At 35.1% G+C, this 52,644-nt stretch overlaps 7 protein-coding genes across 10 annotated transcripts; 3 read left to right on the plus strand and 4 right to left on the minus strand.

Annotated features, from left to right (window-relative positions):
- The first annotated feature begins 3,698 nt into the window (after positions 1 to 3,698).
- LOC106443977 (phosphatidylinositol 4-phosphate 5-kinase 6-like) lies at positions 3,699 to 7,248 on the plus strand. 2 transcript variants are annotated; one of them, XM_013885520.3, is made up of 8 exons: positions 3,699 to 4,959; positions 5,036 to 5,203; positions 5,362 to 5,527; positions 5,594 to 5,710; positions 5,805 to 5,998; positions 6,078 to 6,208; positions 6,603 to 6,672; positions 6,772 to 7,248. In XM_013885520.3, the coding sequence occupies exons 1-8, from the start codon at positions 3,932 to 3,934 to the stop codon at positions 7,058 to 7,060; spliced, it is 2,163 nt and encodes a 720-aa protein (XP_013740974.2). In that variant the 5' UTR covers positions 3,699 to 3,931; the 3' UTR covers positions 7,061 to 7,248. The 2 variants fall into 2 exon arrangements, with proteins under 2 accessions (XP_013740974.2, XP_048606120.1); XM_048750163.1 differs by having other exon boundaries at positions 5,362 to 5,710.
- A 2,905-nt stretch (positions 7,249 to 10,153) lies between these two features.
- Positions 10,154 to 13,123, plus strand: LOC111204514 (polygalacturonase QRT2). The gene is made up of 9 exons (XM_022699460.2): positions 10,154 to 10,742; positions 10,836 to 10,970; positions 11,054 to 11,218; positions 11,316 to 11,336; positions 11,423 to 11,630; positions 11,910 to 11,991; positions 12,356 to 12,464; positions 12,558 to 12,674; positions 12,751 to 13,123. The coding sequence occupies exons 1-9, from the start codon at positions 10,488 to 10,490 to the stop codon at positions 12,973 to 12,975; spliced, it is 1,317 nt and encodes a 438-aa protein (XP_022555181.1). The 5' UTR covers positions 10,154 to 10,487; the 3' UTR covers positions 12,976 to 13,123.
- Positions 13,086 to 20,798, minus strand: LOC111204513 (MAP3K epsilon protein kinase 1-like). The gene is made up of 23 exons (XM_022699459.2): positions 20,502 to 20,798; positions 20,268 to 20,402; positions 20,120 to 20,140; positions 19,852 to 19,925; positions 19,682 to 19,772; positions 19,539 to 19,622; positions 19,338 to 19,439; positions 19,110 to 19,241; positions 18,926 to 18,997; positions 18,733 to 18,836; positions 18,511 to 18,610; positions 18,058 to 18,426; positions 17,213 to 17,545; positions 17,082 to 17,126; positions 16,624 to 16,803; positions 16,442 to 16,525; positions 16,173 to 16,270; positions 15,996 to 16,079; positions 14,953 to 15,859; positions 14,752 to 14,886; positions 13,784 to 14,190; positions 13,583 to 13,697; positions 13,086 to 13,506 (listed from the first exon to the last, which is right to left on the minus strand). Exons 1-23 carry the CDS (start codon positions 20,559 to 20,561, stop codon positions 13,330 to 13,332), a joined length of 3,909 nt encoding a protein of 1,302 aa, XP_022555180.1. The 5' UTR covers positions 20,562 to 20,798; the 3' UTR covers positions 13,086 to 13,329.
- Positions 20,799 to 20,976: 178 nt separating this feature from the next.
- Positions 20,977 to 34,140, plus strand: LOC106439166 (protein TAB2 homolog, chloroplastic). Of its 2 annotated transcripts, none has more exons than XM_013880552.3 (4): positions 20,977 to 21,536; positions 21,618 to 21,687; positions 22,288 to 22,603; positions 22,679 to 23,039. In XM_013880552.3, exons 1-4 carry the CDS (start codon positions 21,070 to 21,072, stop codon positions 22,936 to 22,938), a joined length of 1,113 nt encoding a protein of 370 aa, XP_013736006.2. In that variant the 5' UTR covers positions 20,977 to 21,069; the 3' UTR covers positions 22,939 to 23,039. The 2 variants fall into 2 exon arrangements, with proteins under 2 accessions (XP_013736006.2, XP_048606123.1); XM_048750166.1 differs by lacking the exon at positions 22,679 to 23,039 and adding an exon at positions 33,822 to 34,140 and having other exon boundaries at positions 20,982 to 21,536.
- Positions 23,136 to 26,645, minus strand: LOC106439164 (protein DETOXIFICATION 43-like). The gene is made up of 12 exons (XM_048750167.1): positions 26,548 to 26,645; positions 26,059 to 26,438; positions 25,360 to 25,526; positions 25,138 to 25,273; positions 24,958 to 25,054; positions 24,733 to 24,833; positions 24,380 to 24,543; positions 24,196 to 24,267; positions 23,858 to 23,974; positions 23,678 to 23,773; positions 23,459 to 23,580; positions 23,136 to 23,373 (listed from the first exon to the last, which is right to left on the minus strand). The coding sequence occupies exons 1-12, from the start codon at positions 26,628 to 26,630 to the stop codon at positions 23,313 to 23,315; spliced, it is 1,596 nt and encodes a 531-aa protein (XP_048606124.1). The 5' UTR covers positions 26,631 to 26,645; the 3' UTR covers positions 23,136 to 23,312.
- A 288-nt stretch (positions 34,141 to 34,428) lies between the features above and the next one.
- On the minus strand, positions 34,429 to 39,319 carry LOC106388986 (protein DETOXIFICATION 43-like). Of its 2 annotated transcripts, XM_048750165.1 has the most exons (13): positions 39,194 to 39,319; positions 37,587 to 37,719; positions 37,125 to 37,498; positions 36,721 to 36,887; positions 36,497 to 36,632; positions 36,315 to 36,411; positions 36,081 to 36,181; positions 35,711 to 35,874; positions 35,536 to 35,607; positions 35,240 to 35,356; positions 35,060 to 35,155; positions 34,841 to 34,962; positions 34,429 to 34,755 (listed from the first exon to the last, which is right to left on the minus strand). In XM_048750165.1, exons 2-13 carry the CDS (start codon positions 37,667 to 37,669, stop codon positions 34,695 to 34,697), a joined length of 1,590 nt encoding a protein of 529 aa, XP_048606122.1. In that variant the 5' UTR covers positions 37,670 to 37,719; positions 39,194 to 39,319; the 3' UTR covers positions 34,429 to 34,694. The 2 variants fall into 2 exon arrangements, with proteins under 2 accessions (XP_048606122.1, XP_048606121.1); XM_048750164.1 differs by lacking the exon at positions 39,194 to 39,319 and having other exon boundaries at positions 37,587 to 37,778.
- Positions 39,320 to 44,249: 4,930 nt separating this feature from the next.
- Positions 44,250 to 46,282, minus strand: LOC106388984 (transcription factor MYB83-like). The gene is made up of 2 exons (XM_013829166.3): positions 45,543 to 46,282; positions 44,250 to 45,317 (listed from the first exon to the last, which is right to left on the minus strand). Exons 1-2 carry the CDS (start codon positions 45,857 to 45,859, stop codon positions 44,612 to 44,614), a joined length of 1,023 nt encoding a protein of 340 aa, XP_013684620.1. The 5' UTR covers positions 45,860 to 46,282; the 3' UTR covers positions 44,250 to 44,611.
- Between the last annotated feature and the right edge of the window lie 6,362 nt (positions 46,283 to 52,644).

The following is a 52,644-nucleotide window of genomic DNA, read 5'->3' on the forward strand; positions in this document are numbered from 1 at the left end:
TAACAGTGTAGATCCCATCATCTGTGTAATGCCAACCTAGTAAGTCAATTTCAGCTTTAGAACTTATCTTGAGCGCAAGTATTTTGTCCACATCTTCTTCTATCACTTTGTTTCGAAGCTTTTCAACATTCCATCCTTGACCATCTTCTCGTATGTAGTCGCTCACAATTTCCCCAATGATTTCTTGTTCTCTTGCTCTCGGTGGTCTTGGTGTATGATCTGACAACCATGGATCGTTCCACATGCCAACAGTTGTTCCATTACCAATAACATATTTCATCCCTTGTCGCAATAAATCTCTACCATGTAATAAGGATTTCCATGCATAAGAAGCCTTTTTCTTCAAAGTCGCCGTGAGAATGCTTTCATCTGGGAAGTAGTGTGACTTCAATATATGTGCCATAAGGCTGTTAGGCTGTTGTAGAATGCGCCAAACTTGTTTTCCAAGCAAGGCTTGATTGAAACCTTCAAGGTCCCGAAATCCCAATCCTCCTTCTTTCTTAGGAACACTTACTCTCTTCCAACTATACCAATGCATCCCTTTCTTATCTCCTGATCCCCACCAGAAGTTTGCAAAGATAGCATTTATCTCAATACAAATCTCTTTCGGTAATCTAAAGATATTCATCGTGAATATTGGCATAGCCAAAGCCACTGCTTTCAATAGAATCTCTTTACCTCCATGTGAAAGAAAATTCTTCTTCCATCCTTGTGTAGCAGCTTTCACCTTTTCTATTATATATTTAAACATTTCTCCTTTCTTCTTATTAAACTGTTCTGGTAAGTCTAAGTATTTCTCATTGCCTCCTTCATTATGTATTCTAAGGAGATTCCGCATTCTTGTCTTAACACTTGCTGCAACTTTACTTCCAAATGTTATAGATGACTTCCTCAAGTTCACTGCTTGACCCGATACTTGCTCATAAAGATTCAGGATTTGTCTCAGCCGCCGTCCAGCTTTTAGATTTGCCAATGAGAAGAATAGAGAATCGTCAGCAAAAAGCAAATGGTTAACTGCTGGAGATTGTAGAGCTACTTTCACCCCAGTTAAAGACCGATCGCTCATTGCTTGATGCATTAGGTGAGATAATACTTCCGCACATAGAATAAAGAGGTATGGTGAAAGAGGATCACCCTGTCGGATCCCTCTCTTAGGAATTATATGACCTTCTGGAACTCCATTTATCAATACTGAGAACCGGGCCGATGATACGTATAACATTATCCATCTGATCCATTTACTGTCAAAACCCATTCTTCTCATCGTTTCTTCTAAAAATCTCCACTCCAAACGATCATAAGCCTTTGTGATGTCTGTTTTAACAGCCATATAAGAAGAAGCTTGGCGAGTTCTTACTTTCAGGCTATGGAACACTTCATGAGCTACAACAATGTTATCTGTGATCATCCTTCCAGGAATGAAAGCTGCTTGATTTTCTGAGATGATACCACTCAGGTGTTTCTTCAGTCGGTTGATCAGAATCTTTGACACTATTTTATAAGTGACATTGCACAGAGCTATTGGTCTAAACTCAGACATACTAGTTGGAGGGTAGATTTTGGGAATGAGACAAATATTGGTGTGGTTTAGCTGCTCATCAAACTCCTCTGCAGTGAAGAACATTTTTTATCTCTTTCATAATATCTGGTTTTATCTCCTCCCAGTGCTGGTGATAGAAAATTGCTGGAAAACCATCTGGACCAGGAGCTCTGTGTGGTCCAATGTCGAAAACAGCCTGTTGGACTTCATCTTCAGTGATATCGCGAGTAAGATCTTCACTCACAGAGGCACTAACAGTCTCTTGAAACCCGTGAAAAACTTGATCAAAATAGATGCTTATATCACCTTGTGAGGAAAATAAGGAGTTGAAGTAATTCTCTGCAACTTTGGCTATATTTTTATGTCCTCTGTGTACCACTCCCGTCTCATCTTGAATGGATGTAATAGTATTTTTAATCCGTCTTGTTCGAGAGATCGCATGAAAGTATTTTGTGTTTCTGTCTCCTGCTCGTAGCCACATGACTCGCCTTTTCTGTTTCCAAAATATTTCTTCCTCAATATAATCTTTATCCAACTCTTCTTTAAGCATATTAGTTTCCGTCTGAGAGGATGTTGCTGAACAAAGTGCTTTATCTAATCTTCCCCTTAGCCCTTTGATTTGTTCTTCTGCATTATTTCTGTTGCTCCGCTTCCATACCGCAATCTGTTGGCGACATAGACTGATCCTATTAGTCAACGGTATCTGTAAAAGGCTTGTTTGTCCTGTCCCTCTCCACCCACGTATGACTGATTCTTTGAATCCATCTTTATCCATCATTCTGCTATCATAACAAAAAATTCTTCTTGGCTGATCTCTGTCTGCTGAGATATATGTGATTAAAGGTCGATGATCTAACTCCCCAAGCTCTAGAAACACAGTCTCAGATGCCGGATATTCTGAAAACCATTTAGTATTAGACATGACTCTGTCTAAACAGCATTGTACTAGATCATTTCCTCTTTTTCCTGCCCATGAGAATCTATTTCCAACTGTAGGAAGATCTGTAAAGTCACAGTGTCTCATCATGGTTTTGAAGTTGCTAAAGGAAGCCTCAGATCGTACTCTGCCTCCATCCTTTTTATAATTCCCCAATATTTCATTGAAATCTCCTAGAACCATCCATGCTTCATTCCTTCTATTGATGGCTAACCAATCTAGTTTTTCCCAAGTGTGATGGCGCATAGACGGATTTGGATGACCATACACAAAGGAATAATAAAACCAGCTTCCATTACAATGAACTTTACAATCGATCAAATTAGCTGACTGAAACAGAATTTGCAATTGTACATGAGCTTTCCAATAAAGAACTAAACCACCACTTAGACCTATTGGAGGAACTGAAACATAATTAAGACAATCTAACTGAGCACCCACATCCCTAATAACATCATCTTGCTGCTTAGTTTCGGATAGGCATATTATGTCCAGGAGATACTTCCGATTGATCTCCTTTAGGCGTCGAACCGTCGAGTCATTGCCTAGACCTCGACAATTCCAGCAGGCTGTCCTCATGGTGGAAGAGGTGGTTCAGGGCCCACCGCGCCTCCCAATCCAGAAGAGTTCTCTGACTCTGATTCTTCTTCATTCTCACTCTGAGTGTCGCGAATCGGACAGAACAACTTCGAGCATTTGGTGTTGCTTGTGCTGCTAGTCTCTCCACGTTCTACATTAGTGAGTTTGGCTGTGTTCCCATTAGCCTCTGACATCCACGCCTTCCTCTTCATCCCAACTTCTCGGTCAGCTTTGACTCCAAAAGGATCAATTGGATTGTGCATCTCCTCAGTGATGACATCATCTGTAAACATCGTACGCATGCCTAAGCCATTCCATAGCTCATCCTCTTTCTCTTCTTCCTCCATATCTTCTTGTCCTGTCTCCTCGTCTGCTTCTTGCTCATTGCCTCCATCTTCAGCATCATCTTGATGTTCTTCCTCATCGTTAACAAAAAAGGTTCTATATTTGAAAAGAGAGAAAGGATTCATGAGGTCAAACCTCTTTAAAAAAACTTATAACCGTTATCTCTCTTTTTTAAAAAAGATAAAAGAAAAAAAAAAGAATATGAAATGACGTCAGCATTGACAAGGTAAGCACGTCGAGTCCCTCCAGATGTCTGGTTCGGTAATAGCTTCAGGAATGAAAAGCGGACCTCCAATAAACAAACAATGGCCATTACCAAACTCTTCATTTTCTCACACCAATCAAAACATCTCATTTCTCCTCTCTCTCTCTATCTTCTTAGCTTTTTACTACCTTCTTTTTTCCCTACCAAGATCCTCCCATGGAGGAACGAATGAGAACAACATTGATTCCAAGACGAAGACATATCTGAAAAAGTAAACACGCAAAACCAAAACAAAACAAAACAAACAAAAGGAGTTAACCAAAAAATGTCGGTAGCACACGCAGATGACGCCGACGATTACAGCCGACCAACGGGAGAAACCTACCACGCGGAGAAAGCGTTACCGAGCGGAGACTTCTACACAGGCCAATGGAGAGACAGCCTCCCTCACGGACACGGCAAATACCTCTGGACCGACGGTTGTATGTACGTCGGAGAATGGCACCGCGGCAAAACCATGGGGAAAGGCCGTTTCAGCTGGCCTAGCGGCGCGACCTACGAGGGCGATTTCAAGAACGGCTACATGGACGGCAAAGGCACTTACATCGACTCGTCCGGAGATTTGTACAGAGGATCGTGGGTGATGAACCTACGACACGGCCAAGGCGCGAAAAGCTATGTCAACGGAGACTGCTACGACGGAGAGTGGAGGAGAGGCTTGCAAGACGGGCACGGGAGGTACCAGTGGAAGAACGAGAATCATTATATCGGCCAGTGGAAGAACGGGACGATGAACGGTAACGGGACGATGATATGGAGCAACGGGAACCGTTACGACGGGTCTTGGGAAGACTCTGCTCCGAAAGGAAACGGCACTTTCCGTTGGTCGGACGGGAGTTTCTACGTCGGAGTTTGGAGTAAAGATCCTGAAGAACAGAACGGGACTTATTACCCGACCACGTCTACAGGGAACTTCGAGTGGCAACCGCAGCAAGTGTTCTGCGTTGATTTGAGCGAGTGCGTGGTTTGTACTTGTCAGAGAATCCCGGTTTTGCCGTCTCAGAAGATGCCGGTTTGGTACGGTTCGTCCGAGCAGAGTAGTAGTGGGAACAGGACAAAGAGTAGTGGAAGCAGCGAGAGGCCGAGGAGGAGATCCGTTGACGGGAGGGTTAGTAATGGTGAGATGGAGTTGAGGAACAATGGTTCTGGTTATCTTCAGGTTGATGATACGGAGAGTAATAGATCATCACCGTTAAGGCCTTTGAGAATACAGCCTGCTAAGAAACAAGGACAAACTATCTCTAAAGGACATAAGAACTATGACCTCATGCTTAACTTGCAGCTTGGGATTAGGTAAGGGGCTTGTGATTGAAACTGCTTGTGTGTGTTTTCTTTGATGTCTGATTCATTGTTGTGTTTTTTTTGTAAGACATTCTGTTGGAAGACCAGCTCCGGCTACTTCTCTTGATTTGAAGGCTTCGGCGTTTGATCCAAAGGAAAAACTTTGGACTAAGTTTCCATCTGAGGGATCTAAGTACACTCCTCCACACCAGTCTGTTGAGTTCAAATGGAAGGACTATTGTCCTGTGGTTTTCAGGTTAGAATATGCTCTGTTTTTTTCCGTCAACTACCCATTTAACTAGACCAAGTTTTGGTCAGACGAGCCGATTCTCCGAAGAGCACCTCTGTCTGTCTTCTTTTGATTTTCTTTCTCTTGTGTTGGTACTTCAGAAAACTTATGAAAATTGTGTATAGGACTCTGCGCAAACTGTTCAATGTGGATGCGGCAGATTATATGTTATCGATATGCGGCAATGATGCTCTTAGGGAGCTATCATCTCCAGGGAAAAGTGGAAGTTTTTTCTACTTGACTAACGATGACGGCTACATGATCAAGACAATGAAGAAGGCAGAAACAAAGGTAAGTGTCAGAGTAAAGTTAAAACCGGTTTATCAAGAAACATTCATTTGTGTTTACTTAAAACAGGTTCTTATAAGGATGCTTCCAGCTTACTACAATCATGTAAGGGCATGTGAAAACACTCTAGTTACCAAGTTCTTTGGTCTTCACTGCGTGAAATTGACTGGCACTGCACAGAAGAAGGTCAACTACAGTTTTTGTAATTCATCTATATGTGTTCTTGTTATTAGCATTTTCAACTTTGGATGTAGTGATGGAAGAATACTTGCGCATGCAGGTTAGGTTTGTGATAATGGGGAATCTGTTCTGTACTGGTCACTCCATACATAGGCGGTTCGACCTCAAAGGATCATCTCATGGCCGTCTTACCACTAAACCAGAGTCTGAAATAGATCCAAACACAACGCTTAAAGATCTTGATCTAAATTTCATATTCCGTTTGCAGAAGAACTGGTTTCAAGAATTCTGCAGGTGATTGATTCATTACATGTAATAACACTCTTGCTTCTTCTTTCATTAGTCACCTAATTTCTAGCATTTTTGTTGATAGGCAAGTGGACAAAGACTGTGAGTTCCTTGAACAAGAGAGGATCATGGACTATAGTCTCTTGGTTGGTCTTCACTTTCGGGAAGCATCCAAGGACTCTGCCACTCCTACTTCCGGTGCTAGAACCCCTACCGGTAAAATTCTATCTCAACTTTCAAAATTTTCGACCATCTCTAATCCATCTCTATATTTTTCTTATAATAGATAAACTGTTTTTGAGGTTGGTTTTGCTCAAATCAATATCTCTATAGAGAATATGTTATTTTTGAAGGGTAAAAATAACAAAAATATAATAAATATTAATTTATCTCTATATTTAGAGGAATAAATAACATTCATTTGTTGATAAAAAAAAATAATAACATTCTTTTATAGTTTCTCTGAATAGTATAGTAACTCTGTTATACAACATACATTAGAGCAAAACCAAATTCTATAATAAAATTTTATTTTAGAGAAAGAATATAAAAGTGGATAAAAATGCCCTAAAGCTTATTTGTTTAAGGCAATTTTCTCTTGTTTGAGCAGGAAACCCTGATAGTGGAAACCCTCGTCTCTCCCGAGCAGACATGGACCGATTTCTTCTTGATGCCAGCAAGTAAAAACCACAAATTTAATGGTTATACCCACAGTTTAAGTGAAATTGCAAATGGTGTTTTATAACACAAGTGTGGTTTCTTGGATGATTCTTTTTCAGGTTAGCATCAATAAAACTGGGTATAAACATGCCTGCAAGAGTTGAAAGGACAATGAGAAGAAGTGACTGTGAGAATCAGCTTGTTGGGGAACCAACTGGCGAATTTTACGATGTGATTCTCTACTTTGGTGTTATAGACATTCTACAAGACTATGATATAAGCAAGAAACTTGAACATGCATACAAATCAATGCAGTATGACCCAACTTCGATCTCAGCTGTTGATCCAAAGCAATATTCTCGACGTTTCAAGGATTTCATCTTCAAGATCTTCGCAGAGGACACTTGAGACCAAGCCATCTAATTAACTTGCGCATGCCCAACGCCCAACAAAGTTGAGGTTTTTCTTTTTGTTAGAAATTCTTGTTTATTTTTCTTTATAGAAATATCTGTAAATCTTATTATTTAACCAAAATCCATTGTAATAGGGGAAAATGATTATTTTTGTAACTAAATTAAGTTCAATACTCTGCCTTTTTTTTCTTTTTGATACTCTTTGTATTGTGTTTCTTTATACGTGAAAGAAAGGATGTGTACAGATGTTGACTAGTATTGTGTTTCTTTATACGTGAAAAAATGGTCAGCGGAAATAGTTTCAATCTTTCAAGTGTAGATAGATAGATGTATGTGTGTTTGTGTATACTGGCACCAATTTAGTGTCATTGTTTCTGGAATAGAGTGAAAAATAATGACGCACGCAAAATCCCATTTCCAATGCAAAAGTCAAACATTCTCTTACTTAACCTTTTGACATAATTTACCAATTATCTATCTTCTCTCTTTTCTGTTAACTCTGCCTACTTTCTTTTCAGCTTTCACCGTATCTTGATTCATACTACGTACCAAACACAACATGTTTCAAGCTAGCTCTAGGACCGTACTTCTCCACCCAGACAACACCAGAAAAATACGAGAATTTGGTTTCTTACCGAAACAGACAAGTACTTTGACCACAGCACTGCAAGGCTGAAGAGATAAATATTGGAGATAACTTAGGAATCAATTGTACTTTGCGGACCAATTACTATGGAAAAATGTTTGATATAACATAACTTAGGAATCAATTGTACTTTGCGGACCAATTACTATGGAAAAATGTTTGATATAACATAACTTGGATAACAATTTTTAATATTATCTTCAAGTAAAAATATCATAACATTTGGATTTACGGTTTACTGGTTATTGTTTAAATTTTAGTATTTAGGAGTGCGGTTGAATTTATGAATTTCTATAAATATTCTATAAATAATTTTTAAATATGATAAATGATTTAGAAAAATTAATTTTGTATTTTTCATCCCAAACTTAAGATATTTTTAGTTATTTTAAAGGTAAAATTAAAAAGTAATATAAAATTTTAGGTAAAACTAAATTTCTTATATACATGGATCATTAAAATTTAGGGACCCTAAAACTTAATCATGAAAAATTTAAGTTTTGTGTATATATACAAAATCATGTAATTCACTAAAACACAATACAATAATATATAAATCAACATTATTTAATTACAAAATGTTAGTGTTTGGTTTATCATGAACTTGTAACTTATAACTAATTGATGATAAGTTGTTTGGTCGTAATCTTTTATATGTTAGTTAATTATCTTTTTGACTATCGACGTGGAACTTCGTTCATTAACAAAAAAAAAAATTAATTTAGTGTCTACATGAGTTGAGTTGTTTTCCCTCAACCCAATTTTCAATATAAAAATGAGAAAGAGATGAATAAATAAGAACCATTTTTTTTTGATGATCAATAAATAAGAACCATTTTTCGGTAAAGAAACTAATAAGTTATCTTTTGGCAAGATTATACCCACACATGTCCAAACTCTATAAGTTTGAACATATTCAAAATATTAAATTAATTGTTATCATAAAATTAGAGTAAATTATTAATATAAAATTGGGAAGAAAATCTTACACAATTCACAATGGTTTCACGATTAAACACTCTACTTTTCATCTTTCAACTCTCTACGTCATCTTTTCTTTCTTCTACCTCAACATTCAACACATATTCAACTTTTATACATTATAATAGTTTTGTTTAATAAAAATCAATATCATATTTTACTGATTAATAAATATTTTTTCTATTTTTAAATTAAATAAAACTAATCTCTATTTATAAAGAATCTATAATAATAAATTTATGTATAAGAAATGAAAATAAACTATTTAATTTATAATAAAATTATTGATTTTAAATAATTAGAAGATATGGAAATATCAAAATATATAAAATGACATGTCTCCACTTTTTGTTATTCAACATGTTAAATTTTTTCGACACCAAATAATTTACATCATCGAATTTTATTTTCCAACAAACTCATAGTTATTAATATTTTATTCAGCATCCTTATTGTAGATAGTTTTTTGAATAGCATCTTATCCAATTTTGATTCAACATCCCCATTGATTAGCATCTAATCAACTGTTGAAACTTTGAGAGAAGCCAAAGTCAATAGTCTTTCTTTTTCTTTTCTTTTGGATCAAACCAAAGACTACCATTGATTTGTGTCTTTAGTCTTACTTTCTTTGTTTAGAGCAGCTCCCTTATGTGGCATGAGAACAGAGTTCTCAAAAGTGATTAGATGCTAATTTAATGTTTAAATAATAAATGGAGTTTTTAAAAATTAGATATTCATTCAATAGTTTTTTTATTTGAGAATTTATTGGATATGCACAGTACAAAATCTAAAAATTAATAATGCTGAGATTTTAAAAATTTATTAATTTATAGAGTTATTAATTTATAATCAGTTTCCTTTTTCAGATTTCTATATCTTAAGTAAAAAATATTTGGTTTCATTGTTTATATATTCATTAAATTTGAAAAAATTTAACTTTCATATTTCTTTAGTATATTATTTTATGTATATGAGATTTGTATCATATAATTTGAATGTGTTTTAGATATAATTTTATTAGAACAATCAAAGTGTTATGAAATCTCAAGAAAAAATAGTAATGAAATATATTGTGAATATAAAAAGTGTATTAGTTTTACTTATATAAATTGTATATATATAAATTATTAATTTATATTTTTAGTGGAACTATATATTTGCATGAGGTTTTCTGAATTATTAGTATCTTATTATCTTATAGATTTGTGTCATATTTTGAACCGGTCTAAATTGAGATAACCAAAGTTTATTAATTTATGGTGTTTATTAATTTATGATATATTAATTTATAGAGTATTAATTTATAGAGTTTTTATTGTATCTAGAATTTTGAGAACCTCATCCTTCACTTTAACATTAATTAGTATCTAATCACCTTTTGAAAACTTCGTACCATAGATTATGATGCTCTTAGACCGAGATTAACTCTTCCATTCTCAGATTTTTTTTTATTTACTCATATAAAACCTTTAAATTATTTTCTTTGCGTTACTTTTATGAAAGTTTTTATGTTAATATTAAATAAACGCCATCGTACAAATTGTTTTTTTTTCATCGTACAAATTGTTTGGAAACGATTTGAGTAATAAACGTGTGGAATTATAACGAATATTTGTTGACAAAAAAGGAATTATAACGAATATTTTCTTCTAAATCTCTTTCAGTCAGTACCTCTCCATCTCTATAAATATATGCATTTTTGCATTCTCTATGACAGCTCACTCATTTCATTCCTCATCATTCTCTCTACGTCAAACCCAATCTTAATCTAACTCTGAGAGATAATCTACCAAAAATGTATCAAAAGACCATAATCTTCTTAACAATACTCTTAACGTCTCTTCGTTCTTGTTCTAGCAGCTACCCGTTTGATCCTAGATATGATCATTCCATTTCTCCCAATGCTTATTACGAAACCAGTCACTTACATGGTCACATTACACACAACAGGCACATGAAAGATCGCCATGCACATGCTCCTAGATCTTCTGATCGAGCTTTTAACGTTAACTCTTTCGGTGCTAAAGCCAATGGAAACGACGATTCTCAGGTATGAGGTATCCCTATTAATTATTTCTGTAGCAATATATAATCAAAATCTTGTACACTCAATGTAAATGGAATATTATGTTTTGAGTCGTAGGCATTCATGAAAGCTTGGGAAGCAGCTTGTTCGTCAGAGGGAACAGTTTACATCGTTGTTCCGGAAAATAGAGCTTACACTCTTAAATCGGTTAAATTCTCCGGTCCATGTAAATCATCCTTGATTGTTTTTAAGGTATGATATAAACCAATGCACGTAGGCTCAGTTTATTATTGTATAATGTTTTGATCATCTTATTCATAACATTTTTGACTTAGATTTACGGTAAGATTGAGGCATGGAAAAACCCATCAGACTACAGGGAACGTAGGTTCTGGATTGTTTTCCAAACGGTTGATAACCTTCGTGTTGAAGGCGGTGGACGCATCGATGGTAATGGAAAAATTTGGTGGCCAAAATCTTGCAAGATCAACCCTGAACTTGTAAGCTCTTCTTAGTTTGGTTCAATGTCTTAAAAGACATAAGTTACATAGAAACTGACTAATGAAATATTAATTACCATTTATTTTTGTTAAACAGCCATGCCAGGAAGCTCCCACGGTGAGAACCTCAAATGCATTACCTTTGTTTTCAGTATTCATTTCAGTTTCGATTAATGGTTGATGTAAATGGAATAAATGGGGCAGGCGGTAACGTTTGTGGAATGCAACAACTTGATGGTAAGAAACATTAGGTTGGAAAACGCACAGCAAATGCATATGAGGGTTCAAAATTGCGAAAACGTGAAGGCTTTGAATCTTATGGTCACGTCTCCGGGTCATAGTCCTAACACCGATGGCATTCACGTTACCGGAACTCGCAATATCCTCATTCAGGACTCTATCATCCGTACCGGTAATTAACAATCCTTTTTAGACATTATACTAAGCAAATAAATAAATAATATTCCACAAAATAGGAGTAAGCTAGAAATTTTCATATCAAACTTTTTTTTTTTGTAAATAAATTTCATATCAAACTTTACATTCAACTTTCTCTTTTTGAATATTTATTTTTGAAAGGAATTTTATTTTTATAAATTCAGATAGTAAAGGGGAAACAATGAGCTATATTATTTGTTTATTTCTTGTGGATATTAAATAGTAATGTGTTGGTTTGTTTTTGGTGATGAAGGTGATGACTGTATATCGATAGTGAGTGGGTCGGAGAATGTGAGAGCGACGGGCATTACATGCGGGCCGGGTCATGGAATCAGGTCAAACCATCTCTCTCTCTGTTTTCACCTAATGTTTTTGTTTTAATCTTATTTTAAGCAAATATACTATGAGCAACATTCTATTTGTCAACTAACTGTTTTTCTTTGTTGGAAAAAGATCAACTAAATTTTATCAACTTGAAATCAATTTGTATATAAAAAAGAGATGCTGCAAGTTATTAAAATATACGAGTAAACTTAGATGCAATGTTTAAAAATGGTCTTAGCCATTCTAAAACCATCTCCATTTGTCAGATTCTTAAACAAAAATCTAAACAATATAGTATACTATAATTTAAATTTCATTCTCGCTTTTACTTTGTTAACTACATAATATCTCAATATTACTATTTATTTCTTTTAGCATTGGGAGTTTGGGAGCTCATAACTCAGAAGCATATGTTTCTAATGTGGTAGTCAGCAAAGCAACTCTCATAGGAACCACTAATGGTGTGAGAATTAAGACTTGGCAGGTAAATCTCCAACACTATTAATTTATCAATATTTTCTATTAGTCAAATTTAATTTGATGATCCAAAAACAATATAACTAATATTCATGAACAGGGAGGACATGGAATGGCAAAGAACATAATATTCCAAGACATCTTAATGAAAAACGTTACAAACCCAATAATCATCAACCAGGACTATTGTGATCAAACTAAAGCATGTCCCGAACAGGTTTGCACCGAATAACCAAATATTTTCACCATAGTTTGAGTACTAATAAGAAAAGCTGATATGGGATATGTTGCAGAAATCTGCGGTACAAGTGAGCAATGTATTGTACAAAAACATACATGGGACGAGTTCAAGACCCGAAGCTATAAAATTTGAGTGCAGCAAGAGCATTCCATGTCAAGGCATTTCAATGCAAAACGTTAAGTTGGTCGATGATATTACCAAACAAGATGTCTCTAAAGCTTCTTGCTCCAATGTGAAGTTGAAGACTAGCGGACATCATTTCTCCCTTTGCACTTGATCACTTTTGATCTCCGTGAACTACACATTTCAAACTTTTCTATATTTACTTTATTTGGTAGTGAGTTGTGTATATATAGACAATGTTTGAAGTATCAGCTAGTAAGATCATAATGCTAAAAAATTCAAGTATGAATAAAGAATTTATGTATCAGTACATCAGCAAAATTAAACAATCAAGTATTGGCATCCCTTGGGGAACTAAAAAACTCAAGAGAGCCACACAACTCAACAATTAGAAAACATTTGTAAATGGAAAAGAAGAAAAATGTATACACTTTTGAGTATAATCTTCCTGCAAAAAATTGGAATGATTGTACAGTTAGTTCCAAGGCATAAGGTTGGTTTTGGACTCTCACAAGACGGTGTTGATGTGAAGTGCTTTAAGGAGAGATGTAGCCATTTGCTTCACCAGAACTTGTCCTCCTAAATGTTGCCCTTCACGTCTCTCTTCTATCAGATTCTGCAGTCTCTGAGGGAGATCATTCTCTACGATCAGCTGTTTTGGCCTTGGATGGTGTTCATAAACAGCCTGTTTCAATGATACACCAAAATCAAACACTCAGAACAGGACAAGCAAGAACTTGGATGGTCTAATGATCCATTACCTTTATGAGTTTCAGTAGGTTAAGTCTAGCAATAGCATCTTGGTGATCTAGCCTTGCAATAAGCAACGGAGTCAATCCATTTACAGCTAATGTTGTATTGATCCGAGATGATTTCCTGAAATCAACAAGAAGAGGATTAAGTATCATAGGACTACACTCATAGTTAGATAATTTGTTAAGTGAGAGGAGAGAGAGATATACGTGATTATCTTCAAGAATGGTTCCAATATGTGCACAAAATGTCTCTCCGGACAGCTTTGGAAGAAGTTAACCAATGTATATATTGCATCATCTTTCAGCAAAGCCTGCTCCACCTTGCGGTTGTCATTGTCTTGCGCCAAGCAAACAGCAATGGAATCTAAGGCAATCACTGACCAATACTCATCGTCTAGCAAACTCAAGTAAACATCCAGACCACCGTGAGCCCTTAACTGCTCTCTTGAGTTCCGAGATGCATGAGCCATGTCACATAGTAGTGGCAAAGCATATTGTTTCAGAGGAGAATCCGACATGACGAAAAGCATCAGGTGAGGTATGATTCCATTCTCAGCCGCTTGTTCCTGTCTCCTCTTGTTTATCTTGCACAGGTTGAATAGTGCACTAAGTACCTACACAAAATTTCAATTTAAAAAACGTCAGTTTAGGTTTAAACTAGCTAAAAACAGCAACAGATGATATAAAGTACGCCTGCGTATTTGAACCGAAATTTTTGGTTTTTGGTTCAGTTCCGGTTTTGAGTTCGATTTAGTTCGGAAAGCTTTTGAAAATATTTCGGTTTTCGGTTTTCGGTTTATAAAGAAAAAAATGACATTATCCAAATCAACCGGAATTACCGAACCAAATTAACCGAACTAACCAAAAATAACCAAACTAACCGTCCGAGATTTTTTAGAAAATTATACTGAAATCTAACTGAAACCCAAAATTCGGTTATTTTCGGAAATAAATTTGGAAACTAAAATTAACCCAAAATCGAACCGATTTTGTTTTCCGTTAACTTCGGTAGGATTGCGGCCGAACCGAACTATCCGAAACCGAAAATACCCGATCCGAATGAACCGAATCCACATGACTAATAATAAAGACTGGAACAAGAATCTAAACTTCAATCTTTCAACAACTTGTAACCAATAGATGAAAACTATCTCTATTCAAGTCAAGAAGGTAACCTCATGATGGATCTGGTCAACAAGATTCCCCTCCTTAACCTCTAGGTTAGGAATCAAATGCTTAATTGCATCTGCACGCTGAAGACTCTCCAAGCAATTTGGATCAGTGGATAAATGATTGGTGCACTTCAGTATCTGCACAAACAAAAAGGCATTATAAGCATGCGACCTGAAGAAACATTCATAATATTTTTGAAGTACCTTTAGCAGAATAGGAGGCTCTACACGGTTGAACATCTGGAAGAGACGACTCAGTAAGCTTTGGCTGCACATGTATGACTTTACCGTCGTATCAGCACGAGCAAATTCAAGAAGTAGATCAGCCACTTTCTCCAAGTATTGGCTTGCAACCTCTGCACTCAGCGTAGTGACCATATGTGAAAGTAAACCAGATGATGTGTCACTTCCAAGTCTAGCGTTGAGAACATCAGAACCAGACAGTACACCAGATGCAGAAGCGGCTCCTTCAATAGCCATAGCCTTCTTCGACATCGTTTTACTGAAATATCTAGGCATAGTATCAATGGATGCACGCAAAAGAGGAAGTATACTTTCATGTTTCTCTAAGCCAGCGATGTGCTTGACGTAGTCTAGCTGACCAGAGACATGTCTTGAAGGGGGTTCTTTCTCCAACAAGCTAAGCAAAGGTCGGACTTGTTCTGGCTGAGTAACAGGAAACCCATTGGAGACACTCTCAGCAAGCTTCTGAAGCTTGTCTGTTGATGTTCTGTTGGAAGAGATAGAGATCCTATGATGTTGTTTAACATCTTCTGTTGCATCTAGTGCAGCACCGCTTAGTCTAGGCCTATCACCATCTGGTTGATAGACATCTGATCTTTGAGAATTTGAAGGCTCTTCACCACCTACATGCCTAGTTTTCGAGACGTCAGGATTATCAATCACACTGAGTAAAGTCTCATGCTGATCAAGCTGACCAGAGCGTCCTTCAGAAGCTAGTAGAGTTGCCTCGTTTAAGCTATAGAGAGTGTTGATCAGCCTAAGAAGAATGCCATTCTTTGCAGCTATACGGCAGAAGTCGTTTCTTGGAGTGGATCTTTTGAGTTTAAAGACCTGCCACATGCCGTCAATAGCTAAGTGAACCATCTCCCTGGACAGAGAAAAAAAACTCAAAACCATTAGAAACTAGTAGGCACGATGACAGATGCTGCCTCACATTAACTTCTGCACTAAATATATTGAAAGTGGTCTAGACACTGTAAGAAGCCAGTTAACTGCACACACACCTGTATTTGGCATAGTCCGCTTCAAGGAATCCCACCAAAACTGGTATTCCACGGCAAGCTATGAACATTTGCAATGTCAAGGAGCTGTAAAGAAGCTAACAGATCAACTCTATGACTTGCAAGAAATAAAAACAAATATAGATGCAAAAGTAATATATATTTTGATGGACTTGTAACCTTGACTGACAAAGCTGCTGTAAGAAGTAGGCTGCTTCCTTACGTATTTCTCTAGACCGATCCCTCTCAGGACCAGCAAAACTCATTACCAGAGGTATCTGCCAAAGAAAACAAAGTTAACTATTTAAGATTGTCATGAAAGTTCAAAAGTGATAGTGTTAGCTGTTGATATGTTTGACATTTAAGACACAAGCCTTTATAGGAACAAACTTGTCACATTCACCACAGTATACCAAACTACGGATAATGATTAACCAAGTAAGACTTACGAGACCAACAAGACAAGCATTCTCCTGGAAGTCAATGTTGTCTTTTATAATTTCGTTTATGAGTTGCAGCACGGCACATGTTACCTGAGAACACCATAAAATTATTCACAAAGCATAAGCTAGACCGTAGCATTCACATCGAACTGATAACTACTGATGATGAAGGAGACAAACAAACATACACGGGATTTAGGACTATCGAGAAGATCCATTACAGGAAGGAAACCATGCTGTGTCACAAACACTACTTTCTGCTCAGGTCTGTGACGGAACATGGCAACTAGTTTCTGACAAGAAGTTACTATTGCATCTTCTGTTTCACTTGGCCGTAAGGAGCTCACCAATCTGCTAAACTCAACTGCCTATAATAACTTAAGAAAATTAATACTAAGTTGAGAGTCACTCAAGTAGCATCAGCATAATATCTGGAATTTTTAACAAAATTTTAACAAAATCAAACCAAAATCTAACAGAAATCAAAAACTTCGGTAGGATTTTCAAAAACCAAACTAACCGAATACTGAACTGAACTTTATTTCGGGTTAATTCGGTAAGATTTATATCGAACCGAACTAGCTGAAAATCGAACTACCCGAACCTGCAGACCTAAGCATCAGCATGATATAAAGTTGAAGAATACCTGTAGAGGAAGCAGATTATCAGGAGAGGCTTTTTCATCAAATACCTAAAAAACAGGATATGAAAACATGTTTAAAACAATAAACTACTTGAGATATCAAAACCTGCATACTTGAGAGACAGAGAGCATACCAAGCCATCAATGTCAATAACATCATCTTTCAAAACACCAATCATTAACCGGAAAAGATCACCACCATCATTTGAGTGCCCAGTTTCACCTTCCATTTGCTTCTGAGCAATTCTAGCCCTCAGCTTTGTTGCCAGATCATTTTTCCCACCATCTGCAACAGGAGAGTCACCCTGGTTGGCGTTTGAGGCAGGCGTTGATGCTGAGGCCTCATTTAGTTTTCCCTCAGGAACTTTATTCAGTGGATGGAATAAATCATGCAAACAAGCGTCCCCTGGAGGATCACTGAATCTAGTCAATTCATTCCCACCATAACTAGATGGAGTCTTCACAGCCTTTAAGATAGTTATAACAAACATAACAGATGTAATCAGTGTGCAAGTCTTCTACTCGGTATAAAGCAGCAATCAACAACATAACTAACTAAGAAGGGAAGGTATTGAGATAAGATCTTGTAAAGAACAAGACCAAGGCCCAACAACAGATATATCTCACAGTTGAAGCATCTAAGCATGGAAGAGTGGAACATGCCAACGTTCAAAAAAATCGCTAGAGTGACCACCACAGTATCCAATGTTCAAGCAACTTATCAACACACAATCAAATCATACTCTAGAGTGGCCATAGTATCCAACGTTCAAGAAACGCTAGACGTTTTTTATAGAGAATTATTGATTAGGCGGCACCTAGACCATTTTTTTTTTAAAGCTTACACCAATTTTAAAAAAAAAAAAGACTTGCAAGAAAAATCGATTCTAGGCCCAATTTTCCGCCTAGAACGATTTTTAGAACACTGATAGTATCTAACAAAGTGCTAAGACAAGAATGATGCAACAACACAACTAACCTTTCGAAGCCCACGATCTTCACCTTTTGGGCCAAAACTATGTGATTTCTGCTGCACCGGGATGGAACATTCTTTTCCAACTTGCTTTGTTGCTGAAGCATTTCTTCTACCTTCAGAAGCTTCCGTTTCAAGATTTCCATCATGTTCAGATTTTCCATCTTGAGATGTCCCCTTTGCATCTGAAGAAACACTGCAAGTACTGGACTGAAGAGAAGACTTATTATCATGAATAGACAACGTAGGAACTTGATCTGACATGATATCATCTTCTGAATCTGCTCTTTCTTCACCAATATCACTGGCTGAAGACTGATCTTTCTCAGACCTAAAACTCGCCACGCCTACCGCAGGTAGTTTGCTTCTCGAGTTCTGGACAAACAAAAGGTCCTGGATAAGTAGCTATAATGCTATATTGCTCATATTTGATGGTACAATAGAGCTTAGGAATCTTACAGTTTTCGACATCCCCACTTGTTCTGCTGAAATGCTCTCAGCTACATCTTGACTACCTTCACCATCCTTCTCTGAACTTGAATCGGCTCCCTTCATATATCTGCAGAGAATGAAGTACACAAGGACATCATTACAAACACCATGTGCAAAGCCCTGTGATGGATAATAGATTTTGAAATATTTTTGCAAAAGTTAAAGTAAAAAACACACAGGTTTTCTCACCTGATGGTTCCACTATGACGAAGTGATGACTGCAATGCTCGTCTAGAGTTCCGTATCCAAGGGTGAGAGAGCAGTGTCTTCGCATCAGGCCTCTGCCTAGAATCCTGTAATATGCAATACACAAATCAGATGTGACACTGAAAGGTGTACAGTGGTAAGTAGAATGATCAAACAATATTGCATCAAATTTTACCTTCTTGAAGCATTGTCCTAGGAAGTCTGTAATATCTGGAGAGAGACTATCAGGAATAGGAGGGCTATCATCCTAAAACCAAAACCAGAAAAGTGTCAATAGTTTGAAATCAAAGGCTAACAGCAATTACCATTTTCTTCACCATTAACGAGATAAAACAAACTTGTAAGATGTTGGAAAAAACCTGAACAATACGGAAGAGAGCAGGCATGGGTTGCAGATCATAGTAAGGAGGTACACATGTCAAAAGTTCAATAACAGTGCATCCAACACTCCATATGTCTGAAGCAGCACAAACCCCTGACATTTCAATAACCTTCAACCAAAATTTGGGTCTCCATCAGTACACAAATAATCAGTTACAATTATATATAACTTTATGCAAGATAGATGTGTATTATCAAAGGTATACCTCAGGCGCCATCCAGTAAGGAGTTCCAACCACTGAATGAGTGTTAACATCAGCCTCGTTTAGTTTAGTAGCAACTCCAAAGTCAGCAAGCTTGACAAGTCCCTGAAGTATGAGATTTTTCAAGTGTCAAAGAAAGAACAGCCTAGAAGAATCTTGTGCATCCCATAATACAATCCACAAGGGTAGAGAAAAAAAAAACACCTCTTTTGTTGTCAAAATATTTGCACCCTTGATATCACGGTGTATGACACCTTGCTCATGCAGATATACTAAACCTTCCAAGACCTGTAATTCACTAGTTAGTACACAAACTTAACTAGAGAAAAACATATATAGGTACGGACCTGGGCAATGTAAACAGTGACCAAAGATTCTGGGAAAGGTCCAAATTTATTTGGTTTGATAATGTTTGCAAGAGAGCCATTCTCTACATACCTGCAAACACATATTTGATTGGACTTGAACTTTGCGTGGAAAACAAAAAAATAAACACAAAATTAGTAGTAGTACTTACTCAAGGATAATGTGAAGGTGTGTCTTTGTCTTCAAGGAGCCAAGATACTTGACAATGTTTTTATGGTTTAGGTTCTGCATTAAAAAACCTTATGTTAGAAGGACATAGAGAGACACTACAGAGCAGTAACCATTAATGAGAAGATGCCAAAGCAGCTGAGAAGGTGATAAATTATCTCAAATTTGTATGACAATTATGTCTACAATAATGGGTCAAGCTCTACATGCATTGCATTTCCATAGGATAAAGAGTATGTAATGGAAACTACCTTTAACAAATCGATTTCTTGCTGGAGAACACAATCATCCCAACAGCCAAGAACCATCAAAATGTAAAAAAAAAAAAAAAACAGGAAAGGAGATGAGAGACCGAACACATTAGTCCACAAAGGACAGAACTAAATAAAGAAACCAAACCATGATGGTGTTGAGATCCTCTTGAACAATATTCTCCAAGGAGACTTGTTTAATGGCCACAAAGTCACCATTCTCCAGGTCTAATCCTATGTAAACTCGACCATAAGCTCCTTTACCAATCTCATCCCCAAGCATCTGCCAATCAAAAATGTCAAAAAAAAAAAAAAAAAACAAACAAACAAAAGTTTCCTCCTTTGCCTCAGAATCAGAAGAAGAAAAGAAGGAAGCGTTTACATATTTGTTGTCGAGAGTCTTTGATTTGTGGAACTGAGATGACGTCATTTGTCGCGCCATCTCTTCTTCTCCTTCCTTCCTCCTTCGTCAAAACGAACAATTGCTAACGAATCCGATCCATTTTACGAGGGAAACAAATCACAACAAGAACAATTACAATTAGCCAATTAGGGTTTTAATTACAGAAATTCGAGAGATTGATTATAGGATTCTTGAAGTTTAATTATTAAAATTGTTTTACCAAATTTAAAACAAAAATTAAAATCATAAATTAAAGAAAAGACAACTAAGATTTTTGGTTCGGACATTGTGACCGAACTGGATTAACAGAGAGACAGTTACTTTCTTCGTTTGTTATTAGGCCCCTAATCTTTTTATCTCGTTACGATTTCACCCCTTTATTTCCAAAACTATCGATTTAACCATTTTTCTTTAAAAATGTGCCACAAACTTTTTTTAATTTAAATATCCTAACAAAAAATGTGGCTGAGGAAGGACCAACCGAAAAGGATAAATCTTCTTCAACATTCATCTTCTTCTCTGTTTTCCTCAAAGCTCCCTCCTTTCAATGGCGACTCTAAGCTTCAACACCACTCGTATGCGAACACCTTCGCTTCCAAGACTCCCTAGATCCTCTTCTTTCACAAAACCCATCAAAACCCATCTCTCCTCCCAAACCTTATCCAAACGCCGCCGTTTCGTCTCTCGTTCCTTACCCGAGAGCTCACTGTCCATTGCAAAGGAAGAAACTGAAGTGGTGGAAGACGATGATCCAACCTCTGAGCTGAGTTATCTCGATCCGGAAACCGACGCAGAGAGCATAAAAGAGTGGGAGCTGGACTTCTGCTCGAGGCCGATTCTGGATTCCAGGGGGAAGAAGATATGGGAGCTTGTGGTCTGCGATGCTTCGCTCTCGCTTCAAGTCACAAAGTACTTCCCCAACAACGTCATCAACAGTATTACACTCAAAGACGCTATTGTTTCCATTACGCAAGACTTGGGTGTTCCTCTTCCTGAAAAGATTCGCTTCTTCAGGTAGTAAACAAAGACAAAACTCATAAAGGAGATCTTTTTCAATGATCTTATTGTTGAAGTTTGTGTTTTTTTTTATGGCAGGTCACAGATGCAAACCATTATCACAAAAGCTTGCAAAGAGCTTGCTATAAAGGAAGTGCCTAGTAAACGGGTATGAGCACTCTTTCTTGTGTTTACCTGCTGGCTGGTCATGAGCATAGGCTAGTGCATCAATAGTCTTAGGCCTGAGGGTTCGGGTAGTTCAGCTAGTTAGGTTCGGGTAGTTTGGAATTCGAGTAGTTTGGTTCGGCCAAAATCTGCTGAATTGAATCGAAAAAAGTTTGGTTTGTATTCCAGTAATTCGGCTTTTTCAAAATTGTGGTTAAATCGGGTAATTTTGGTTAGTTCGGTTCAAAATTTTAGTTAATTTGGTTAGTTCGATTAGAAATTTGGTTAACCTATTTTTTGGAAAAAACCGAACTAACCGATTACCGAACCAAACCAAAAACTGAAGTTTTTTTATAAACCTGTCGAATTGAACCAAATTCGTAACCGAACTAACCAAAATTTTTGGTTTGGTTCGGTTCATAACCGCATGCCTAATTAGTCTATATCCCCCAAAGTTTTAGAAAAAAAATTACACATAAATAGGTCCATAAATTTCTTTTAAAAATTATATAAACTATTACTAAATTGTTTATATCTCCTAAAATCTCAGGACCGCCCATGTTTTCTTGTTTATTATATAACAAAAGTGAACTCTGTTCTGCAGTGTCTGTCTCTGTTTCTATGGTTGCAAGAACGTTATGACACTGTGTACACGCGTCACCCCGGTTTCCAGAAGGGATCTTTGCCTCTGCTATCTCTAGACAATCCCTTTCCAATGAATCTTCCTGAGAATTTGTTTGGGGAGAAATGGGCGTTTGTTCAGTTACCTTACTCAGCCGTTAGAGAAGAGATCTCAGACTTTGATGAGAAGTTTGTGTTTGGTGCAACCTTAGACTTGGATCTGCTCGGCATTGACGTTGATGAGAACACACTGATCCCTGGTCTCTCCGTTGCTTCTTCACGTGCAAAACCTCTAGCAGGTTAGTGTCTGTACTCTGTAGTTTCTTGACAAGTCAGTTATGTGGTTTCTGATCATTATGCATTGTTATTATCAGCTTGGATGAATGGTCTTGAGGTATGTTCGATCGAAGCAGACAGTTCTAAAGGATGTTTGATTCTGGCCGTTGGGATCTCGACAAGATATGTGTACGCAACCTACAAGAAAACACCTGTTACTACTGATGAAGCTGAAGCTTGGGAATCTGCAAAGAAAGCAAGTGGAGGTTTGCATTTTCTTGCGATTCAAGATGACTTGGATTCTGATGATTGTGTTGGGTTTTGGCTTCTTATTGATTTGCCACCACCTCCTGTTTAATTTCACTTTGATAAAAATTGGTAATAACCATGTTTTGCTATTTAGTAACAAATTAGAACTGTGGATTTGTCTCACAATATTAAAAGAAATCTGTTACATGAGTTTGCAAAAAGTAGTATTATTATGGACATAGCGCATAGATGTGAGTTACAGAATTCTTTGAAGCACCTCGCCTGACCAGATGTTTCCACAAAGAAAATGTCTAGCCATCCAGGGCTCCATATAATCATCGCCTGATCAAATTATTTATCTGGAACTACTGTTTAAGCTAGACAAGATAGAGAGCTCTTTCGTGCAAAATGTGAAAAGAACACAAGAAATATACAACAAAACGAAGAAAGACGAGAAAGATGCATCTCATTATAAACTAAGCCCTAGTAAGATGAAGGGGATCGTCCACGCAAATATCTCCACGGTCCAGTTCCTGTTGCTATCCTGCATAATCTCAAACGAGTCAAAGACTGCATCGTCTACTATAATGGGGAATGTATACAACTTACTAAAGGCCCAATTAATTTACCTGGCAATTCCAGTAATAGCTCGGAGGCCCATATAGATGGTAAGAGCTATCCATATTCCTAGAAAACCATTGAACTTTGCCATGTATATTATTGCTGCAATGCTTATGGCTGCAACTCCTACCTGATTTATGATAACAAAAGAGAGGCACATTTTACGAAAAACATGCAAAAAAGTAGTCATTCTGAAACCATACACAGTTAATGAAAATAGTGTGTACCATGGAGTATGCAGTGTAAGCAAAATCAGATGCTCCAAAATTGACTCCGTCCAACACAAAAGCTAGTGAGTTTATTGGCTGTGTTGCTGCTACAAACTGATGTCTCCCACACAAGTATATGTAATCTCTTATTAGTCACTATTACTACTTATTAGTATTGCTTAATTGTATTATTATTACCGGTATTCCAATTGCTATGAGGTGAATAACGGCAGGGTCCTTGGTGAATATTCCCGCACCAAAGTATAGTCCTAGTCCAACAAAAACGGACAGTCCAAGTCCTAGCACAAACCCCATCTGCATATCAAATTCATTTGTTTTACACTTTTTTTTATATAATTGTGTGTCTAGACCGAATCCCATTCTTTTTCCTGGTTGTTATCAATGAGTAGCTCAACCCCCATATTTTTAAAATGAAGCAAAAGGCATGGTCCCATGTTGCTAGTTACCAAAAAAATGGGAAAAAGTAATTATCCTTAGGGACTGGTATCGTTTCATGAAGATGATCGAGACATAACCTGTAGAACACGGGATGCACACGAAGACACTTTGTTGTCGTCCTTCTCGGCAAAAGAACAAGCCAGAATCGCCTGAAAAATATTTAAAATGAATGATGATTTACATATACAACGTGATCAAACAATATTATATATATACACAAATGGGAACATGATAAATTAAATAATAGTATAGTGATTATACTTGACCGGCAACAGCAAGACCATCAGCGAGGAGAGAAGTAGTTAACCAGACTTGTAAACATATCTGAAAAGCAGCCATTGGTGTTGCTCCGAGCCGAGCCGCCATTGCTGCTGCTAGTGTCTGACAAAACGTCACAGCTATGGTCCTCGCCAGCAATAGCCCCCCTTTCATTTTCAAAATTGTTAGACATCCCACATTTCTACATATTTTATAAAAATATATTTCGTCACTAATCCAATAAATATACTTGAAATTTTTGAAAAAGGCGATGTTTTCACAATTTGTTTTACTTGTAATAAACTTTACTTTGAACATTGCAAGAATGAATAACTTTAATGGATATGCATCCCTACCATTTTTAAGGAACTTTCCGAACTGTAAAGCTGCGAAGTTTGGTGGCATCAAGTTAACTTTACTCGCCAGGCGGGTGAATAGTATTAGAGTCATGAAGTACCTTCACACAAGTGAAACCATTAGTTATACCTTTCTTGTTTGTTTTGATTCAAGCAACTCTTGGATTTACAAGTTTTAGTTTCATATTTGCATGTGTGAAAACATTTTGAGAGCTGTGCACTTACTGAGAAATGACATGGGCAATGGCTGCACCGCTGATGCCAAGGTGAAGGACAAAGATGAAAATTGGGTCGAGAATGATATTGATAACATCTGCTACAACTGTTTCATGCATCAAGATGATACATGTTAGACTCTCATGATATGTAATATGTTTGCCTAAAGATGGTAAAAATGTAACTTACTAGTAGCATAGAGAGGAGTTTTGGTGTCCTTGAAGCCACGAAATATGCCTTGCATTGAAAGGGATAATAGCAATGCAGGAGCACCTAATGATCGTATGGTCAAGTACTTGTGTGCTGGTGATAACACTGCCGAATTCTGATAATCGAAAGTCAACTCAAAATAGTCAAGCATTTTGTCATATCCACTATTATGTGCATGGCTATCTGTATATATAACCTTACCGGTTTCACTCCCATGACACCTAGGAGCACTTTCGAGCTGAAAATCAAGAATATAGCTTGCACAAGGCCCAGGATTAACCCTATGATCATGGCCGTTGATGCCGATTTGATATTCTTCTTTCCTTTCTTATTTGCTTTGTTTCCGCTGCTTGATTTTGTATCCGAAGCTAGTACACACAGCAACAACAAAAAACAAGAAAGTACAGTTCATCAAAATTTACAAACAACATTGTTTTTTTTTTTTCAAAAACTAGTTTAGAAAAGTGTAAACTTAAATTACAAAAGGCGTAAACATCAAAGTCAAGCACAAACCGAAAGATAACCCGTTTGTATTTATCGTTAACAGATTTTGTTTCCACGAAATTGTTTTCACATAAAATACATGCACAAAACACAAAGCCATAAAAACGGACTGCCAAAGGGAGTGGCCACGCCTTACGCAAAAAAGAAGAGACTCATACCTTCGCCCTCGGAAATATGAATTAGTTAAGTAATAATAGCAAGTCCAAACCATTAGGACCCCTCAAAGGTTCTAACCAGCAAATGTTTATCAGAAAATGAAAGAAAACGTAATCAAACTTTAATCAAAAAGTGAAAAAGAACTAAAGCAAAACCAAAAGAAAATTAATGCTAACACACTATGTAAACCCTTGTTATGTTAGAAACGTTATAATTTCATTAGGCCATGACAGTATTTACCTGGCGTTTGCTGCGGCTGGTTCATGTTGTTACTTGTGGGCGACGCAATGCCTTTTTCTAATGAATCTTGAACAGCTAAAGTATTTGCATGAACAAGATTGTTTTTCTTTGCTTCTTTTTCCTCTTCTTTTAACTTCTCCATCGTGTCTTCCTCAGCGACAAAGGAAGTTGTGACGCTCACAATTGGGAATATCGTGATTCTAGAAGCTTGATTGAATATAGCAATGGATACTCCAACCGCTGCTAGCTCGACCGCTCCTAAACGTCCGATATAAGCGGTGTCAATCAGAGAGGCTATTGGATCAGCAGCTAAAGCCAAAGCCGCAGGAAACGCTATGCCTAGTATCTCTCGCCCAATTGCATCCTTACTGAATACACGTCTGCAGATTTATATACAACTAAACGTTATGCATTACTCCTTGTTTTGGTCAAATGCATTACTCCTTTTTAATATTATTAATATCTGCCATTTCATATAAACACACTTACGTTAATTCTTTGAAGATAACAAGAAATGGGATCTGCGTGACCACGCTGGCCGGAACTGAAGTAAGATCACCAGTTTCCGTCATCAATGAAGCTTCTCTCTATGTGTTTGTTTTGTTGTGTCTGAAAATATTATCTTAACTGTTTTCAAGAATCAAATGTAAAGGGAAGGTTTAAATAAGCGAAATGTCTACGTAATGAGCATGCATATCTTTAGTATTTAATTTGAAAAAAGTGTGAGGATTTCTTTCTTTGTTTCTTTGAAAAGTACGAGTTAAAATAAATAAATGTACTTCGTTAGCCAACAAAATTAAAATAAAGGTACTTCTAGGGATGTTAAAATAGATAAACCTTCCTCACTTAAATCCATTTCATATAGAACCCACCCCAATTAAGTCCTGAACCTGTTTAGATCCATATAGTTCTAAGATGTATTATATTAGGGTTACACATTTAAACTCGGAAATATTAAATTGTCCCATTTAAATTCGTTTAGACCCATTTAAACTCGTTTAGATCCATTTAAAGTGATATATGATTTTTATATTTTAAATATTTATTTTTAACGTAAGTTTATTTGGAATAAAATTTTACTTTTAAGAAAATATAAAAATATTTAAAGATTGATTATGGAAAAGGAGATTTAAGTTTTTTTAAACCACAAAGTATAATTACCCTGTCAAAACCGTAAAATTAATTCCTGCCAAAACCATAAAATAAGAATTTCACCCTAAAACAGTAAAATCGCAAATCCAATTTTTCTGCCAAAACCGTAAATTGAGTTTTTCAGCCAAAATCGCAAATCAATTTTTAGCCAAACTTACAAATCGAGTTTTTCCGCTATAACCGTAAAATCACGTTTCCCACAAAATTGCAAAATTGAGTTTTTCTACCAAAATCATAAATCGCGCTTTCCGCCGAAACCGCAAAAATTAGATTTTTCCCCAAAACTAGAAAATCATGTTTTCCTGACAAACCGAAAAGTTACAAAATCGAGTTTTCCCACCAAAACAGCAAATAAATTTTTTCCGTCAAAACCGTAAAATTGAAGATTCCCACCAAAAACATATAATTGAGTTTTCCCGCCAAACCGTAATTTCTGCTAAAACCGCAAAATCAAGTTTTTATGCAAACGCAAAATTGCGTTTCCCGCCAAAACCGCAAAGTCGTGTTTTCTCTCCAAAACTGCAATGTTGTGTTTTCTCCGCTAAAACCCTATTTGTTTTAACCGCCAAAACCGCAGAATCGTGTTTCCCCGACAAAATTATAAAATTGTATTTTGCGCAAACCCGTAAAATTACATGAAATTTCATTTTTCACCAAACTGGAAATCATGTTTTCCCGCTGAACCCACAAAATCGTGATTTATTCCAAAGCTGCAAATTGTGTTTAAAAAAAACAAAAATAGTTGATTAACTTTGTTAAGTTAAATGGATTAACAACAGTGTTTTGAACCAGGACCCGCAGTCGAACCAGTAAATATGGTGACCCTGAATGTAATTCTGGTTGGATTTTAGAAAAAAAAACTATTATTAAAAAACCTGATAAAATCCGAAAAAACTGTTATACTTCGGAATCTGCGTACCGAATGAACCACTAGTTGAACCAGTATGTAACTTCTACTTATCTGTTTCGTAGATTATTTCAGTTGCATTATTAGGATATGTTTCATATTCTAATTAAAAAGTTAATTTTTCAGTTTTACAAAAATAAAAAGAGTATATAATCATGTGGATTACGAATCAATTAACAAAACTAGTTGATGTAATTTGATATTAGTTTTTTTTGTTATCGATAACCTATTATAATTTTATGTTTTACTTTTTGCTTATTTTAGATTTAAAGTTTAATTTATTATTATTCTTAAGAATTTTAAGTTTTGATATATGTTTATTATATGTTATAACTCTTAACTTGTTACAAAAATTGTTAATAGTCTAAATTATTTTTTGAAATTTTGTATGTGAAATGAAAGTTAAATAAAGAAAATAAAGTTATATATTTTTCTAAATATTTTTTAAAACATAAAATATCTCTTTTAACTTTCAATAGCTAGTATATTATTATTTAACAAAACTAATTAATTTATTAACTCACGATTCATCCACGGTCGATCCAATAACCCAACCCCGTGATCCAGAGTTATACGGTTCAGCATTTGGATCGGGTTTAAAAACATTGGGATTGGGGAGTACAGTTTATGCTGGTGTGAGTGATTTCGAGAGACTGAGACGTTAATTAAGTTTTAAAAAGCCTGGTGATCTTAATTTGCCAACATTCATTGTATTCTTTTATGTTTATTCAGCGTACCGTTTAAATTTGAAAAGTAATGTCGGCTAATGTATATTATTAAGAATGGGTGGGTTTGCGAGTATGTCGTAATTGTTGGATTTCATGAGGTGAGTAGTCGTATTCGTTTAAGTTATTACAGTATTTATATTTGCAAATGACGCGGGCAGTAGTTGTGGGCTAATATTTTTTGCCTAATTTTGTTATTATTTATCTCTTCATGAGGTCAGTAGTTTAGGGCAAATATTTTTTCCCTAATTTTGTTTAACTGGATTTGTGAAACATTGATGAGCCTTTTGCGGTGGAAATTTGGACGATATTTAGTGATCCATTTGTGGGTTAATAATTACTTGTACATCAAGCCATCTTAGGTTTGTTATCTTAATTTGTTGCAGAGATGTGTTTTCGTATGTTATATGCGTAAAACTACTTTTGTTAGCATATAACATATACATTTGTCAAAGATAGAAGTTTAAATAATTTAGCATATTTAACTTCTCATATCTGATGAGGTTGTATACCTAAAATTTTAATAGGTAAACAGGTAACTTGTGGTGTTCAAAAAAAAAAAAAAAACAGGTAACTTGTGTAGAAGGAGATTTATTATTGTAACGTAAAACCTGAATCAAGCTAAGCAAACGAAAGGCAATGTGAGGTGAGAAACTTGAGTGTCATAACGGTCGAGATATTTACAGGTGCTGTTTTATGTGCTTAAATGAAGTGGAGGAATTTTCCATTTGTTTGTAGTAAAAACAGTTGGGATAAGGTCATTCACACGGCAGGTCCTTTGTCGCATGATGAGAATCATATATATTGGTCTCGTAGAATCTCTCCGAGCAGTATAGACTTCACGTAAAGACCGTTTTACTTTGTCTGATTTTTTCTGTCCATTTGTTAGTTACCGCGATCCATGAACTTCTTCCCTTCTTTAAATCCACCACTGCAAAGCAAAAGTATAGCGTAAAGATAATTATATTTCCACAATTGTTGGTGGCCGATAGAATGATGTAGATTTTTTTCTAGGGGTTAGGCAGCGCTTGGCAATGAATTTTATCTTTATAAAATATTTCTGACTAGGCCTGAGCGTTTTTAACTCAACCCGAAAATACCGACCTTAACCCGAACCGAAAAAACCGAAACCGAATCCGAACTGTTTTACAAAAATATCCGAATGGGACTTATGAGCTTACTACTTTGAACTTTGGTTATAACCCGAACCGAACCGAAATCCGAATTAGGATCTGAAGATATCCGAAATTAGTTAAATATGTTAATGTTTTTATATATATTAAGGTGATTTAGATATTTTACAGTATTCAAAAAAATTTTGTAGTTTATTTTATTTGTTATTCTTAATACTTTTTAGTTAATTTAGATAGTTTAACTAATTTTTAATTAGATTTGTAACTAATTTATATATTTTGAAATTTTTTGGTCAATTTTCGAAGTTTTTAAAAATATATTTTTGTACGATTTTAAACATTGGTTAAATCCGATCCGAACCGAACCCGGAAGGAACCGAACCGAACCCGATCCGATAGTTAGTAAAAACCGAATGGTACTTATAAGCATAACACCGAAAATCCGAAAATCTGAATCACCCGGACCGAAACCGAACGGACCACCGAACGCCTAGGCCTATTTCTAACACTTATTTTTATTATGAAAATTTGATTATGTATTATGTGTGAATCATTATTTATGTAGTTTATATTATTTATTTTAACTATCTCTTTTTATTGAAGTTGTTATGTTTGATGTTATAATATTCAGTTCGAGTAACTAATTTTTAATACGTTTGTTGAGATGATTTTAGTAGAGCTATGTACTATTTTATTTTAGCCGTATAGATCTTTTTATTTTTTAGATCATCCAGTTCTTTTATGGTAATATCGGAAATGGATTCTCCTATGGTTTTTATATATTTTAAAAATTATATATTTTGTTATTATCAATGCTATATTATGTTTTCCACTAATATTTATTTTTAATTTTCCTAACTACATTTTTTAAATCTTTATTAATTAGTTTTAGGTTGTAATTTCAATTAATTTTTAACAGTTCAAAGTTTGAGTTTAGTGACAAAAAGAATAATTTCTTAAGATTCATTTTTTTCTTTGGCATAAGTTTGTAAAATCTGAAACAACAATGTTGTAAATATATTTTTTTTCTTTCTCTGTGATTTTTTTATTTTAAAATTTGTATATTATTAAATTAAATTATATATTTTCATTAAATTATTATTGATTGATTTAATTTTTAACAGACACAAAATTATATTTTGTGTGTTTACATTAAATTTAACTATTAAAAATTAATTATCTTTATACTTTGTTCTGAAAACTGAGTTTTTTTAATCAATCATCTATACTTTTTTTGGGTTTTACCTGTATTTGTCTTTTTTTATTTTTTCTAAACTTTCATGACCAGAAAAATGAAAATAAAAATTTCGTGAAATTCACATTTATTTTATTTTATTATGTATGTTTGATGAAACGTGAAAACAAAATTATAAATATAGCTTTTCTTTCGTTTATTTTTTAAATAATTTTTTTTTATTTAAGAAATTTATGTTATTTTAAACTATACTTGCTCTGCTCGATAAAAATGCGTGTTTTCGAAGAAGAAAATTATTTAAAAAACATTTTTTGTATTCTTAATGCATGTTCCCCTACCAAGCATGTCATTGAGTTTCTTTTTGGGGTCAAATCATTGAGAACAACTTCATCATTTGGTATGAGCTTGGGTTATCAAAAAATGATTAGTTGCTAATTAAAACAAAAGTGATTAATAAGGTTATAATACCCATCTAATAAATTTTCAAAAAAAAAAGAACTTTTAAGATTTATTGGGTAGGTATCAAAACTCCATCAATCACTTTTGCTTTAATTAACAACTAATCACCTTCTGAGAACTTCAAGTTCGTACCATTGATAAGTGTGCTTTCAGCTTATTAAACCGGTTATTAAAATCATTAATCTTATCCAAACATGATAACCTCTCTCAAACAGAACTTCAGTAATAGATTTCTAGTTGCTCTTTTTATGTAAAGCCACTACCACCATCCATACTCGAATCATCACCTATATAAGATTCGTTGTGACCATCACCAACTTCCTCGTTGAAACTTGGTTCGTGATCATCACTCACTGAGTTCTTATCTCTTTCTCCTTTTATGTTGTGATTACAGGTTTGAGCTGTAACCATGATCATCATCACTTAAGTGATTGTACAAAATTATCAGTAGTGCATCTTGTTTTTTTTTTTTATAGTGCATCTTGTTGGGCATTAAAGATCTAAATTTAGTACGAATCAAGCAGAGAGCGTAATGAGGTTGGCGTCGTCTTCCCACAGAGAATGATTTTCATATCCGGTGGGTTGAATAGCGATCAACAAAACACGACGTCGCCGTTTACCAGAGCAACAGCAGCAGAGACAGAGTCGTGGTTGAAGAAAACAATCTTGGGCTTAGATTTCTTTTTGGTTATGGGCCAACCTTAAATTTTTAGGTTACGGGCCAAACGCAGCTTTTGCGGTTGATAGCATTGTTGGCGTTTTGCAACAATCACTCAAACCGCTCTAAATCGCTTCAAATCGTTCTAAAGCTCATAAATCCAAAAGATGGTTCTAGTTAACGTTTGCGGTTGCGGGCGGTCGCGGGAGAATACATTTTTTTCTTTAGAAAAAAACAATAAAAATACAAAAATAAAAATATTCAATAAAAAATTTAAATTGAAATTACAAAATACTAAGGAGGGCCTATTGGAAATAGATTTTGTGTGGAGTTTGAAAATTCTAAGAGTTAATAGAGTTTTAAAAGTTAAGTAGATTTGATGAATTTTTACCCAAAGTATTGTATAAATTGTCATTGATTATTATAGATTTTCATATATAATTTTCTTTCCAAACTTATCTTTCTATTATTTTTTTTTTTAAAAAAAATCTTTCATAAAATATAACTATTTGAAAATTAAATAATAATTTTGGTTTTTTAATATTTTGACATTTTGATTTGTATTGTTTGAGTTTTGTTTTAAAGTTTTTAAGATCAACCTATGAATTTTCTCAGGATTTTATTTTAATATCAAATAGTTATATTTCATGAAAGATTGTTTTTTTAAAATTGTTATTTTTAATAATTTCTTTTATCTTTAGTTTTCTTTTTACAATTATCTTTGACTTGACAATAAAAATGTAAAAAAATCTTGTTGTGTTTGTGTATTTGTGTTTTTGTTACATAGATTTTGAGAATCCTATAACTATACGGGATATTTGTAAAGTTGAGTGTTATGAGTAAAACTAGAGAGAATTTATGTCTCAATAACAAAAGAGTTTAATAGAATTACAAAGTCAATAAAAACTAAACTTTTTTAATAACATAGGATTTCCATAGAATTTAAAAGTCCACAAACCAATAACAAATGATTCTAATAAGATTTTAAGAATTCATAAACCAATAACAATAAAATCTCTAAATTTTAAAATTCCTTCAAAATTTAACTCCTAATAACCCCCACCCCCTAAAATATATCTATTATATTTTAATTAATATTATAAAATTAAAAATAAAAATATTTTCTATAAATTTTAAGAATTTAAAACTATAACTTTCTAAATATAATTTTTATATTTATTATAATATTATGATTTTAATTTTTTATAATTATATAAAATGTAAATATTGTTAATTTATTTTTTAACCGTTGATGCATTTGATAGTTAACCAGTCATAAGTATTCCACAAACACATCAATTTCTAACCGCATAACCAGTTGTACAAAATCTCTTAAAACCACTATAAACCGCAACCACCCGCATCCGCAAACTCCCGCAACCGCAACCGATGCATTTGAACCAGTCAGGCCCTAATTCGACTACTAACTCTTGAAAATCTGATTTAAGGAGATCCACGTGTCATGTTTTAAGAATCCTAATTAGTCATCTTGACAAGTCAATTGTTGTTGTTATGTGGTTTCTGATCATTATAGCTTGGATGAATGGTCTTGAGGTTTGTTCTATTCGATTGAAGCAGACAGTTCTAAAGGATGCTTGATTCTGGCCGTTGGGATCTCGACGAGATATGTCTATGCAACCTACAAGAAAACACCAGTTGGCGGTTACTACTGATGAAGCTGAAGCTTGGGAATCTGCAAAGAAAGCAAGTGGAGGTTTGCATTTTCTTGCGATTCAAGATGACTTGGATTCTGATGATTGTGTTGGGTTTTGGCTTCTTATTAATTTGCCACCACCTCCTGTTTAATTTCACTTTGATAAAAATTGGTAATAACCATGTTTTGCTATTTAGTACTCCCTCTGTTTTCTTTTATATGTCGTTATAGAAACTTTCACACAGATTAATGCACTAAGTACACTTGCTTTCTTATCTTTCATTAATTGATTATTTTGTATACTAAAGCACGTGAAATAGGATAAATATAGGGTAACCATAGTCTTTTGTCACTATCATTTGCATTGTTTTCTGAAATACGACAAGTATATTGAAACATTTTTTTCTCTCCAAAATGTCTTTTAAAACAGAACGGAGGGAGTAACAAATTAGAACTGTGGATTTGTCTCACATTATTAAAAGAAATCTGTTGCATGAGTTTGCAAAAAGTAGTATTATTATGGACATTGCGCATATATGTGAGTTACAGACTTCTTTGACCAGACGTTTCCACAAAGAAAATGTATAGCCATCCAGGGCTCCACATAATCGCCTGATCAAATTATTTATCTGGAACTACTGTTTAAGCTAGACAAGATAGAGAGCTCTTTCGTGCAAAATGTGAAAAGAACACAAGAAATATACAACAAAACGAAGAAAGACGAGAAAGATGCATCTCATTATAAACTAAGTCCTAGTAAGATGAAGGGGATCGTCCACGCAAATATCTCCACGGTCCAGTTCCTGTTGCTATCCTGCATAATCTCAAACGAGTCAAAGACTGCATCGTCTACTATAATGGGGAATGTATACAACTTACTAAAGGCCCAATTAATTTACCTGGCAATTCCAGTAATAGCTCGGAGGCCCATATAGATGGTAAGAGCTATCCATATTCCTAGAAAACCATTGAACTTTGCCATGTATATTATTGCTGCAATGCTTATGGCTGCAACTCCTACCTGATTTATGATAACAAAAGAGAGACACATTTTATGAAAAACATGCAAAAAAGTAGTCATTCTGAAACCATACACAGTTAATGAAAATAGTGTGTACCATGGAGTATGCAGTGTAAGCAAAATCAGATGCTCCAAAATTGACTCCGTCCAACACAAAAGCTAGTGAGTTTATTGGCTGTGTTGCTGCTACAAACTGATGTCTCCCACACAAGTATATGTAATCTCTTATTAGTCACTATTACTACTTATTAGTATTGCTTAATTGTATTATTATTACCGGTATTCCAATTGCTATGAGGTGAATAACGGCAGGGTCCTTGGTGAATATTCCAGCACCAAAGTATAGTCCTAGTCCAACAAAAACGGACAGTCCAAGTCCTAGCACAAAACCCATCTGCACATCAAATTCACTTGGTTCAGATTTTTCCTTATAATTGTGGGTGTCTGGGCCTAAACCCAAATAATTCTCCATTGGAATCGACAAGTACTCGTCCAATCCCAAATTTTAAAATAAAGCATAAGACATGGGACTAAGGATTGGTATCGTTTCAGGAAAGATGATCAAGACATAACCTGTAGAACACGGGATGCAGCAGAAGATACTTTATTGTAATCCTTCTCGGCAAAAGAACAAGCAAGAATCGCCTACAAAATATTTAAAATGAATGATGATTTACATATACAACTTGATCAAACCATATTATATACACAATGCAATGGAAAATTAAATAAAATAGATTATATATACCTGACCGGCTACAGCAAGACCATCGGCCAGGAGGGACGTAGTTAACCAGACTTGTAAACAGATTTGAAATGCAGCCATTGGTATTGTTCCTAGCCGAGCAGCCATTGCTGCTGCTAGTGTCTGACAAAACGTCACAGCTATGGTCCTTGCCAGCAATAGTCCCCCTTTCATTTTTGTGTGCACAATATTACAACTTGTTAGACATCTCATGTTTATGTATACTGTTATAAATATTTTTTTGTCACTAAACTAATAAATATACTTGAAATTTTTGTAAAGAAAAGTGATGTTTACACAATTTTGTTTACTTGTAATAAAATTTACTTTAATAATAGCAAGAAACACAACGTTAATGAATATGCGTCCCTACCATTTTTAAGGAACTTGCCGAACTGCAAAGCTCCAAAGTTTGGTGGCATCAAATTAACTTTACTCGCGAGGCGGATGAATAGTATTAGAGTCATGAAGTACCTTCACACAAGTGAAACCATTAGTTTTACATTTCTTGTTTTTTTTTATTAAAGCAACGTAACTCTTGGGGTTTACAAGTTTTAGTTTCATATTTGCATGTGTGGAAAAAAATAATTGAGAGCTATTGTCTTACTGAGAAATGACATGGGCAATGGCTGCACCGCTGACGCCAAGGTGAAGCACAAAGATGAAAATTGGGTCGAGAATGATATTGATAACATCTGCTACGACTGTTTCATTCATCAAGATGATACATGTTGGACTCTCATGATATGGTAATATGTTTGCCTAAAGATGATAAATAAATTAACTTACTAGTAGCATAGAGAGGAGTTTTGGTGTCCTTGAAGCCTCGAAAGATGCCTTGCATTGAAAGCGACAGAAGCAATGCAGGAGCACCTAGTGATCGTATGGTCAAGTATTTGTGCGCTGGTGATAACACTGCTGAATTCTGATCATCGAAAGTCAACTCAAAATAGTCAAACATTTTGTCATGTCCACTATTATGTGCATGAGTATCTATTTATATAACCTTATACCGGTTTCACTCCCATGACACCTAGAAGCACTTTCGAGCTGAAAATCAAGACTATAGCTTGCACAAGGCCTAGGATTAACCCTATGATCATGGCCGTTGATGCCGATTTAATATTCTTTTTTTCTTTCTTATTTGCTTTGTTTCCGCAGCTTGGCTTTGCATCTAAAGCTAGACGCAAAAAAAAAACAAGGATAATTAATTATTTAAAACATCCTTTAGTTTTTCAAAAGTATTCTAGAAAAGCTAAAATTAAATTACAAAAAGCAAAAAAAAAAAAAAAGCAAAAGATTACAGAAATTGAAAAAAGCGATCAAATTTTTATTTAGAATGCAAATTAACGCTATAACACACAAACTAAATCCTTACAATTTTATAATGTAATAATTTGGTTATGACGTTATTTACCTGGCGTTTGCTGCGGCTGGTTAATGTTGTTACTTGTGGGTGACGCAATGCCTTTCTCCAAAGAATCTTGAACAGCTAAAGTATTTGCATGAACAAGTTTGTTTTTCTTTGCTTCGTCTTCTTTCATCTTTTCCATCGTGTCTTCTTGAGCGACAAAGGAAGTTGTAACACTCACAATTGGGAATATCGTGATTCTAGAAGCTTGGTTAAATATCGCAATGGATACTCCAACCGCTGCTAGCTCAACCGCTCCTAAACGTCCGATATAAGCGGTGTCAATCAGAGAGGCTATTGGATCAGCAGCTAAAGCCAAAGCCGCAGGAAACGCTATGCCTAGTATCTCTCGCCCAATTGCATCCTTACTGAATACATGTCTGCAATTATATATATACAAATAAACGTTATGCATCACGTCATTTCATATAAACACACATTTTTGGTATGAGATATAAACACACTTACGTTAAATCTTTGAAGATAACAAGAAATGGGATCTGTGTGACCACGCTGGCCGGAACTGAAGTATGATCACTAGTTTCCGTCATCAATGGAGCTTCTCCGCAGAAACTCTGTCTATGTGTTTGGTTTGTCGTGTCTGAAAATATCTTAAATGTTTTAAAGAATCGGATGTAAAGGAAAGGTTTATATAATTAAGCCATATATATGTACAAATGAAATTATGTGTATTTATAGACACGTAATGAGCATGCATATCTTTAGGATTTAATTTGAAAAAAGTGTGTTATTTCTTTCTTTTTTTGAAAAAAGTGTGAGTTCCTTACGGAGACGGACCTAAAGCATGAGGAGGTATGGCATGTGCCACACTCTAATTTTTTTTTTCATTAATGACTAATGCTAAGTTTAATCAACTACATCTATAATAAGCTTTGAATTATCAGAAAATAGCTTTGTGCAATTGTGCCCTATACTAAAACTCATCTTGGATCCGCCCCTGGTTCCTTAACTTTTCATGCTTTTTATTTCCAACTATTGACACTAATAATATAGATTTTTTTTATAAACCAATAATATGGATTTTTTGTTTATTGAGGAAAATTGGTACAACCGCAAATAATCAAACATTGTATTAAATAAATAAATAGGAAACATGGTCCTCATAAACTATAACAAAACATGGTGCTGAAGCTGACTGTGAAAGGGTGTATATTTTTTTCATTGAAACTTTTCTCAATTGTATTCATGATAGTGGAGAAAGAGTTTTAATTTATCCTTAGATCCTCATTAATTTTTTGATATCTTCCACTAAAAAGTGAATCATTTTGCATTACTGAAATTCACTAGCTTCAAAATCAATTACTTTATCATTAAAAATCAATTAATAATTTGAAACCTTCTCTTTTCGACAGTTAGAAAACCTTCGAAGTGTTTTTGTGTTTGTTAAATACAAAATAACATAAAGATGGTAACACAGACCAACATAGGTGGTTTGTATATAGTGCGTGTCGTGTATGTAGTTGTTCCGTGAGATAAGGCCATCTTTCCCAAAGCATCCACGTCTATTTCACTACCAACATTACCACTTCCCGTTCATTTTTTAAAGAAAATTGTGATTATATTATCATTTTTAAAAAATACATGAAGTAGTATAATAATGTCATTAGATACAAGTGTCAATAATAAACGACAGATCATTCATGTCCATTTAAACAATTCGTAAATAAATCAATAATATGTGTTAATTAATACAATTATAAGTTTATACATTAGTTGTTTTGCACCATGAACTAACAACAATAACAACAAAAATAAGAAGATGTTAACGTCTAACATTCTGCATCGTGGTCATATGATTTACCGAATGTAGTGAATATGTCAAACTAAATTATATTTTAAAATCTTAAATAGAAAACGAAAGAAGTAGATACTAGATATTAACAACCAACCAATTTCTAACACGTTATAGTCTTTCTCTCAATCATAAACATACTATATGAATATGAATATATATAGCCTTTTTATTTGGGATAGAGAACATGTATGCTAATACGTACTACGAAGCAATCAAATAACTTAATTATGAGATATATTGAGAAAAAAAATCTTTTTACCTGTATTGGGCAACGCTATGTAAGTTATCACGTGAACTTGAGATGAGTAGTGATACAAGTGAGTGTTGGGAGAGTTTAAAGGGGATTATTAATAGGCGTGTGCCAGGAGTGGGACTTGGCTCTAATATAATAAGTATGTGCCAATACTTGGCTCCAATTTATACAGAAATTCCTTTCATATTTCTCTTTTCTCATTTTTGTCCATACGTTCTCTAAACTTTGCTTTATGTATAAAGTAATGCACATCCTACTTTATTTACTTTTATGCATACTTATTTTTGTCACAAGTTGAAACTATGGGACTTGTAAATATATCCTAATTGTTATTGTATATAAATACTCACAATTTCCTATAAGATATACAGTACGTTTTGTAAATATAAACATGCACATTTTAGGAATTGCATATATTTACAACGTAGTTACACTGTTCTGGTTAATGATCAATTCTAAACACAGTCGAATGATGAAACATTTACTTTGACCTCCAATTTTTTTAAAAAATATTATATATAAATAGTATTATCTCTAAATATAAAAAAACTATTAAAATTAACTTGGACATGTTCATAGTCTCATAAATCTCAGTTTCACCTCATAAATTCCAGTTAAGAAAATTAGAATATGAATAAAAATAAAAGTATTCGATTTGCGTATGAAACCAAAACCATTTAGTGAACAGAAAACGTCTAAGAGACGTGACGTAGCCGCTGAAGTCACAATCAACGTAGCAGTCACAGCTCACAATCAACGAAACAGTTTTATACAACGAAAGTGGGCTACGTAGGATTCCCAATTACGATGCAACATTTAATCACTTAACATTCATTTGTCTCTTCTTTCGCATTTGTTAATACTTGCAGTGTTTTTATAAGTATATATATATACTCCATATATTGCGTGTTATCCTTCACCTTACCTAATATTTTGTGTTTTCATCACGATACCCATTGAACTACATTTGATACCTCACGTTTCTTATCATCTACTTTTGTAAGCTATCCTATGCTTAAATTATTATTTTTACTATCCAATGTGCGTTGATAATATGATTCATATCTCTAACTATTGGCAGATGAAATGCAAAATGATTGGTGGATGAGATTGTTAGATTTTTTTTCTTGATTAACTTCTTTATAAAAATTTGATATGGGCATTCGTGCGCACTCTAAATTCAAAAGATAGAATTATTAAACAACACAAGTACTTTCTATAAAGAGTACATGAATAAGTACAAATGTACCATGGCTTGAATATTCCATAGAAAAACACTTGACGTCTCTCGAAAATTATCTAATCACAAAGACATCAACACTCCAAAATGACACCATTATGTCTACTCGCACAACTGCACGAGCAACTATTTTTATATTGCATGCTCCATGCTTGCTTTATTGGTATTGTTTTATATATTAAATGTCAATTTAGATACAATCCAGAATTTACATTCTGTGGTTACTAAGGGAAGAGGGTAGCTAGCTACACGATTAAGTATAGGTTTATATCCTTCAGGTAGATAAAATTAACCAATTTGAAGATGGATTTGGAGAGCGGAGCCTATGAGGTGGGAAGACATTTGTGCACCTATGGCCCCAAGAGAGTCTCTCGTTTGTAGATGAAATAATTTGGGAACTATGAAACTAGAGATCTTTGTAAAGCTTTTTTCTGTGTAGACATTTACATTTATGAAAGATTCCATAAAAAGAAAGAAAATGATGTAGATGAGAAGCAAGTTTGCTGTCACTAATTTATGTTTCGTATATGTTCAAAAAAAAATGTTTGGTGAATTAAAAACAAAATATACATAAAAATGATGTACATTAATCGGGATAAAAAATCTGTAGAAATGTAGGGATGTACAAAGGAAATTGTCTAACTAATAGTTAGGGGCGTTCGGGTATTTCGGATTTTCAGGTATTTCGGTATAGAGGTATAGAACCCGTTCGGGTATTTCTGTACTCCGGGTCGGGTTGAGTATTTTTAGTTCAAGTTCGGTTATTTCGGGTCGGGTTCGGATATTTAGATTTTGAAAAAAAAACATTATTTTTTTCATTTCTCAATTTTCTTGTATTTAAAAATATAACTTTCACTTAACTAAATTTTTATTTTTAATAGATTGAATGGTTAATAGATTTGGACATAACATTTTGAAACTAAAAAAGACATTAATTTGGTTATTGTTTTTAAATTTTGGATGTAACTTTTTGTTAATTCTTAAAATAAAAAGTTTGACATGCATTTTAAGTGAGTAACAAATCATTTTCTCTGTAATTCTATGTATATCATATGAATTTAAAGTATCTGTAGTATCAATATAAATATTTTATATAAAATGAGAGATGTAAACTAGAAATATATAGTTAATTATACACATGTTCAGTTATCTTCGGATATCCATTCGGGTTTGAATATTATCCGTTCGGGTTCGGATATCCAATATTTCCTAATTCAATACCCGTTCGGATATTTTGCTACTTCGATTCGGATTTTGGTTCGGATTTTTGGATCGGGTTCGGGTGCGGCTTCGGATATCGGGTAAATTGCCCACCCCTACTAATAGTTTTCACTTGGTTCTTTATGCATCATCACGATCTGATAAGATGTAGATATGAATATTCAACAAAAAATTTATATGTTACTCATGCCATCGCCTTTGCATGATTCCAATACCTACAAATGCATTTAGGGAGAAGAATCTCTTATTAATTATGATGCCAATCTGTATCTTTCTATTACCACTATAGTTTGGTTGCGTCTCTCGTTGTAAGAAAAAAACAGTATAATCACATGACGTTGTGATGGTACATAGGGTTTATAATAATCGAGACAACTTGAAAGTTTATGTTCATCTGTAGTACTATAGGAAGAATATCATTCATCTCTCTTCCGGCCCCATGCATGTACCACTAATTCTTTGTTCCTACTTCCTGTACATACAACAAATGTTGTTGACTCATGGCTTGCCGCATATAGTTAAGTTACTTTAATAAATAAACAATGGATGTAGGATTTCATATAGATTAGGTTGATTTTGAAATATACATTTCTAGGTCTATATACAAAAAACTTGTGCATTTGCAAAGCTGAGAGGCAAAAAAGAATTTGAAAGATGGAGGATCAATGTGGAGTCTATAGACATTAGACTTGTTATCCACTATAAGCTTAGTGGATAAATTGCAAATGAGGAACATAGTCACCACTCCATGTGAATCCACCACACATTTTTCTAATTTTTCTAACATGAATTGACTAAACCCTCTGTGAAATTACATAAATTGTTTTTGTAGAAATAAAGCTACATTCTCATCAAAAGCGTTTATGGCAAATTACGCTAAACAAACTATAATTACACAAGTCATGATTTGGGTTTGTTGTTTTTGTAATCTAATTTCTTCATTCTTAAGTTTAATTAAATATTTTGATAACTACTTCACCAATCATTCTTCTGCCTATGAAACTATATATATATTTATATTCTTGTAATACTCGATATATATATATATATATATATACAGTAAAACCTCTATAAATTAATAATGTTGGGTCTTTGAAATTTTATTAATTTATAGAGATATTAATTTACAAAAGTTTCCTTAATTAGAATTCTTTTAAGATATATATTTATTGTAAGATAAGAAAAATATTTGATTTTAGTGTATAAACATTAATTGTTAGTTTTTGACATTTATATTAATTTTATTATATTATTTAGTGTATTTAATATATATTGCATAGATTATAAATGTGGTTTTAGATATAATGTTACCAAATCTCATCAAAAATATATTAAGTATTAAGAAAATATAAAGATAATTCCATTGTGAATATAAAACAAATAATATAATAATAGGTTCTTACTTGTATAAAATATGTATAGATATAAATTATTAATTTATAATTTTAATGAGGCCATGTATTTACATAGAATTTTCTAAAAATATATTATCTTATTATTTTATCCATTTGTGTCAAATTATGAACCGACCCAAGTTGGGACCGACGAAATTTATTAATTTATAGAGATTATTAATTTATCGAGTATTAATTTATAGAGATTCTACTGTATATATAATGTAATTACACATTTTCGTTACTTTGTCTTAGAAAATTATTTATAGTTAGTATGGTTTAAATTTTCAATTTTTATGGTCAACAAATCACTGAAAAATTATCAACGACTTTTTGAACCTCCAAACGGGTACCCAATGGATATATTTTTTTTTTTGTAATCCAGGGTTCTCCGTTTCGCGGGTCAATCCCTGGGCCCGGTGAGGCAGCAGGCCAGCTTCACCCGGGAGGTTTTTCCCTGAGCCCGAAGGCCCAGTACCCGCTTTTGGTGTCCAGATGAGGCAGAGTAGTTTCCGCATGGGGGGATCGAACCCGGATGGTGGTTGCTACCACATGCCCGTCCTTCCACTTGGACTACCTCGTCCGGACTCCAATGGATATTTCAAACTTAACCAAACCGAAATTTTATGATAGACAGTTTTTATTTATACATATTTAACTACCATTTCTTTAAGTATACGTTTTGGTTTTTCTTACAAAGTATAAATTTTTAGTTTTCGACATAAGATCAGTATTTCATTTTCTAATTTAATCATACCAGTAAAATCACCTAATCAAGTATGTAATCTGAGTTAAATTGATAAATTCGACTAATTAATAGAGAAATATTTCCTGCGTTTCAGAATGATTCATGTTTTAGGAAAAAAAATTGTTTCTAAAAGATCCATATTTTACATTTTCAATGTATATAATAATGGCAGATTGCAAATTTCAAAAAGATTAATTGTCTTTACTGAACTTTGACTGGCTAAAAATTATAGGAAATATGTAAACACGGAAAATAATGCATTTATTATCAAAAAATTATGTGTTTTTTTAATAAATGTGAAAACTCTAAAATATGTATTATTTTGAAAGGAAGGGAGTATATCGTAACTCGGATGGAAAAAAGAAGAGAGTTTCAACATTGTTTAATTACTATATCTCTCCAGAAATTAAATAGTTTTTTTAGTAAATAAGTCAAAGCTTAGGTTAAGAGAGAACGAAATGAATAATTCTTTCTTATTACGAAACCGTGTTTTACACATCAAACTCGGATTTGTACCCAAAAAAAAAAAGAATTGAAAAGATAAGAGAAAGCTATACAAATATACCAACTAATCACCACTTTGTGTGGAGCATTATTTAAGTACAACCTCAGCAAATAAATCTCAAACCTTCCTGTTCACATTTCATGTACTCAAGGAACCGTGCATAAACCCATCGCAAGCAGCTCAATTGTTTAAAACGAGCTCCCTAGTGAGGGGTAGTATCTGCTCTGGTAATTGTGAAGATGAATAGGAAGAAGAAAAAAAGTATAGAAGAATGAATACAAATGAGTAAAGAGAATTATGGAAGAGGAAATATTTGTTAATCAACTTGGAAATCAAGGAAGGGGAAAGAAGAGTTGTCATCAATGAGACCATCCAAATCCCAATCTCCAATTTTAGGGTTTTCTGTTTCCCAAGAAGCATTCTCCATGCCAAACATGTTCCCTACTTTGAAGCTTTCTGAATGACACATTGTTTTGCTATTGAAACAGGGATCAAGGACTTCTACGTTTAGGTTGTTGCTTGTGGTACAAGGAATAGAATTTATATTCTCGGACGCTGGAAGAAACCATTCACTTTCTACTGATGCTCTCTTGCTAATCGGATCAAGAATTGCGTTTCCATAATCTCCTAACCCATTGACGTTGAACACATTCCCTGTGTTTCCCATTTGTTGATATTGGCTATGATCCGGTACTGATATCAAGGGGTCCAGTTGGTTCAATCCCACACCACTAACCACGGGTGCAAAATGGAATGAAGAAGAGTCCATACCCATGGTGTTCCCCATTATCATCATGTCATCATGTTGATGATGATAGCTACCCATCATTGAGTTTGACTTGCCTCCCATTTCCACATGCTGATCTCTTAGATCCAAAGAGTTACTATTACTATTGTTAGGTGATGATCCAGAAGAAGTATTGTTGTTGTTGTTCTTAAACCTCTTCTTCAATGTGGAGTTCCAAAAGTTCTTGATCTCGTTGTCTGTCCTTCCTGGAAGCCGAGTAGCTATTTGAGACCACCTGAAAAAAAACATTTTAGGATAAAAATATAATTATGAACAAATATGAGTCTCCTTGTGTCACCACTAAACTGTTTCAAACATTGCATTTGCGTTTACATATGAATAAAATATAAAATAAGAGTTACTTGTTATAAATAATGGCTATAGATAAACAAATAGAAGACTCATTCAAAGACTCGGTTGTTCAAACTCTAATTCATGTGTTTGCATGTCAAAATTATACCTGTTACCAAGAATGGAATGAAAATGGATGATGAGATCTTCTTCTTGAGGGGAGAAGGCACCACGTTTAAGATCAGGCCTTAAGTAATTGATCCAACGAAGGCGACAACTTTTGCCACAGCGTAAGAGACCAGCATTCCTAGCAATGTCACTCCAACATCCTTGTCCATTGGTCAACATATACCTTATGAGCCTTTCATCTTCATCAGGAGACCAAAGTCCCTTTCTTAGCTTTGGTTTGTTGTTACTACCACCACACGCATGATTTGGCTTCTTCTTGTCTCTGATCGTAGTAATGTCCTGATTCCTCATCATCATTTGGATTTTTGGATCCTTTTTGAAGAAGACTACACAGAGAGAGAGAGAGAGATTGGAAGAAGATGGATAGGAGGATATGATTTGTGGGGATTGCTTTGGAATGATATGAATATGTGTAATGGTCCTAATGGATATGAAAAGGGGAGAACGTACGTAAAGTGTTTGTTGGGATTGATCATGGGTAGAGTAGAGAGCGTCTCTCTAATAGAGAGAAGAATGTGAAGAAGCAGCAAGAGGTGGGTCATGTTTTTTTGTTATAAAATTAATAAAAATATTTGTCATTTGTTGAAAACATGATGATAGACTTGTGAGTGAAGAAAAATGCATCGAAAAAGACTGGTTTAGAGTCAAAGACAAGAACAAGACCAACCTCTCTCTCTCTCTCTCTCTCTCTCTCTCTCTCTCTCTCTCTCTCTCTCTCTCTCTCTCTCTCTCTCTCTCTCTTTCTCTCTCTCTCTCTCTCTCTCACCCCACACCACTACACGTGTGTTTGAAGTATCAAGCGACAAGCATACATATATACATACATTCATGAGTTGTGGACAAGTATGTGTGTTTTATTGGAACTAAAAACAATTATTCAATATTTTATGTACCGACAAAAAAGAAAGAAAGAAGTGATATTGTTTTTTTCTTCTGTAGGCTGCGGACTTATTTTGAAGCAACTTCCATTTTACTACAAAATCAACCGAATCTAATAAACAAGAATATTTAGAAGCGATCATAAGATCCTTCGACAACAATATGGAACATAACAGAATATTACAGGATGGATGAGACAAAAGCATATAATAATATCAAAAGTCTATAGCAGATATGAACAGAATGGTATCAAATCCAAACGTAAGAATATGTTCAAGATGAATGAAGTCGGGATAATTAATTCACACAATTTTCACGTGACATAAAAACCATCATCTTTACACAAATCCAAAAAGTCTATTTATAACGAGTTACTTAAATAGACCATATCTTCGAGAAGTACAAACAATCTTTCAAAAATATGTGCATCCAATAAACGTTTGAAAATAAAACAAATCATTGCTTACTCAACTGATAAAGGATGGGTAATATCAAATGTTGATTGGAGCATAGATGATAGATCATACTCCATCTTAATGCATATCATCATACATCACATACACAAAACGAGTTCTGGTTCATAAAAAAAAAGGTATATGCCGGTACACAATGGCTTACCATGACTTTGGTAACCAAAACATCAGTAAGCTCAGTAAATTTCCTGACAACTGTCTCTGAGTTCTTCAGCTTCATTTTCAGGAGAGATAACTAATTAATTTACAAGGAAACACAACATAACAGACATCAAAAGAAACATTTGGGCCTTTAAACTCTTATTGGGCTCATGCTCCATACACTACAAGAAAATATAAGTTTAACGACGGCGGTATTCCTCGTGATTTCATCGTAAAAGAGGGTTTACGAGGAATTAACGAGGAAACACATTTCGTCGTTACTCTTTCGTCGTAACGCATATTTCCTAGCCAATTCGTCGTAACTTAGCGAGGAAAACGTTTCGTCGTAAAGACGAAGTATCATATTTCGTCGTAAAGACAACGTAAATATTCCACGTAAGAATGTCGCTATATTTCCTCGTAAATACCTAGAAAATAGTTCTTGTTAAACTACACGTATTTATCTCGAAAGTATTTCCTCGTAAAGTACACGTAAATACCTTGTAAAGTACTCGTTGAATCTTCCTCGTCATTTCCTTGTACACTTCCACGAAAATAAGTCGTAAATTATCTACGAATTCACTTCGTTTTATTATTTTACAGAATTGAAAAATATAATTAAAAAAATAATTAAAATTATTTAATTTATTAATAAAATTAAAATTTTTTTAAAAAAATCAATATGGAAATATTTTATATATAAATAAGTTTTGAATTTATAAATACAACAACCGAAAAAAACTAAGAGTCATTCATCGCCCGGTAGAATTCATCACTCCTCCTCTCTACATCCGCCTCGGCATGTATGTCGGATAATGACTCGCCTGGAATGAAATTTTGTCGTCGCATGTTCCTCAACAAGGACTCTCCATTCTGGATTTGTGGCCGCTGTAACGTCCAAGAAGCCCTCGCCTCCACCCACACGAGCTGTGAACGCAAATCGCGTCGAGTCCAACTCATTACGCAGCTGAGCGGACTCTCTACGCAGCTGAGTGACTTCATCTTCCCGTGTCTGACCATAAGACGATGTCGCTCTCGGAACATCGTTGACGGAACCAATCCCCAACGTACGTCTCTTTTTCTTATGGACAATCTTAAAAACAAAAAATAAATATTGTTAGTAAAAATTTAAAGTTAAATTAAATGAATAATAAAAAAATTAAAATTTTTAAAAATTTACATCCTCGTAAATCTTATCCACTTCAAGTGTGGATAAGGTGACGGGTAATCCGTCGGTAGACTGCTGGGTCAGCTGGGTCTAGCGGTCGTCAACCTGAGCAACCAAGTCGTTGAAGATTTGCTCGGACTTGCCATCTAGAAATTAGCCCTCCTTATTCTTGTGGGTCCTCTCGTAAAGTTGCATAAGAGACGGGAGTTGTATCGTCTCTTTGGCCTAAAAAACATTTAAGAAAGTTAGAATATACATATATATATATATTAAAAAATTAATTAAATAAAATATTTAATTACCATATCCAAACGGACACCGGCGTGGGGTTTGTGGCCCGTAGAGTGAAGCATCGGCCCGTGGCCGTGCTCATCTACCGTGTTAGGGGAGGCAGAGCAAGACTGAGCGATTCTAATGGACTCAGGATCCCGCCAATAACGGATGAGGCCATCCCACACATTCGTGGTAAGCTCAGCGGGTTTGCCACGCTCATATCCCTTTACGATCCAGTCACCCTTCAAGTTGGAGATCGTGTCCAACAAGCGAATTTTCGCCTTCGCGTAAAACACTTTCCTCACCCTCTCATTGACCCCCGTGGGCCAATGATATTTTTACTGTAAAAAAAAAATTAAATTAATAATTAGTTTTAAAATATAAAAAATAAATCATGAAAAAGTTAAAATATATATAATTAATGAATAGTAACTTACAGCGAAAATTTTAAATCACGTCTTTCTGACGTAGATCGGCGTCTTTTTCCAGTTCGGATGTGCCATGGAGAAGTAACTTTTCATCGTGTCGGTTACGTCCGATGCAAGACATCCGTCAACTCCAAACCTGAAAAAACAAATTTAAAGTATAATTTATTTATTAATGTTTTAAAAGAATTTTAAATGAATAAAAAAAATTAATGTAACATACCACAAAGTTTCGTCCGGTCGGTCGGGTCTATGACTGGTAAACCTTCTCTGCCTGGCTGACTGAGAATGTCCTCGACAGTGTACTGCGAGTAAGGAGCACTCGGAGGCACCATCAAATCGGAATGAATCTCGGCGGGCATCGGAGGAGGCACAGGAGGAGGCATCGGAGGAGGCACATGAGGAGGCATCGTCGGAGGAGGCAGAGGAGGAACCGATGGTGCACTAGAAGAAGGCAACCGAGAGACTCTCTGAGAAGGCTGGGTGTCGGGGACAATCTCCAGACCCGAAGAACCGGGAGCTGAAGAAGAACCGGGAGCTGAAGAAGACGACAGGTCTAAACGACTACCAGGCTCACCGAACATCTGTCTGTAATGGGGAGTAAGTCTGTTCTTTCGAATCGTCTGGAAAAAAATTATTTTTTAAAATTAACATCAACAGTAATTAACAAATTCTATAAATCTAGCTAAATTCCCTACATTGACCACCTAATCAACACTAATTAACATAAAATCAACAAACCTATCTAAATTCCCTACACTAACCACCTAATCTACCCTAAACTAATCAAATTAGAGAGGAAATAGAGAGAGAACGTACCATAGCTACGAAAGAGAGAGGAAGTGGAGAGGAAATGGGAAAGCGCAGTTCGCGTGTTTATATAAGAAATTAGTAATCGTCGTAATTTCCTCGTAAATTTGCGAGGAACTAGCGAGGCCCGTGTTTTTCTTTACGAGGAATTAGCGAGGCCCGCGTTTGGTTTCCACGTAATGTCCTCGTTGATTAACGAGGGATTAGCGAGGCCCGCATTTTCCTATTACGAGGTCTTTACGGCGAATTGTGCTTACGTGGAATTAACAAGGAACTCGCGAGGCCCATGTTGGGTTTCCTCGTAATGTCCTTGTTCACTTACGAAGAATTAGCGAGGCCCGCTTTTTATTTACGAGGAAGGAGCCGAAGCTAATTTGTCGTAAAACCTTTCGAAATTTCCTATAAATACACACCAGTTAGCTTCTCAAATCAAAGATAAACTCACCGATTTGCTTCTCAAATCAGAGATGATTACTCACCAGTTTCCTTCTCAAATTAGAAAGATTTGAAAAAAAAGAAGGGGAGAAAGATACGGGAACACATGTGGGCGGAGACAAGGCTAGACTTACGTAGGTCTCGCCTTGTTTCTTCCCTCCTATGATTCCGGTATCTTTCTTCTCTTTCTTTTTTTCTCTTCTTTTTTATTGGTCGTTCATTTACGAGGAAATAGAGAGAACCGTGTTTTTATTTACGAGGAAATAGCGAGGCCCACGTGATACGCCCTAAAATAGGGAAGGATCACTCGACCGGACTAAAAGGATATGAACTCGCCAAAAGGGAGAACTGATGGATTGAACGGTGACACAATGGGTTGCGGATGGCCCAATGATACTACCAGACTTCATTTGGTGCTTGATATAACTCACAAGTCCACCAAAAGAAGGATTTCTAAACGTTGCCTGATATGACGCACAGGTCCAACGAATTAGAGGCTGTTTACTCGGAGATAACCTCACCAAGAAACAAAGAAGTGTTCTACAAAGAGCAAATAGATAAACTCAAATAAAAGGGGAAAAAACTTATCTTATTTCGTGGCTCTTAGGCCCTATATATAGGATTACAAGTTGTAGAAATCCAAAGAAGAATGTGCTAAAAACAAGACATGGAAACTAGAAATGAAGACTTTGACTAAAGACCGAAATTAATGATTTTTGTTGAATTATTTTTCCCATGCACGACCAAGACTTCCTTGCTGACTCCCTCTTGGCATTCTTGATGAGAATGGGCTTGAAATGGACTGAGGAAAGGTCTGGTCGAATTTGGTGTAAAACCGACCCAAATTGAATTTGTTATGAATTTTTCTTTGGGCTGAAAAATGCTCATTTCGCCCAGCAACTAAACCAGCTCCATCTTCAGTGTCACTTAGCTCAATCAGCTCCAAGCTAGTATCACTTAGCTCACTCAGCTCATCTAGCTCATCTACTATCACTTCAGCTGGTTTCAGCTCAAGCATACTCTCTTCAGCTGGTTCCAGCTCGTCCTCAGTCTCATCAGCTGGTTTTAGATCAGTATCCTCACCATTAATCCATCCTGGTTTGTCTTTTGTTGAAGAATCATCTTGCTCAGCCATGGTCGCATCATCCTGGCCCGGGTCTATGATCCGAGGCGCATCATTCCCTCCCTCTTGAAAAGGATTTGACCTCAAATCCATTTTACCTGTATCAAAAGGAAATGAATCAGACAAAAAGAATTTAAAAATCATGTAAAATTTAGTGAAGGAAAATTTTGGAAAGAAACTTCCTTGGAGTTTTGAAGTTGGTTTCCTCGAGTACATGCATCTCCAAGTCTTAAACTGATAAGCACGATCTCTGCTTCTGTTCCTGACACCTCTTGGAGACTGATCCTGTTTTCCTGGACACTCAAAACAAACATTAAAATACCAGGATCATATGTACAAGACAAGTACTTGTTCAGATCATAAACCAAAGTTTCTTTCCCTAGAACATGTAGCACACGTTTCAGATCATCATGAAGCCTATCAAAGTAAGTCTTGTACACCAGAATGGTGTCAGGGCACGTGATAGCACAGTTCCTAAAGAACAAATTCAAATCATGCGCAAGTTTCTCAGATTTAGAACACAAAAGATTAAGTTCAAATTGAGAATTTTTATCCAAGGCTCAACATGTTTATCAAAGAAGGTGTTGTAAATCAGAATGTTTTCGAGGCATGAACTACCATAGAACATTTCCAAAACGTGCCTAACTTGATCAGATTCAGAACACAAAAGTTTTAGTTCAAGATCAGATTCAGAATAAGAATGGACAGGTTTCAAAACAGAATCACCACAAAAATATGTTTCAGCTTTATGTGAATTCTGTTCCAGCAATGTGCTAACCATAAAATCTTCCAAAGCATATGAGGATGCAAACAAAATTCCAGTGATCAGTTCATGTCCATAAGATCTCAGACTAAAGCTATTTTCTTTGAAGACAAATGAATCAAACGATTTTCTAGAGCAGAAAACTAGTTGTTGCAAATCAAGCTCAGATGACTTTTCAAGATGATCAAGACCAGAAAGTTTTATGTCATTGGAACTGACTTTATCAAACAGATCAGGCAGAAAATTAATCAAATCAAGTTTCTCACAGTGCTCTTGAATGTATGTGGTCAAAGGCGTAGGAGTTGTGCCGGGATCAAAGCAAAGTTGGTTCTCCATGATGATGGATGTTATGCTTGGTGCTTCCGCTTCAAAGGTTGGACCAGGTTCGCCTTCCTCATCAAATATGGGACCTAGATCATCGTCCATGGGTCTCCTGGTGCCAAGAAGCAGTCCTTGATGTGAGTAGTCGAATGGTTCTTCCTTAAAATCCTGTGAAAATAGAACAAGACTACTCGGATGCTCCGGTTCAAAACAGGTTAGTCCATTAGTCTCTTCATCATCAAACATAAAATCAGATTTTGGAGATGGAAGA

The sequence above is a fragment of the Brassica napus genome, chromosome C3 (assembly GCF_020379485.1).
Source record: "Brassica napus cultivar Da-Ae chromosome C3, Da-Ae, whole genome shotgun sequence".
Classification (NCBI taxonomy): Eukaryota; Viridiplantae; Streptophyta; class Magnoliopsida; order Brassicales; family Brassicaceae; genus Brassica; species Brassica napus.

Coding starts and splice junctions, on each gene's coding strand:
- LOC106443977 (XM_048750163.1), top strand. CDS start 3,932: ATGTCGGTAGCACACGCAGATGACGCCGACGATTACAGCCGACCAACG. Junction 5,999..6,077: donor TGGTTTCAAGAATTCTGCAG/GTGATTGATTCA, acceptor TTTTGTTGATAG/GCAAGTGGACAAAGACTGTG. Junction 6,673..6,771: donor TTTCTTCTTGATGCCAGCAA/GTAAAAACCACA, acceptor ATTCTTTTTCAG/GTTAGCATCAATAAAACTGG.
- LOC111204514 (XM_022699460.2), top strand. CDS start 10,488: ATGTATCAAAAGACCATAATCTTCTTAACAATACTCTTAACGTCTCTT. Junction 10,971..11,053: donor CATCCTTGATTGTTTTTAAG/GTATGATATAAA, acceptor TTTTTGACTTAG/ATTTACGGTAAGATTGAGGC. Junction 11,631..11,909: donor GGACTCTATCATCCGTACCG/GTAATTAACAAT, acceptor TTGGTGATGAAG/GTGATGACTGTATATCGATA.
- LOC111204513 (XM_022699459.2), bottom strand. CDS start 20,561: ATGGCGCGACAAATGACGTCATCTCAGTTCCACAAATCAAAGACTCTC. Junction 17,127..17,212: donor TTATTGACATTGATGGCTTG/GTATGCTCTCTG, acceptor CCTGTTTTTTAG/GTATTTGATGAAAAAGCCTC. Junction 16,080..16,172: donor CAGCAGCTTTGTCAGTCAAG/GTTACAAGTCCA, acceptor GCTTCTTTACAG/CTCCTTGACATTGCAAATGT.
- LOC106439166 (XM_013880552.3), top strand. CDS start 21,070: ATGGCGACTCTAAGCTTCAACACCACTCGTATGCGAACACCTTCGCTT. Junction 21,537..21,617: donor GAAAAGATTCGCTTCTTCAG/GTAGTAAACAAA, acceptor TTTTTATGGCAG/GTCACAGATGCAAACCATTA. Junction 21,688..22,287: donor AGGAAGTGCCTAGTAAACGG/GTATGAGCACTC, acceptor TCTGTTCTGCAG/TGTCTGTCTCTGTTTCTATG.
- LOC106439164 (XM_048750167.1), bottom strand. CDS start 26,630: ATGACGGAAACTGGTGATCTTACTTCAGTTCCGGCCAGCGTGGTCACG. Junction 25,527..26,058: donor CCAGCCGCAGCAAACGCCAG/GTAAATACTGTC, acceptor TGTGTGTACTAG/CTTCGGATACAAAATCAAGC. Junction 23,374..23,458: donor GCTATTACTGGAATTGCCAG/GTAAATTAATTG, acceptor GAGATTATGCAG/GATAGCAACAGGAACTGGAC.
- LOC106388986 (XM_048750165.1), bottom strand. CDS start 37,669: ATGACGGAAACTAGTGATCATACTTCAGTTCCGGCCAGCGTGGTCACA. Junction 35,875..36,080: donor CGGCAAGTTCCTTAAAAATG/GTAGGGACGCAT, acceptor CAAAAATGAAAG/GGGGACTATTGCTGGCAAGG. Junction 34,756..34,840: donor GCTATTACTGGAATTGCCAG/GTAAATTAATTG, acceptor GAGATTATGCAG/GATAGCAACAGGAACTGGAC.
- LOC106388984 (XM_013829166.3), bottom strand. CDS start 45,859: ATGATGATGAGGAATCAGGACATTACTACGATCAGAGACAAGAAGAAG. Junction 45,318..45,542: donor CATTCCATTCTTGGTAACAG/GTATAATTTTGA, acceptor GTTTTTTTTCAG/GTGGTCTCAAATAGCTACTC.